General features: G+C 31.4%; 2 protein-coding genes across 3 annotated transcripts; one reads left to right on the top strand and one right to left on the bottom strand.

The window, feature by feature from the left end:
- Nucleotides 1-3645: 3645 nt before the first annotated feature.
- Nucleotides 3646-17284, bottom strand: LOC127737852 (divergent protein kinase domain 2A-like). Of its 2 annotated transcripts, XM_052248799.1 has the most exons (6): nucleotides 17145-17284; nucleotides 15728-15817; nucleotides 10856-11710; nucleotides 8623-8745; nucleotides 6274-6451; nucleotides 3646-4561 (listed from the first exon to the last, which is right to left on the bottom strand). In XM_052248799.1, exons 3-6 carry the CDS (start codon nucleotides 11552-11554, stop codon nucleotides 4185-4187), a joined length of 1377 nt encoding a protein of 458 aa, XP_052104759.1. In that variant the 5' UTR covers nucleotides 11555-11710; nucleotides 15728-15817; nucleotides 17145-17284; the 3' UTR covers nucleotides 3646-4184. The 2 variants fall into 2 exon arrangements, with proteins under 2 accessions (XP_052104759.1, XP_052104760.1); XM_052248800.1 differs by lacking the exon at nucleotides 15728-15817 and having other exon boundaries at nucleotides 17145-17271.
- A 3404-nt stretch (nucleotides 17285-20688) lies between these two features.
- On the top strand, nucleotides 20689-44280 carry LOC127737847 (COP9 signalosome complex subunit 6-like). The gene is made up of 11 exons (XM_052248790.1): nucleotides 20689-20911; nucleotides 27160-27291; nucleotides 27588-27676; nucleotides 28729-28791; nucleotides 29929-29979; nucleotides 34345-34459; nucleotides 36839-36931; nucleotides 38262-38362; nucleotides 39215-39283; nucleotides 40934-41017; nucleotides 44101-44280. Exons 1-10 carry the CDS (start codon nucleotides 20740-20742, stop codon nucleotides 41003-41005), a joined length of 957 nt encoding a protein of 318 aa, XP_052104750.1. The 5' UTR covers nucleotides 20689-20739; the 3' UTR covers nucleotides 41006-41017; nucleotides 44101-44280.
- Nucleotides 44281-60948: the final 16668 nt, after the last annotated feature.

Here is a 60948-nt window from a genome sequence, read left to right as displayed (position 1 = left end):
GATCAAATATCTGATGCATTTACGACTGTGGTTTCAATAGCATCTGTGATAAAACGGACATCTGATCAGTTTCAGATACTTATGATTCCATCAGTAACCTTGTCATATATTCCATTTCAATTTCTCGAACTTATATATCAAGAAGCTTGAAATAGCGACCTATTCCAGTGGCTAATCCATACCACTCATTACATAGTAATTGAATCCCCCCCTCGATGGATTCGTTGTTTGTCTGGTTTTTGTTAATGCTATGTTGATAACAACTACATTCACATATGTGCTGTCATGTTAGCGAAGCCAAATGTTTTTTGAAGATCCTTTATGCATTGTTTTGTTGTTGTTTTTTGTGATTACTATCGTCTACAAAACTCATCAGTGACGTTCGAATCGAAAAAAATTAAAAGAAAGTTGATGAAAATTGTTTTTGTTTCTAAAACAAGAAATGCAAGCTATATATGAATCAAAGCAACAAAAAAATCGAAAGAAAACTCATTTTCTTTAATTGATATTTTGCAAACTGTATTTCTAAAAAGAGAAACGAAATCATTTCGCTCTTAGGGCAAGACACATATTGCAAGATTAGAAACTGAAATTAAATCATGTACATTGCAAACTCCAATCGGAATTTATATATATTATATTGAAAACTAGAAGAAAATAAAAATTTTGCAATTTTGCAACTTTTCCATTTAAAAAGGGGCATAACTCTAGAACGGTTAAAGTTACCACCAAAATTCAAACTTGATCTGTGTTTTGTGGTAATAAGCATTGTGTATAAGTTTCATAACATTTGGTTGAGGCAAACTTAAGTTAGGAGAACGGTAACTAAAAATTTTGCAATTTGTCCATTTATAAAGGGGCATAACTCTAGAACGGTTAAAGTAACGCCACCAAAATTCAAACTTGATCTGTGCTACGGCGGGGGCATAAAAAAAAGAAGATACTAAGTGGGCCATCAAAAAAATTCTTAGGCCAAGGAAAAACAAGACAACACCACTGACAGCGAAGAACGAAGAATAATGACAAAAATGCAATATCTGAAGTCTACAAACCACTAAACTGTATGAGTTCGCAACAAGAAACACACATCACACTAGGTCCGAGTACACAGTTATTTCGTAGTGCATTTCTTTTAGACAATAAATGAAAATTAAAAAAATCCCACCTGCGCTTTCTCAATAATATTTTTACAGTGTGTTGTACTACTTTTGGGACAAGTTATATCAAAATTATAGAAAACTTCATCGGCTCTAACTCAAAATATGGACAATTTTATGTTAAGGGGGTCTTCAAATCTTTTGACAGCTTCCGAAGTGCTAATTTTTAACATTTTTCAGCTGGACCAAATCACTACTTTACTTTAAAATTCATGACCCAAATTTTTTTACAGTGTCATTTCACCCCCCTACTTGCTATTTGAGTCATAAAACATGGAGAAATAAATTTGGAAGGGGTATAAAAAAAATTAGCAAGTAACACACTGTCCACACTAGGGACTATATTCGTGGAATCAAATGACGATAACTGTGTACTCGGACCACTAGGGTGAAATGAGGTATGTCAATCGAGGAAAAAAAGACAAAATTGTGGTTACAACAATTCATATTTGATTCAATACAGACAAACAGATTCATGAGTAACTGTTTTCTCCATTAGTTCTTAATTAGTTCTTAATAAAAGATTGACAGGTTATTAAAGTAGTTCATATTTCTCCCTCAATTCCAGGGTAAAAGTATAAATAAACCGTTGACAGAGATAGCTAGGTATCATCTGTACATTTTTTTTTTTTGTATAATGCAAATGTTGAAAATAAAACGGAAGTATTTAAACATGTACACTATGTAAAACACTGATATGCAGAGAGAAATAACCTCAATGGAAACGAACATTGCCAATGCTTATAAAAAAACATATGGAATACCATTGACTTATCATAAGTGGCATCCTTTAAAATTACTTAAACACGAATTTGAACAGGTAAACTATGCAAAAATGAATGAGAATAAAAGGCAATGAATAATGATGATGGGGCGGGACCATATAACCTACATGGGAATGAGACTTGCAATACAAGCAAATACAACTACATACCAAATACCATTGACTTAACATAAGTGGTCTAAAACTGTCCAGTCTATGTTTTTGTTTGATGTTTTTCTGCTTTGTATCGATCTGATGAGTTGAGCCTTTTTCAAATGATTTTATAGTTTGTTCTTATGTTGTGCTGTTACACTATTACTACTAGTGGTTCCCAATAAATTAACCTATTCATAAACTTATACACTGTTGATGCCACTGTCGCCAGAAACAGCATGCCTAAAGTCCGATTTATACTCTAAAATTCAGCCACTGCTGGGATGTTACTACATAGAAATGGACAGTTCACAATAAGAAAGCTGAAATCATCCCCTTTGATGTAAGGTAAGATATGAACCAAACTTACCTGTATAAACAATGTCACCAAACTTTGAATTATTTAGAGCGAGGACATCATCTATATAGTGGCATTAACATATAATGATAGTTTTTATCATTCTTCCTTAGAAGCTAATACAATATGTCTGCCTTGTATGAATAAAGGGACAAGTTGACAAGAAGAGAAGCACAGTTGGTTCCCATATGAATACTGATTATTTGTTGAACAAATATGTTGTCTATGAAATAATCAAGCATTTTGATGAAGTCAGTCTCAGAATTATTTTATTTCATAAATCAGCCATTGTTTACAAAGTATGATTTATCCCTTCCTAAAACAAGATATTTGTATATACGTTGTATCTAATAATATAGTTTTCTTTACAAGTATGTTTATACACATACACATCAGTTTTTAACTTGAACATCTGAGTTTATATCATCAATCAATTGATTGACATATGAGCATGGATATAACTAATAATGTTCACCTCAATGCTATTGTTTGTACTTTTAAAGGTAGGTATAAAGCTTGCAATATACAGCTAATAAACCAGTGACATAATTGTTTTGGTTGCATTTCATGCAATTTTTATCCCAAAATTGATGTCAAAGACAGTATTATATGCAGAATAGAAACTTAAGACCATACACAGTTTTTCCACTAACAAATGGATGGTTAAATTTATTTGCTTTTAGAAACATGAAATCTAATATAATAAGTAAACCCATCGCCACCACATCATTGAAATAAATATATATGTCACATCAGTCATCTGTTATATCATCAAATTGATGAAATATGACAACTTTGGTGTAGTCAATGCATAAATTGATAACTTTAACAAAGAGAGATTAAATCAGGGTATTACGACTTGAACAGGCATAATGTTATGTCTGGTTGAAGTAGAGCCAAGATGTTCACAAAGTATTCTGCAAATGCTGATACATAATTTGACATATCTTAATGGGAGAATCAGCAGCTTAGAGCAATTCCAAAGATGTTTAATATAAACAACATTTAAGTTTTTAAATCATCATAGTCAACACTTTATCATTTAATGAAACTATATACAACCATGACAGTACACTTCTAAAAATTTCTTTTTTCATTATCTTTTGGTTAGCTCTTTATTTTGATCAATCTCATGAAGCCAAAATACACCAATTTATGTCAATTGATAACATGAACCATGTCATTAATTCTTGTGGCTTTGATCAATTAAAAAATAACATTCTTAAAATCTTTATTATTGTAGGTATAACATATTTCCTTAAACGTATATTATTAATCTAAAAAAACATACTGTTCTCAATAGACTGAAAATAAACTAACATGTATACACTTTCGCCATTGTTATGCATTACAAAATTTTATAGCTCATTTCTTAATTGTTATAATTAATTTAAACAAGAAATTTAATAATAGTAAAAAGGTATTAACAAAATACTGAACTCCAAGGTAATTTTTAAGAGGAAGTTTATAAAACCTGACAAAAAATAGAATCTACTTCTATTAAAACTTAATATATTTAGTTGTTACAAGTCAATAATTAAGCTACAATATATTCAAAAATATTATCCCAAAATCACACATATTTGTTTTCATAAAAATAAAATCTGTACACAAACTTAAAAAAAAACTTCAGTAATTTTGCCAGGTAAACTTTGAAACACCTCTTGATTATCTCTTTGTGTGAGGCTCTTAAGTGTGTATAATAGTTACAGTTACTGGGAATATAAAGAGATTATTTTAAACACTTCTTAATTTATTCATGCAGCCTCTTCCCTTTTGCAGCATCATTTTTGTCCTTAACATTGCGTAAATTAAACAAAGCCTCAGTTAATTGAGTTTTGATTTTTATCCTACTCTCTGGTGTAGAACCATGAACACATTCATGCAATAAGTGTGGTAGGTCCCAGTCATCTTTTGCATAGTTTGGCATGTCATGTAGAAGACCTCCCATTAAACCAAGAGATGGTTCATTTGCATATTCAGAAAGGATATTTCGGCATGCTGCAAAGTAGTTGTGATCAGAGTTTACATGTGTACACAAATCGTCAGGAGAAAATGTTAAACAGTTCTTTCCATTACAGTCATCAAATGAACTTTGGTGCAGTTCATTCCAGTCTTTTCTTGGTTTTGCTGTAAAAAGAAATGAAGGTTATTAATTAAGATGATACTTACTCTATTAGCTATTTATTGTCATCCGATGTTAAAAATAAGTTTTTTTGTTTTGTGTCATACAGTTATACTAGTTTAAGACCTAATTTGTGTGACAGCTGACCATCTAAATTCCTAGATACATGCTTGTTTGACATTCTACTATAAAACAATGTTTTATATAATTTTCTTCCAACAAAATTTTAAAAAACAAGGATTTGACAAACAAGTCTTTTTATTGAGCACTTATATGAACAATTTTGTATTAAATTGTTTCCAACATTGTGATATATATTCAATTCAGGGCACTGAAGTTTAATGAATTTTTTTTTGTTCTGCAAGTATTCAGTATCTGTAAGAGGGGTTGATTCTGAGTTAAATTAATTATCAAAATAAAATCATCCCAATAATATATATACACATTTCAAATTCATATAAACATGTTGCAAATAAAAAAAAAATTTAAATTGAAATTAGTAGGAGTTGAGCTTATAAAGGGTGTAATGTGTAAGAAATCAAAGTAATTGAGTGCTGGAAAAGCAGATTATGTCTATTAAATTTATCTGTGACTTTTAGAATTCCATCCTTATGTGATGAAATAACTTCTGGTAAAAGACTATATTGATCAAATTCAAATAATAAACTCCATAATGAAAAACCTTTACCAAATGGATATTAACAATTTAAATTTTTTAATTTAACCTTTTATCTAATGATGCAAATTTTTTTTTTTTTTTAAATTCGAACGTTAACTTATTTACCCCTTTTTAAACATGTACAGGATTAGATTCTTAATCACATGTCATGAAATAATGCAATAGCAAGTTATATCGTTAAGGCGATTGTTAGTATTATTAAACATCTTTTTAAAGTTCCTTGAAAAAAACGCAAAAATAGATAGAAATGGTCTTTTAAAAGCACATTACTCCTGTCAGGAGTCCGTTGTCAATTTCAACCCTACCACTAAGTAGTAGATCTTGTGTTACTGACCATTTTTGCTGTTAAAAGCTTCTTCTTTATCTATTATGATAATGTTTTTAAGGTAGCAGTTAGAATCAACAATAACGTAATGGCAATAACTCTTAAAAGAAGTCAATTGAAAATATCAATTATGTTAACTTGTTTACAGATCTTCATTTTTTCCTGTTAACAGTTTTTCTCAAGTTATAATAATTTTAAAGAAAATAGAAAACAAAAGCCATATGGATAAATATAGGTTTTTTTAGGGGCAATAACTCCTACAGGAAGTGGGAATGATCTTATGTTTTAGAATGGCCAACAGTTCCTGCTCCATAAGTGATACCTATCCTGTTACTAATGCTGACAAGCCATTTAAGCTGATAAGTTTAAACTTAATATTCCAAAGGGGGATTTTCTACAGAAAAGTTTGGACTGAGAGTGTCAATATGCAAATGAATCAATGGGCCTAAGGATTGTTTGTCTAAGAATGTTATAAATAATGATAATTGTCTGGTTATTATTACACATTTCAGTTAAAAAAAAACCAGCTTAACCTGGAAGGTCAATACTACATGAAGTACTGACAAATAATTGGGTCATTAAAAAGATATGGAAACATCCCTTAACAAAAATCACCCTTGGTTATAATCTCAGGTCAGATATGAAATTCTCGTTTGATACTGTAATAGGTAAGGAAAATGGAGAGTATTAATCAATGTAAACCTTATACATACTTCTGGCAATAGCCTCTCTGTCAACAACTATAATATCTTCCAAATCTATAACTGTTACTTTTCCTGAACTATCAACAACTAAATTTTCAAGGCTTAAATCTGTCCAGTACAACACAAATTGGTTCCCTTCATTATTTAGTTTATCAGCTATCTTCATTATCTGATATGCAATATCAGCCTGAAATATATGGCAAACTATAGCTTAAAACAAGGAAATGTTGCCTTCATTAGCATCTCAAGAGCTTTTTTTCTTGAAAGAAGATGTATAGTAAAATTTCTAAATGTGTTAACAATGAAAAACAATATTTCCATCAAATTACACCTGATTCTACTTCATACACCAAGTCTGACTAAAGAATTTTATTTTAGTGGTTGGACATGGTAACAAGTGTATGTTCATTTCAATAAAAAATTATAACAAGAATGTATACTTTTTTTTTTTGGTTGTATTTCAAAATACTGATTGACCAATATAATGTCACCTCAAAAAGTAATCAATTTCTATAAATGATAACAGTTGTTTTATTCAACAAAGCCTGTTTTTTCCATCTATAATCTGACTTAAATATGACTTGTAGAATCATTTCAATTGATATTTTTTGCAAAATCCAAGGAACTTATTCACACAGGTTGAATTAGAACTATGTATCTTTCACATTGCTTCATTTTAAAATACAATGTGGATTTTGATGATGGCAAGTTATTTGAATTTGACATATTCCTCTCATTTTCAATTGACACTAACATCTCAGTTATTTATTGGTGTTGAGGCTCCTGTGTTCCAGATCACCTTCCTTTATTTTCTGAATATAAAACTTAAACTGACATCTAAGAAATATTGACTTCAAAGGATTTTTTCATCAATCAAATTTTATTAAAGTTGAAGTTTGTTCCAAAACTAAATTTCAAATTCAAAACTAAATTTCAAATTCAAGCATGCACTTATAAAGTCAAGTACTCACATGGAAGAAAATAATTTTTATCGTTTAATTACTAACTGGTGTGCAAACATTGAATATGAGGATATAAGATGAGGTTAGGTACCAGTTGACGATATTCAAAGTAGATATACATTGATACATCTTGATATCTATATCATTAAGCTTAATACAAAAATTTATGATAAAAGAGATGATTTTTCATTTCCTATCGTTAATTATCCATTTTTAGATGGTGACGTTCCCTTGTCACCATCTTATGGTGTTTATATATCTCAACTTGTACGATTCGCTCGTGTATGTAACAACGTATTAGATTTTAGCGAGAGAAATTTATGTATTACTGAAAAATTATTACACCAGGGTTTTCGATATCATAAACTAGTCAAAACATTTACTAAATTTTATCATCGGTATAAGGGCATCATTCGTAAATATAACTCAACATGCAGACATCTTATACGTTCGGGTATTTCACATCCAATCTTTTATGGTAATATTCTTTAAAAAGCACAAAAATGTCAGTATTCACCTCAAAAGCTAACAAAACCTTTAAACAGACTTATTAAGAAGGGATATAGTTACGATACTGTTGTCAGGTCATTAAAGATTGCATATTTTGGCTTTAATATTGATTCACTTATAGGGTCTTTGCATCGGAATTAAACATATTTATTCTAAAACCAGTTGTTGGCATGACACAGGTTATGTTCTTCTCATATATTTTATGATGGTATAATATTAAACCCCTAACAGGAGGGATTGTGCCTGATATTCATATGATGAAGACATAATCTTTCAATCAGTTTAATTGAGGTCTGGAGCTGGCATGTCAGTAACTGCTAGTAGTCTGTTGTTATTAATGTATTATTGTCATTTTGTTTATTTTCTTTTGTTTCCTATTCTGATATCGGACTCGGACTTCTCTTAAACTGAGTTTTACTGTGCGTACTGTTGTGCGTTTGTTTTTTCTACATTGGCTAGAGGTATAGGGGAGGGTTGAGATCTCAAAAAACATGTTTAACCCCGCCACATTTTTGCGCCTGTCCCAAGTCAGGAGCCTCTGGCCTTTGTTAGTCTTGTATCATTTTTAATTTTAGTTTCTTGTGTATAATTTGGAGTTTAGTATGACGTCCATTATCACTGAACTAGTATACATATTTGTTAAGGGGCCAGCTGAAGGATGCCTCTGGGTGCGGGAGTTTCTCGCTGCAATGAAGACCCATTGGTGGCCTTCAGCTGTTGTCTGCTCTATGGTCGGGTTGTTGTCTCTTTGACACATTCCCCATTTCCATTCTCAAGTTTATTATATTTCAGAGAAACTTTCCAACTAAATTCCCATAGTCACAGGATGGTTAAAAATGCAAACATGCCATCCTGGAACACTGCACTTATGTAATGGTTAATTTACCCTTTTTTGAAATGTTTCAGAAAAGAAGTTATGTAGTGGTTCTCCTTCGTGGCTGACAGCTATATACCTTCCACATGCACCATAGTACTTTGGAAATGGCCATCCTTCTTCAGCTGGGAATGTCTAGAAATAAAACAATGTTAAATATGCTAAGATAACTACAACAAAGGGCTAGTTAATTCATTTAATAAAAACCTATCATATGCAATTTAATTTAATAACTTTAATGACAAATCGTCATCTGCACTTTAGAAATAAGCAATTTCTTTGCCTCACAACTTTTAAAATAAAATAAATGTCTCTTGTGTAAATTATTTTGCCATAATACAAGGAATGAAACACCAATCACAATTTTTTTATTTCTTTTAATTTTAGAAGATATGATATATATAATAGAAAAACAAAGGATATGGGGTATCCATCCTTGACACGAAATCAGTACATTACAACTGAAATACAAAAAAAGAAACAGAACAGCGCTTTTATTGCAGTTCATCCACTCAAAGTCACAGTGAGGCCTTCAACACGGAGCAAAAAAACTCTCACCTCACTGCAAGTTAGTGACGGCCCCTAGCACCGGTTTGAGCGGAATTATTTGCAAAATAATTTGGATAGACTTTGTAAGATGTTACACCACCAAATTTGGCCCGGTCAATAAGAACATACTGGAAAGTAGTACATATTCAAAACAAAATAGTGCCTATGCAAAGGTGTAAATATCTAGGTAGAATATATTTTGGTAATTTAGGTATCAAATGAAAGGTGAAGGACTGGTGATCCTTGTAGAATATTCAGCAAAATACTTACTCTTGAAAATCAATCAAAGTAAAATCTACTTATCATATTTATTTGAGAAATAATGTGCATTTTCGACTTTTATTATAAGAGAGTTCTTTCAATTAAATTTCAATTAGAAAATATAGTTTAAAAACTTAAAATCAGTACTTTATGTTACTCAAACAGTATACATGGTATACATGGTACATGTATGTTTAGTAAACATATATTCTATCTGCAATTTATATGAAAATATCAAAAACTTATTATAAATCATATTGATACAAAAGATAACTTTGTGTCCATATCATGTTCCTCTAATTCCTTTAAAGTTTTGATTTCTTTAAATACAGAGGAATGGCAGGATTAAATAAAAAGACAATTATTTATCAAAGAATGAAGAATGTAAATAAAACATTGCATGCTTTGTTGGTAAAAACCTCTAGTGTTGGGAATCGGCTGGAAAATTATAATTGACCCATATTAAATAAAGAGCTGCGCCATGAGCGCATGATACGCCTGTCGCTTTTTCAAAGCATAAAGTACCATAACTCCTCAATGTAATATCAGAAATTTATAAAAAACTAAAGGGAGGTTATTTTAATAGATATAAACCAGTCACCAAAGTTTAATAAAAACTGCTCGAAGAACTAATGAATAAAACCCCATTACTTGGAAATGTAAAATTTAAAATTCATAAAAATCAATAGATATAAACAATTCACCAAAGTTTTATGAAAACTGCTCAAAGCATTTTTGAGTTATAATCTGAAAACTGAAAAATCGCCTTTTTTATTGAATAAAACCCCATAACTCGGAAACGTAAAATCTAAAATCCAAAAAAATTGAAAGGGAGCTCACATCAATAGATATAAACAGTTCACCAAAGTTTCATGAAAACTGCTCAAAGCATTTTTGAGTTATTGTCCAACATGTTGACTACAGACGGACAGACGGACGGACAACGGTATACCATAATACGTCCCGTAAACAGGCGTATAAAAATTGAACAGCATGCTCCTCTTCAATTTTTTATTTAAATTTGTTTTTAATTCATGTGCAAATGATGAAGAATTGAGTTATAAATATATATATATATATATATATACACATTTTTCCTGTTATAATACTTATGCATGCCATATACATAGATTGTTTTGAAGTAGAGTGTCCCAAACAGACAGATTTATAAATGCAAAGTACTGCAAACCTGTAAACCCTTTACCTAAAAAGGGAGTATATGTACAATTACAGGGAAGTTTCAAAAGATTTTCCTAAAACAATTACAATTAAGATATGTTTTACCGGTAATTGATTATTGAAAATTACAATCAATTATAGTAAATAAACTATAATCTGTTGAATTTGGATTATAATACATATAATAATAGATACCGGTAATTAGAACATGTAATTTTCCCTTTATGTCATTGTGTCCAAGATTATGTTATATTACCTGAAGCATTAATGGTTCTGCATTTATAAGACCTGTGGCATATATCTGTAATTTATCCCTGGTATATAACATGTTACTGGAAGGTGTTAATTTCTCTTTGTAGTATTTCAGTACTCTTTCTATCAAACTGTACGTTGGACAGGAGAACATGTGATTTATTTTCTCTAAATGTTTTGGTAGTAAAGCTTGTCTTCTGATGTCATCTCCAATGTTTGTGATATGTAAAATCCTGGCAACATCACAACCTTTGGGTCTGTTAGCATCCTTACATATTTTTTCATCCACATTCTCAAATTCTTTATTATGCCCTAATTTTTTAATAATGATTTGTTCTTGGTTATCTAAATGTCTAGCTGTATGTACATTTTTTATGTTAACAATATCTAATAATCTTATTTTTGACCATCCAGTAAAACGAATCCGATCATTTTTCAAGGCTACACAAATACTATGTCCAAAACATGCAGGGCATTTGTCCGTTTCCAGAAATGTGTCTGTATTCAAATGATTTGTGGTTAATGACAAGATTAGATTTCCATAAACATAAACAGACGCAAACATCATAAAAACCATAAAACATTTGATTTTGAATGGAAGTCTTTTAATCTTATTAGCAGTGTCAGAAACAACCATCTTTACATTAGAAAATGACGATTTACTGTTCCCAAACTTACGATTTCTCAAATTATGGGGCAACATGACTCATGTAAAGATATCAAATCTAATTCATTAATTAAAAATCAAATGCTTTTAATTCGTGCATACTGTTTTGATAATTTGGTTAAGCTTCCTCCTGGAATATACTATGTATACTTAATGGTATAATTATTCTTTTTCCATTGTCTTTTTGGTCACCTAAAATGTAAAGAATAGTAATAAATATATAACATATGTAAAAAAAACAACACCAGACACATTATTTCATGTATTTATACATGTTGAAAGTTAATAATAAAATTTGATAGAGGCTACTAGCCTTAACTTTAAAATGTTAAATTTAGTCAATCATATTGAAACTGATAGATTGATTGAATGTTGTATGGTTAATGTCCAGTGGCAAATATCATTAACAATATATACAATTAGTAGGTTCTGATATGTGGATTGATTGGGATAAAGGGTGTTAGTTTCAACTGCATCTGGAAAAAGAATACACACATGTGTGTAAGATGAAGGCAGAAATTTTGCATTGCAACAGGCCAACTATAGATTGGACAATAGAAAGTTGTTGCAAGAGATTTTTAACCTTTATTAAAACTAGCATACCGGTACATCATTGTCAGCTCCCTATCTCCTAACCTAAGCAAGCTATAAACATTTAACACACTATCCCTCCATATCTCCTCTAAATACTAAACTTCAGCAGAAATTGTAGACTGATATAAATGCAAAATCATCCCATTGATACTAAATATACATCATATAGGTAAAGATATCGATTTCAAAGACGTTATCTCAAATTTTTTTTATTAAATTTCCATAATTATAATACATCTTCATATACACGTATTATAGCACTGTTCATGCTGTTCTCCCCTAGACTGTTATAGCACCAGTTTCAAGTTTTCATATTTGAGCTCTGCTCTATTTAACAGAATACTGCGCTATTGTACCAGGCAACCACTGCATTTATTTAAATTTCAATTTCCTATGCTAACTTGTATAATTGCAATCACATGATCACATGCTTTGACCATCTCCTTCATTTCACCTGACGATGTCAAATACCAAGGGACCATTTCAATAATTTAAAGAACAAAATGAAATCAATCTGGATTTCTTTCATATTTTTATTTAAGATAATTAAACAGATGCACAAATTCTGTAAAAAGGGATGAAAAAAAAATCAATGTAAATTATTAAAATTATTCTCAAGCTTGTCTTACAATAAATTTTACAAAATATTTAATGTCCATTAAGGTGGCTGGGGTGTCTTCCTCCATCTTGAATTTTGAAGTAGCAGATAACAGTTGGTCTAGATCTTAATGAAATGTGCAAATTTTGAGAGTAGTATGTAATTCATGTGCAAGACTTTTAATGTTAATATAGAAAATTATGTATTTTATCATATTACGGCTGTATTTTCTAAAAAACACAATATTTTTGTTTGATTCATTTTTTTTCAACTTTGCCATAAAAGGGGATATAACTCAGATAAAGTAATTTTTATGATAGAAATTGTTGGTGAATTTACCTATTTTAATATGTAGCAAGAAAACAAGTCTGGTGACCCCATTTTTTCTTTTTCTTATCTGAAAGCATGTTATAAGAGCTATCTTCTCACATTTTATCTTAAAATTCTATGGTGTAGTTTTCTTCTTATCACACAAAATTGGATTTTCCATGCAGAATCTATACAAAATCTGACAATTTTGCACAACCTGTATTGTGAAAAAAAGTCCGGTGACCCATAATTTTTATTATATTTTGGAAAAAAGCATGATAAAAACTACATTTTGACTAATAAAAAAAAATTATATGAATCTTAATTAAGCACCCCCCCCCTCCCTCCCATCCACCTTAATGACTAAGCTTTTATGAAGCCTGGAAGATTATTTCTTAAACTTGTTTCTGTTGCTTTAAATGCAAAAAATTGTTTGGTTATGTTTATGAATGCAGTTATTTTGTAATTGTTTAAATACAACAGAATGCATTGATTACAAATGTTACATGAACATGGTGATGCAGAAAAGGAAATAGAAATAACAAAATTCTAGGAAGAAAGCTGTCTAGGATAATAATTTATTATTCAATCAAGTTTACAATACATATATTACATGATCATACATGTACCAACTTTTTTTTCAAATGAATAAAACTTGTAATTTTTTGAAACATTAACGCAGGCATGTGAGTGCCATGAAAAAATAGTTTCAATCCAATAAAAATGTGGGTGGGTGGAGTTAATAATTCTATTCTTGGGTTGCTTTTACATAAATTGGAAATATACATTGTACATGACATATGAATGTGTTGTGTGTTGACATCTTTAAAGAACCCAGGATGATGCTGCCATGCAGGAAATTAAACTGTCAATAGCCTGCCCTTAAAAGACATCATAATTCTTTGGTTAGGACTGCATTAATTAATTATAAGGCTGGTCTGTTGGGTCTTTCTAATTAGCAACAAGAAGACCAATTTAGCGTCAAGATGCAACAAGAAAACTTAAGACTCTAGAAATCTTACCATTAATTATTTCAAATAAAAAAATATAGAAACATGCATTAAAATCATGCATTACAGTGTTTTTTTTATATCTATATACATATATTCAACATGTTGAAGTGATTTAAATTTTTCAACATTTCAGTTTCACAGACATGACTGATAGTAAATTGAACATTTGTCAAAGAAAATAGGGAATGTGAATTTTTTGTTATTATCAGGGATAAATACAATGTATAAGATCATATATTTACTGGTTTTATCATAGTATATATGAATCAGTATTTATGTCGAGTCAGTATGGTCGAATACATGCATATGTATCTTCTCTTCAAAGGTTCAAATCAAATTACAAGTCAAAGTTAAGGATAGCTCATAATTTGTAAAATATAAACATATGTTCTAAAACACAAGTAAAAATTAATTGATATCAAACATGAACTTGTATAATAATGCAAAAAAAATGTGTATATTAGTAAGAGAAGCAGTCAAAAGTCAATGTATAAAATTTTATCATTCTTATTGAAAGGCAAAACATGTTATTTAGTGTAAGATATATCATAAATACATGAAATATAACTAGCAGTTAGAATAAACTTTCAAAATGTGTTATGCTTTATTATATTTCCAAATTTACTATTGTATTATTTCTATGCGATAGAAGACTTTCAAATTCGTTCATTTTCATACATTTCCTACTTCAAAATGCTTATGTTATTAAGTCACAGTAAGAACCAATGGTTCAATGACATATAATGTATGCTGATTGACCTCATTGTATCACAATATTACACCTATAGCTATTTGTCTGCCATTACTGGTCACCATAGACGTTCCCGTAAAATTTTGACGTCATAAAAGAAAATGTCTAACACAACAATGCAAAAGTGATTGTTGTAGGATGTCAAAAGTTTAAGTGTCACAGATTCCGCAATAGCAATAAGTTCTATAAAAACAACTAGAGATTATAATTAAAGTCTAAACTAAAAAACCTGTGATCAGTCTCACAAAAATCTTATGACTAAAGTTGATTGTACAAATGTTGTAAGTCATGAACAATTCAGTATATGAATATAGGTGTCAGACCACCAATTCACTCACTCCAATTTAGAGCGTATGTAAAAGTAGCCCTTCCCTGACAAAAATAGTGCTTTTGATGTCATTGTTTACTTAAACTAACCAACAAATTTGCAAAAATGAAACTGTTGATGAAAAAGAAATATTTTAGACCATTTTGAGACAAAATTTACTTGTCCATGAGTTTGCATTAAAAATTGAGGATTAATATGCACTCCATGGTATACTTATTTAAGATAACCAGAAAACCAGGGGTTATTTTTAATAGTAGTTACCTTCGGAACATTGGTATTTTGCTACAAGACTTTAAACCTGGGTTGAAAATTGGCATGCAGAAAGGTGATACATGTACAATTCAGGATATACCTGGCTTCTATGAAGTTGAATTTGGAGGTAAAATATTTAGAAAGCTGTGAAAATTGAAAAATTTGGTTGAAGAGATAGGGATTTTGAATTGGTGGTCTGACACCTTTAAAGCAAAAAGCGGTGAATCACAAAAATCATAAAAACAATTGATTTATATCTTAACTGATCATTTCAAATGCAGGTACCAACATTACAACATTTTTTTAGCAAAAAAAAAAACCACAACAATGTTATGAAGATTTCATGAAATTATTTGATTTTTACCTCATATATTATTGCATCATTCAATGTATTTGGCAGATACCATAGCCTAATGTAAAAACTGCATAAATTCACTCCAATCCCATAAATTGTCTGAAATGAAAATTTTCTACCTGAAATATTGTTGACTTATAGTAAATGAGAAATGTTTCATGACTATAACTGTATTATTGATCAATAAATGACCCATTACTGATAATTGATGAAAAAAAGGGGGGGGGGATATTCTTTAGCACTTCATTACCTTTGATTTCTTACTTAACTCATGGTAAAAGTATGACCCATTACTAATAATTGATGAAAAAAGGGGGGATATTCTTTAGCACTTCATTACCTTTGATGTTTTACTAAACTCATGGTAAAAGTTGTAAAAAGTCTTTAAAGCAGTAGGGCAAACAAGAAAAAATCAACCAAAATTGATCTTGATATTGAAAGTTTATGTTCCTGTAGTCAGAAATTGAATTTCAAGTATTTTCTGTTAAAATTATACAATATAGTCAGTTTAAATTGAGCTGTGAATTTTGAAATACAAGTCACATTTTGACAAAATTGTTTGATAAGATATGATTTTATTTACTACACATTGACCCTGGATTAACAATGATTTAGAATAAAGCAAAGCTAAAGACTTCTGATAAACTTTTATTTCTCTTTAGTTGTCAGTCCACCAATTCACTCACTCCAATTTAGAACGTATGTAAAAGTAGCCCTTCCCTGACAAAAATATTGCTTTTGATGTCATTGTTTACTTAAACTAACCAACAAATTTGCAGATATGAAACTGTTGATGAAAGAGAAATATATTTAGACCAGTTTGAGTCAAAATTTACTTGTCCATGAGTTTGCATTAAAAATTGAGGATTAATGCGCTCCATAGTATATTTATTTAAGATTTCCAGATAACCGGTATCAGGTCCATTCGCTCCCACAACACATTCACACCCTACAAGTTCGCACCCCACACGTTTGCACCTTGGGTCCGTTCACACCCTATTAGTATTCACATACCGGTTGAATAAGAAAATGTTTTATTTATGTATATACATGTGTATCAAAATATTTATATTTTCATGAATAAAATCCGTAAAAACAATGAAGATTTTTAAACAAAAAAATGAATGATAATTATTTTTAACAGTTTGTGACTAGTTTGATAATCTTCTGCCTTCCTTTTACAAGTCTTAGAGACAAATGACTTCATCTTTGATCATCATAAGGATTTTGAATTGGTGGTCTGATATAGTATAGGTGACACTTCCGTACTTACGATCAACTTTAGTATTAAGATTTTTGTGAAACTGATCACTGTACAATTAACACAAAAATCGCTGCATTTCAAATGGTAACAAAATTTGAAACTACATAAAACAACTGTAATTTTAATTTGTGAGACCGTAAGGCTGTTAAGACAAGGCAATACCTTTATAATAGTCAACACTATATCAAAATATGTACAGTGATTGGATTGTGAGAACAAAATGCAAATAATTATCCGAATAAATGTCCAGGAAGCAAGTTGTTTTCGGAAGGCGATGTTTTGGAATGGGGAGAGAAGCTGGTTGTAAAGCTGTCAAATGTAGTGTGTGTAACGTTATACATGTCCTCCTCATAATTAGGAGCACGTAGAAGTCGTTGTGACAAAAAAGGAACAAACAGAAAATAAAACAAGTGAGCATTAAACCTAACTGGAGAGAATCGGCAGGAAAATCCATCAACTGATCTAAATGAAATCCTTTTAACATACAAGCTATTTTTACCGGATCAATTCAAATATGCAATTAGCAATATAAGGTTCTTCCTATGTACATAGGCTACATTAAGTGACAAATATTGCCGGGATCCAAATTTTCAATATTAACACTAAAATGCAATTTGTTTTTTTTTTTTACATTTCTACTATGTTAGACAGTATATATATATATACCCTGGGACATAATAGTATAATAGTCCCAGATATACCCAACGTTTTTTTCCAAAAGATATATATAACTGGGACTCTGGGACTATTATACTAATAGTTAGTATAATTGTCCCAGTATATAATAAAGGCGTTTTTTGTGAAAACATTTGAAATTTCTTCTTTACATAAAATTATCTTATTTTAATTATTGATGTAGTTGCAACAGAGACATATATACATATAACCCTTTCCGGACCTATTATATACAAAAAATTAACCAACATGTGGTTGCCGATGATCTCAGAAGATGATTGGATGAGTTTAAAAGTAATAAAATTTACCAGCTCACTCCCGATGAATCAAAATGTGCTAACATGTGTCAATGAAATTAGGTGTGAATGGAATTGACACTGAACTTTATGGAATGTGAAAGGCACTCGAAGGGGATTTCAGACTCAGTCGTTTATCAAAAATGAAAATTTATTTGATAATCATTAGAGAAACAGATTCTTATATAGTCACTCGTGGGTTATCGGTTTTATCCAATCTAGATAATTAATTCATCAATTTTAACTATCTCGATTGGATAAATCCGATAATCCACTGGTACCAATGTAAGAATCTATATGTATTGCGATCTGGTCTTTCGACCAGATAGCTTTCATGATCTTTCATGTTTAAAAGTAGACAGGTATCGACTGTTAGTTTGGCACTAGAAGCAAGATAAATGATAGACAAGTGTCCATACAGTACGTCATTTTCTTTGCCATCGAAGTCTTCATAAAGTGACACTGAAGACAAAGTCTTGGTATCGACACCACGGTAACACCGTTTGGTATGAGGGAAGTCAAAATCGATTTATGATTTTCTTTTGATAGCAGCCCGGCCTTTGGTTGTCTCTGTTAAATTTATTCACACCTTATTAAAACTTTGGTGGCTAGGAGAATGACCGTTTGGTGTAGATACGTCCAATTCTTACATATATTTTTTTTTCCCCCATTAGCATTGCAGATAAATAGGCATGATAGGTACAGAGAAGGTGCAAAACGCAGCAAAAGGTGTACAGAAATATGCATACATTTACTAACATTTATATACAATACTTAGTTGTTTCAATATAAACGTATATTTTAGCCAGGAGGACCAACATGTTTGCTTACAAACTTTATAAACTTGCATAATCTGTTTAGCTCTGGCTTTTTGTTTTTGTGGCTTATCAGTATCTTTCTAAATATATATTATATTTACACGAGCCAAATAGTATTCATCCACGTGAAATTCCCTACTGTTGTAAAAAAAACGGACGTTCTATCAGATGATGAAATATTCGTCACCCATAAGGCGCAAGAATAGTGCCGTAAAGGCGTTTTAATGCTATCGCATGATTAATTTATGCGACAGCATGAGTAATTATGGAATTGCATTATTGGCGTGTTATGCAATCGCATAATTAATTTCGCCGGAATGAGTCTTTTATTCTCATAAACTAAATACAAAGTTACAGAGAATGGTACATATTTAAATATATATATACATAAATAGACTAACTACATGCATGTCTGAAATACTAAATGAAAGTTACGTATTTTAACTAGGAGGACATACTTTCACATTAATAATTTTAATAAATCTACACAATTTTCTGATTATACAGTATTTGTAGAACTGAATAGAACATTAAATTTGTATGTATTTGGATTTTTCCAAAAAATAATTAGATAAAAATTTTGTTCCATCTGCTTTTAGTGTTTCGCAAGTCATGATGTAGTGGTATTCGTCACCAATGTCAGTTGAGTAACAAAAGTAGCAAACTCTATCTTCTCTTGAAACGATTATTTCACAATTAATTTTGCCATTACACAATTGTATAAGTGACCTATATCTGATTGTATTTATGTAATGGCGTATTATCAATCACGGCAATTGGGCTTATTCACGGTTTATGAGTCTGGAATTGTTTGACTATAATATTTAAGCGATCACACTTTATTAATGTAATCCCAAAAATATTCATGCAATTTCATAATGGTAACAGAGATTTTATTTTCCAATCGAAATCTTCCTTGCATGTCAAATTCAAGTGAAACTTTCGGAACAAGAGAGGCGAAAGATACCGGTACCAAAGGGATATTCAAACGCATAAGTCGAAAATAATCTGACAACGCCATGGCTAAAAAAGAAAAAGACAAACAGACAAACAATAGTACACAAGACACAACCTAGAAAACTCGGAAGACTGAGCAAAACGAACCCTACCAAAAATGGGGTCCTCAGTCCGGAAGGGTAAGCAGATTCTGCTCCACATGTGGCACCCGTCTCGTTGCTCATGTATGTACAAACCCGGCGATAAGTCCCATTCGGGGAAAAGGGGACGGCAGTGTAGTTACTTCAATGATTACAAGGATCACAGGCTGGCAAACTGTACATCTAAACGCCGCATAACCCGGACAAAAACTCCCTAGTTCTATTGGGAGTATGTGACTTGTTGTTCTATATTTACATAAAATAATACTTTCATGCAGATCAAAAATGTCCAATTCTCTAAATACTTTTTATTCAAAATCCAATTCTAACTTTAAAATTCTGTAAATGACCGCTGTTATTAACTGGCTCACTTGTTTTTTTTTTCAGAATTTGATTTTTTCCGATATGTCGCAGATCAGAGATATGAGAAAAAATTCACGTCTGCTCTCGTCGACATGTTCAGATCTGTTCATCCTGGGAATAGTATATCTAACGATTTTAACAAATTTGAAGTGACAGAATACAAGTTTGATACACTAGCATCACTATAAAACTAGTTTGAATGACATTTTATTGATAATATCAGAAATTATTAGGATAATAGCGAGTCCGTTTTTAACACATGTCCGTTTCTGTATCGTATCTTTATTAACCATGGCACGACGATAAAATCGACTACAATCAGGTAGTGTCAAGTCCCGTCAATATATATGTTCCTGGTTCATCGTAAGTTGTTATGGACCATTGCTGCAAGTTCTTTTTTTTGTTAATTAGTTGGTTTTTGGTCCTATTATAAACATTTAAATGATCAAGATTATTAATTGTCAGGAGTTATGTCCCTTTAAAATTGTTTTTCTTTCTTCTGAATTTTATGACTATGGCTTCTCAAATGGAAATAGATACACCTTCTACTAGCATGACTAGTGTGATGGCTAGCACAACTGCATCAGGAAGTGTTTCAGTATCGTTTCACCCACTTGTCATAATGAATATTTCTGAACATTGGACAAGAGTACGAGCTCAAGAAGGAAAACCAACCCAGGGTAACATTTTATATAATATAAATAAAAGTCGTTGTGAATAGGACAGATGCAAAATCACCCTTCAAACCCATCATATGATTATCTATCATGCACTTGTGTATGTCTGCAAATTAGCCTTCAAAATTTCAGCTTTTTGGAAAAGTAGTATCTGTATCTTGTCTTCACCTCCTTTAATAAATTAATGGGGCTTTAATTTATGAGAGCCGAGTGATTGCTCACTGAAAGTATAGGTTAAAATTTTTTCCATCCACCACAATGTTAAAAAAATAGTCCATCCCCATATATCATGTATATACATCATTTACATTCTTAAAACACATTGTCTATACAGCATATAAAAATGTCTGTTTCTGGTAGTTATTTCTTCATGCATTTAAGAACTCATACATGTGAGGTATACAGGGTTTCCGCTGGCGGTTTCCATTTTTCACATTTTGTGAAAAAATAAAATTTGTGGCGATTAAAATTCATTATTGGCGAAAGAAATAAATATATAACGATTTCAACGATTTAATTTCATCCATCTTGTTTATTTTATATTTTTCGGATTTCTCTGACTTTATCTGATCAGAACATACTGGGAATTAACCTTGAACTCGTTACGATTTTGACAGAAAATCAATAATCAGCTGGTTGCATTCTATAGCTGAAGGCAACGATGGACTAATTAATAAAGGTGTTGATTGTATTGTTTGACGAAATGATTTGGTGAAATGGAGTCTGTCACATGTCATATAAAAGGATTTATTAACAACTTTGCGACGCACGTGTTCGATGAATAGTTTTTCGTCTCCTCTTCTTTTAACCATGGTTCGTAAAGGAAAACTGTTTTTATGACTAAAAATTTTCAAAAGCAAGAAAAATATCCGATTTAAAACTTTATCCTTTAACTTTGATATAAATAATTGATTTGGAAAGGGTACTTTAAAATCATTTTGGCGACGCACGTCTTTCAAGCATAGTTTTACGTCTCAACTTTTTCTTTTACGATGGTCCAGAAAGAAAACTGTGGTTATGAAGAAATGTAAACAAAAGTAAGAAAAATCTCTGCTTTTAGTCTTTATCCTTCACCTAGAAGGGACATATTATATACCCGATAAACTTATTGAAGATGAATCTCGTGTTCCTAGAAGTCAAAATTTTGATTCCACGATCTTTATTGCATTTGTACAGTATCTTTTAAAAAAAAAAAATTTTTTTGTTTATTGATCATTACCATGTAGACTAAAAAATAAGATTAACTAAGTGAATTATCAAAGACAACAATGGGGCACATTTTTTTGGGAGGGGGGTTAGAAGAAATTTTAAACTATATCTATGATACTTGGCGAAAAAAAATGAAAGTGGCGAAAAATATATTGTTTTGGCAAAAGAGGTGGCGAAAAAAAATAATTGACCCAGGGGACACCCTGGGTATATATACATGATATATATACAGTAAAACACTAGTTTCACTGTATATACATTGTATATATGTAACACTCCCAAACGTGTCCATCCCCCCAAACATGTCCGATTCCCCCAAACGTGTCCATTCTCCCCAAACGTGTCCGTTATATTCAATATTGCCCAAACGTGTCCGATTTCATAACCCCCAAACGTGTCCGATAATTGTTTTTCGCCAAAACGTGTCCACTGTTAAACGCCAGAACGTCTCACGTCTTTTAGCGCTAATACATATACAAATGACATAAATAACGTTTACGGCAATTCTATGATGGGGGACACAGTTGATAAAGTGGTCATTAGTTTGTTCAATGCCGGTTGTTAATGATTATCATAATTGCAAATTTAATCTGTAACATATGAATTAACTTTTGACTGAAATGCAAGTTGCAAGTATTGCATTCTGATTTAGAGCGAACATACAAATAATTTTAGTACAGTTGAATTAATCGTTTACCAAGTGAATTATTTTGTACTAATAAATTCTGATGATGCCTTTTATATTAAACCGAATATTGCACGGCGGGCTTTCCGCAGAATTGACTTCCCTTTTTTCAACAGTTCTGGTATTTTAAAAACTCTTCAAATCAAAAGTTTACTGTTTATCAGGTTTTTTAATAAATTTTAGGTTTCGAGCATTACTAAAGACACACAAACAAGAGACATAACGTCCAGTGCCAAATATTTCATGCATTATTTGAACGACATCATGTTAACAATAAATACTGTACATAGGTTTTATTATCATACCGGGAATTTAGGATTAGGCCTAAATTTTTACGGTTATTCGGGATTAACACTAGTTGGGGTTTTAATCTAAAAATTTAAGAGCCAGTAACAACCAATTTTTTTATGACTTCAGTAAGAAACTACTTCAATCTCCGTTATGTAAGAGGCCGTTTTAAATAAAAGTTGCGGAAATTAAAAAAAAAAGAATGTTGCCTTCCAAAATACAACTGATGGCACCATGAAAGAGTGAATTGCTACACAGGTTTTAATGCGCAGAGAGAGTGACATTCTCCCTACACGAGATATTTGATTTAATATCTACAAATTAACTGAGCATGGCTGCTTACATTTACATCCAACATAGCCGAACATATTGGCACTTTTACCCAGATTATACTGCCGGTTAAAAAAAGACCTAAAGTAATTTATTTCTATTTTTTTAATGAAATAGTAAAATGAGTATACGTTAATGAAAAAGCAATAACCGAATTTATAATATGGACACGAATGATAGTTCCAGTAAAGGAAAAAAATTAAGCTTGATATGGACACGTTTGGGGGATTGGACACGTTTGGGGTATTGGGCACGTTTGGGTGTTTATACAAATGACACGCTTTGGCGCCCTTTTACATTAGGACATGTTTTGCAGTTCAGTGACGTCATATGGACACGTTTGGGGGAATCGGACACGTTTGGGGGGAAGGACACGTTTCTGAGTGTTACATATATATTTAGAGAGATTCTGTAGTGTATAGGAATCCTAATCACTGTTGGGATTAAGAGTCCAGAGCAATATTCTGTCAAATGGGTATAACCCTTATTGATGATAGGTCGCAACTAATCCCTTTTGGGATTCTGAATTAGGAGCAATTTTCTGATTAGGCCGACTGTGAGGCCCCAGACTCATAATCCCAAAAGAGATAATTCACAAACTGTTGACGCAGTTGAGTGTTCACGTTATATGATATTCCTCCACAAAATTATAAAAAACATGAAAAACATGGGTCAAGAAATGGCAGCCCAATGTTTGGACCAAATATATGTGAAAAGTGGGATCAATTTCAAGGATAATATTATGTACATGTAGGTGTAGTGTACTGTACTTATAGTTGACATTGACTTCAAACTTTCAAATTGTTATAATCAGATAATACATGTAGTAATTACTATTCTTATGACAAGTCATCCAGTCAACAGTAGTACTTATATATACAAGTGTATTTTAATGGTATAGTTATATCCCGTAGACATTCAGATATTTTTTACTTACACAAGTATAATAGTCATATTTTCTTCTTTTCTTGAATTTCTCTAGACTACTTTGCTTTAATAGTGTGTATTAATCATTTGAGTTTAATTTCATGGACAATGAAAATTTTATTTGTTTGTTATCTTCAAAATACATGTACTGCTCATTTACCATGTTTACAAGCCTCCTAGGTGCAATTCATGGAGGCCTTGCACAGTTACCTAACATCTTGGCGCAATTGATTTCTTTGTTCAATGATGAAATAGTAAGATGAAAGGTTGAACTCTAATTACAAACTATAAGCAATCCAGAAAAAAATTGTTTCAGGCATGTTTTTACCTCCCAAAACTTGAGAATTTAAGGGGTGTAAAATAAAATTACTTTTATGACATGTTACGTATAAGTAAATTTTTTAGAAAAGATTTTAGAGAAGATTGCTCAAACCTTGAAAAGAAAATAGAAATCTTACAAATTTACTTATACAAGTGTATAATGACTTACATCTTCAAGTAGATAAAAATGACTTGTATAAGTATTACCCCTGACTGTCATAATTGACATGATTGAATAGAGCAAAAATATCAGTTAAGCAGATTTTGAAAAAAAAATGAGAAATACTCCTTAAGTTAAAAGTGAATTCAACTACAATACATGTAATAGTTCATCCATTGTAAAAAATAAAGCTGATGGTGATAATGTTAATGATTGATTTATTGTGTAAAGTTAAAGCTGATGGTGATAATGTTAAAGATTGATTTATTGTGTAAAGTTAAAGCTGATGGTGATAATGTTAATGATTGATTTATTGTGTAAAGGTAAAGCTGATGGTTAAAGATTGATTTATTGTGTAAAGTTAAAGCTGATGGTGATAATGTTAAAGATTGATTTATTATGTAAAGTTAAAGCTGATGGTGATAATGTTAAAGATTGATTTATTATGTAAAGTTAAAGCTGATGGTGATAATGTTAAAGATTGATTTATTATGTAAAGTTAAAGCTGATGGTGATAATGTTAAAGATTGATTTATTGTGTAAAGTTAAAGCTGATGGTGATAATGTTAAAGATTGATTTATTGTGTAAAGTTAAAGCTGATGGTGATAATGTTAAATATTGATTTATTGTGTAAAGTTAAAGCTGATGGTGATAATGTTAAATATTGATTTATTGTGTAAAGTTAAAGCTGATGGTGATAATGTTAAAGATTAATTTATTGGTGCTTGCTTAACAAAGTTAACATCCTGGCAGGTGCAATTATTTCATTGAACTCATTAACTTTATTTTATATTAGAAATGTTAATGTACGACTCTTAAAATGGATTGTCAGTCCTTTGAGGGTTTGTAACTAATTACATGTATAACTAGTTCAGTTTACAGTCAGAGATATAGCTCTATAGGGTTATTACAGAAAATAACTTGTGTGTGTTATTACAGATACTTTCATGAGTTGTCTACTCTTTATTCCTTAAATTTTCTAAATCTGCAATAACATATGTTTGTTATTTGTAAAATAAATCAAAAATATTTTAATTTATAACGGGCTCTAGGGAACTCTTGAGACTTTGCGCAGAAACTAAATGCATAGCCTTGATAATTAATTTTTTAATTAAATTAATACATTTTTGATTAACCATGGTAAATCAATGAGACAAGGCTTTTAAGGGATAAAATTAGCTGTAATAACAAGGCTTAGTTATTAAAGGCATGTAACTTGTTATATGAGACACTTGGGAATTACTGGGAAGCTTGCACAGAACCTCATTACATGCTCTGGTCATTATTTCTTACAATAAATCAAAATACGTTATTAAGCATGATGTATGTCTGAGAAAATGCTTTGGAGTGATATAGAGAAGCTGTGATAACACACTTTAGTTATTACAGTCATATTTTTTCTGTAAAAACATATAGGTGTACTATGCAAATTTGACAAACTATGAACTGTTATGTCTTTCTATAGTTAAGTTTACATAAAGACAATAGTAATATCAATAGAACTTGTATGCATTTTAACTAAACTAGTGATGTTTATTGTCCCTTTGAAACATGTAACATACATATGTTATCATAGTTCTTTGATTTTTTAGTCCACAATAACAAATAACAGGCTATTATTTGAACTTGGAATTATTTTTAATTATGGAATTTGCATAATTTCATGTGTTTGAAATTTTTGATAAATTCCATGTTTATTAAGTATTATTATGTTTTGAGCTGTGCATCACACTTTCCACACAATGTATTTTGTATAGATAGTGTTGTGCGCGGCACAGTACATTCTATTGAAAATGTGCTATCTTCTTTGTAATAGAAAGTGTTGTGCGCAGCACAGAACATTATAATACAGAATAAACATGGAATTCATTAAAAATTTCAAGCACAAGAAATAATGCAAATTCCATAATTAAAAATAATTCCAAGTTCAAATAATAGCCTGTTAAATGTATGTTATTTTTTTGTAATAACCCTATAGAGTTATATCCCTGACTGGTTTATTGATTCCTATTTGTCATGTACCAAATGTGTACCAGTAAAAGATACATGTAGTTCATAGAATATTTTTTCAGGATGAGTAGGTAGTTTAAGGGAAGTTCAAATTTGAATTTCTTGCTATTTCTGCATGCAATAATAACAATTTGTCCTAAAAAATTGCAAGGTCTGGTAAGTCTCACATATTTGTAGTTTGACCTTGACCTCACATTTTAACATATTATTATATTATGATATAATAATAATCTTTGATATATTGTTGAGGCCAGACATTTCAACTCTTTTGTAAGATAAATTATGCTAATATTCAGTTTTGATGTATTACTGTTTTTAAGTTCTTGGAGCAGTTATTGGTAAACAGAAAGGAAGAATAATAGAAGTGATGAACTCCTTTGAGTTGCTATTTGATAGAATTGAAGATGAAATAGTTATAAATATGGAATATTACAACACTAAGGAAGAGCAGTGTATGTATAAAAGAAGGTGTCACAATGAACACAAGGTCAATTCATGTAAAATTTAATGAGAAATTCACAGATGCTGTACCTATTATTCTATTGTATGACAAAAATCTGTTGAAATTGATTCACAACATACCATTTAATTATAAACTCAGTCTCTATGCTTTAAATTTTAACATGTTTAAATAGTGTTTTAGCAGTTCAAAATAATCAAAAAGTATATACACATTATATATTAAACAAAATATTTCAAATTATCAGAGAAATGATATTGATCAGTTTTATAACGGTTTTTGTTTCAGTTAAACAAGTATTTAGTGACATGGATTTTCTTGGTTGGTATACAACAGGAGAGCAGCCTACCCAGTCTGATATACATGTACATAAACAGGTAAGATATACCTACATTCTGCCATTCAATAATCATGATAATATATCAGTACAAGGTATCTTTTATTCAATTGGAACCATTGAAAGCTTTGACATTCCAGCTGATGTCTTACCATACCTAATAAATATTTGAAGAAATGTTTAAAATTTCATGAACCTACATGTACAAGATTTTTTCCTGTCTGAATATTTGCTACTTGTAACATAATAAGACATGAGTTTCCTATCACTTCATCAGAACAGCATCTCACTCTGTAAACTTCCTACTGTACAGTCTTCACCAAAATCTTTTCCAACTACTAGTTCAAAGACCAATATTCCCCCCTTTTTTTGTCTGTCCAAACAAAGCAGCACTCTCATCATGTGATAGCTTTATTGTATTATATTTTTTGTGAAAATAAAACATTTTACTTAGCAATAATATAAACTCATAGTCTCTTGTTTCAATATGTGCATATAATTCTGTCATGTCTGTTGGTAGCAAATAGAACCCAAGTCTCTTGTTTCAATATGTGCATATAATTCTGTCATGTCTGTTGGTAGCAAATAGAACCCAAGTCTCTTGTTTCAATATGTGCATATAATTCTGTCATGTCTGTTGGTAGCAAATAGAACCCAAGTCTCTTGTTTCAATATGTGCATATAATTCTGTCATGTCTGTTGGTAGCAAATAGAACCCAAGTCTCTTGTTTCAATATGTGCATATAATTCTGTCATGTCTGTTGGTAGCAAATAGAACCCAAGTCTCTTGTTTCAATATGTGCATATAATTCTGTCATGTCTGTTGGTAGTCTATAGAAACCAACAACAGTAACATCTGTCATGACTGTCCTTAACCACTCCTAAAAATGTTGACCTCTTAATGTGTTTTGTTGCAGTACTATAAAGGTACATATATACCTCCTTTTATTTATGTGTAAGAGACAAGTTAGTGAATTATATTTTAATAAAATAAAGTTAATTTATACAAAAATATAATTATCTGCATAACCAACATTTTGGATTTTGTTTTTGTATCCAAAAATGTGACTAATATGTTTTATTTTCATACAGATTGTCCAAATAAATGAAAGTCCATTGTTTGTGAAGATGAATCCATTGGCCAGGAAAACAGATGTGAGGGTCTAGCAATTTATACTATAAGACTGTATAATTTTTGTCTCGCCTTGACAGAGTCAAAAAGCGAGACATAGGTATGCTGTTGCCGGCGTCTACCCTATGTTACTGACTTGATATATATATCTTCCAAGATTTATCACTTCCTTTGATAGTTCGAACAAAAGGGTGCAGTGAAGTGATCATTATTTAGATCCTATCCAGCCAATGTCATGCAATTCATTGATGATTTGTTATACTTTGATATTTAAGTTACAATATGATGTATATTTGAATTACCATACTTTTCAAGAAATTTTTTTTGTTAAAAATTACAAAAGTAATGCATGGTGAATGAATCTGTTATAAAAATAGGTTAAACTACAAATGTGCTTCATGAAATAAGGGAGATAACTCCAACTCAATTTTCATATGCCCGTATTATGGTATACCGTTGTCTGTCTGTCCGCCCGTCGTCAACAATAACTCAAAAACACTGTCACTAATTTGCAAGAAAATTTTGTGAATTGTTTATATCTATTGATGTGAACTCCCTTTCGATTTTTATGAATTTTAAATTTTACGTTTCCGAGTTATGGGGTTTTATTCATTAAAAAGGGGGGATTTTCCAGTTTTCGGACTATACCTCACAAATACTTTGAGCAGTTTTCATGAAACTTTGGTGAATTGTTTATATCTATTGACGTAAGCTCCCTTTCGATTTTTATAAATTTTAGATTTCGATATATATGACATTGAGGAGTTATAGAACTTTATTCTTTGAAAAAGCGACAGGTGTATCATGCGCTCATGGTGCAGCTCTTTATTTTTTATTTGCCTAGCAAAATACAATTCAATGTTTTATTTCAAATTTCACAAAATTGAAAAACGAAAGCAATCTTTACCCTTCAATGCTAACAAGCACTTTGACTTACACCTCATCGCCAATAGCCTTGCTGCTACTCTACCATGTGAACATTAAGGTATCCTGTAAATGCTAATACATGTATCTGTAACTTCCTGTACATGTGTTTGGCAAACACAGTTCTTAACAAAATCCATAGCATTCAAGGAACACATTCTCTTGGTATATATTCATGGCAGCAAATAACACAACAGTATTATTAATCTAGTGTAAATTTATTTGTTATGTTTCAGGTGATGCCAATTTCTATATATGAATCTGTCATTGACTTAGTGAACAATGAGGTAAATACAATGTATATCTATATATTATGTATGACTCCTCAAAATTCAAGTCTATCCTAAATTGAGGTAAATTATATGGCTTTCCAAATACCGTTTCGATTCCCAACATCACTGAAGAGACATTAATTGTCGAAATCCGGATATGGTGTACAAAAACCTTTGCACCTTTTTTGCGGTATACCATCTTTTCCGCAAGTTTATTGTTTTCTGTTTAGTATTAAATTTATAATTAAGATCCATTTATTACATCGGTGATCCGTTTATTTGGAAATCGCCAATGGCAGTCAGCAGGGTTTAAGAACATTTGTTGTTCGACCTGTTAGTCAAATGCGTTTTGTTAAAATATACCTTTTCACTTTTTTGGTCTTTTGGAAAATGTTTGTGCTGTATTTAGACCCCTGTAACAAGAAATTTGTTTTGCATGCACACGTATAAAAATTGCGGTTTTTATCCAACGCAATCATAGGTTTGAACGTTGTTTTCAATTTAGACTTGTTTATATATTATGTATATACACACAGAGTTTATAATTGGGAACATTTCCAAAATATCACTTACACATTTATTTAATTTACCTTAAATCTTGCTTATTATGAAAATGAGAAGATGAGGTATGATTGCCAATGAGACAACTCTCCACCACATACCAAATGAAATAGAAGTTAGCAACAATAGGTCACTGTACAGCCTTCAACAATGACCAAAACTCAAACTGCATAGCAAGCTACATGTCAACAGCCATCAAAATGACAAATGTAAAACTAAACTAACTAGAAAAATAACATCTTGATTTATGTACAAAATGATAACTTAAAACAAATATGATATACATCAACAAACAACAACCACTAAATTACAGGCTCTGGCATATATTGGCAGCCCCAACACATTTGTACCACTTAGGTAATAAACTAAATTTAACTTCAAAAGGAATTGATTCAAACAAGCTATACAATAGTACTGGTGAGTCCAAAGATGCATCAAGTTTATAAATTTTGTATCAACTAAGCACATGTACAAATATCATCATTCTACATGTATACATGTATCAAGTTTAAAAATAATCTGAATTTGATGTCATTTCCTGCCTTTTTTGGTCATGGAGACCAGTGACTGAAATGATAAATTATTTAGCAAAAATTGCATAGTTAGCACTCTCATGTGTACAATTCTTGCAAGATTTTTAAGAAACTTATATTGTAGGTTTATATCAGCAGTGTCTTAGACGAGTTAGAAAATCAGTGCCGTTCAATTATTTTTATACTTCTTTCAGGTCAATATATCCTTGTATCGACCTCATAAAAAGGCTATATTTGTTATATTATTAATTTTCGACCATATTTGTATCAAAATCGTCATATGATTTTGTTGGAATTTTATAGATATTATATTGTCTCCTTGACAATAACAACATATTAGTTGTTATTTCATTTACTTTTTTTTGTTTGTTTGACATCTTATGTATTTAAAAAAAAATTTTGTCAAATAATCGATCACAGATGTCATTTGTTTCAAAACGTTGAACAATATCCTGAAATTCATTACATGACGTCACAAAGTATATCGGTTTTTAGATATTCTAAAAATAACCGTGCAATATGCATTTTGCTGTGCAATATGCTTTTTGCTATCCGCCGTTTTCTCTCTACCTTCGAAAATATAGTTTAACATGTGACTATCCCTAAACGAATCAAATTTGTTAAAATATACGAATTAATAATATTATGGTATACCGTTGTACGTCCGTCCTTCTGTCCGTCCGTCCGTCCGTCGTCAACATGTCGGACATTAACTCAAAAACGCTTTAACCAATTTGCATAAAACTTTGGTGAATTGTTTATATCTATTGACGTGAGCTCCCTTTCGTTTTTTATAAATTTTAGATTTTACCTTTACGAGTTATGGGGTTTTATTCTTTAAAAAAAGGGGGTTTTTCCAGTTTTCGGACAATAACTCAAGAATGCTTTCACCAACTTGCAAGAAATTTTGGTTGATTGTTTATATCTATTGACATGAGCTCCCTTTGGATTTTTATAAATTTTAGATTTTACGTTTCCAAGTTATGGGGTTTTATTCATAAAAAAAGGGGGATTTTCCAGTTTTAGGACAATAACTCAAAAATGCTTTCAGCAGTTCTCATGAAACTTTGATGAATTGTTGATATCTATTGATGTAAGCTCCCTTTAGAATTTTATAAAATTTAGATTTTACATTTATGAATTATGGGGTTTATTCATTAAAAAAGGGGGGATTTTCCATTTTTCAGACAATAACTCAAAAATGCTTTCAGCAATTCGTATGAAACTTTGGTGAACTGTTTATATCTATTGATGTAAGCTCCCTTTAGAATTTTATAAATTTTATTTGTTTATAGTCTGACAACAGATTTACTAAGTATTGCGCAACAGCACAGTGTATTGCACAACAGCAAGAAATCTTTAATTGAATATAAATTCAATTCATATAACCAACTTCAAGTTCTTTGACTACATTTATTCAGAAACCTATAATACGTGTATGTCAAATATTTAATTACAATCCAAATTCAGACCTGTATCAAGCTTGAATATTGTGTCCATTTTTGTCCCAACTGTTCAGGGTTAGACCTCTGCGGGCGTATCCAGCTGCGCTCAGCGAAGCAGTTTATTAAAAGAGTTATGCCCCTTGGAAACATTAATTAAATGCAAAATTGCATCGTTAGCGCTCTCGTGTGTACAATTTTGCCAGATTTTAAGAAACTTATATTGTAGGTTTATATCAGTTATGGCTCGGACGAGTTCGAAAATCAGTGCCAATCAATTATTTAAAAAGTGGTTATGCCCCTAGGAAACATTAATTATATGAATTGCATTGTTAGCGCTCTCATTTGTATAATTTTTGCCAGATTTTTAGGAAACTTAAATTGTAAGTTTATATCAACGATGTCTTGGACAAGTTAAAAATCTGTGCTGATCAATTATTTTTAAAAGAGTTATGCCCCTTGGAAATATTAATTACATGGAAAATTGCATTGTTAATGTTCTCATGTGTACAATTCTTGCCAGATTTTTATAAAACTTGCATCATAGGTTTATATTATCAATGTCTTGGACAAGTTAGAAAATCAGTGGGGATCAACAATTTTAAAAGAGTTATGCCTGTTGAAAATATTGATTACAGTCAAACCTTGGTAAACCGGACCTTGAATAAACCGGTTTCCTGTCCATTCCAGCCAAAATATTGAAGTCCCATTTTTTCCCTTCAAAGTCTTTGTAAAAATACCCTCCATAAACCAGACCCTTGTATTCCGAATTCCGGTCTAATTTTGCAGCCCTAATACTCTTTATCACATTAATTATTACCTGTCAAAAAACGGTTTGTTTAATTAAGCTTATATGATAACAGTATTGATTGATATGCAGTCAAAACACAATAGTTTTCACAACAGAATTTTATTAGGATAATTAATTACATGTAGCAAGGTGTTAAACATGTAAACTGTGAACTTAAAGTAGTAAGCTGTTTAATTGAAACACAATTAAGTTTACATTAAAATAAACTAAGAGAAACATTTGAATACATTGTCGCCGAATATATCTAGGATAGAACTTATGTTGTAACATTGATCCAATCCCTGAGTTACTGAGAAATTTACATTGTAATTTTGAAATGCTTGGCTCCTTGTTGTGAACCCCGAAATTGATAAACCTGAGAAGGGAGAAGACCTGGACGATGACTTTCCATTGTCCAGTTTATGATAAAATTCTTGCTTTTTGATTCGAGCTATACCAACGTAGAAAACAAACAACGGAAGTAAAAAGAAACTCTCGTTCAACAATTCAAACAATGCCAGGGTCCTGATGCAAATGAAAACAATGAACTCAAAGTGAAAGTGAAACTTACGAGTTAGAGACTGATGCCATCGAAGCCAATTTGACTTACGAGGATATACAATATAAACCGACCCACTGTCCAAACCGGCCGTTTTTCATAGTCCCATAGCCAGTTGGTTTATACAGGTTTTACTGTATATGGAAAATTGCATTGTTAACGCTCTAAAAGTGTACAGTTCTTGCCAGATTTTTATGAAACTTATATCATAGGTTTATATCAGCAATGTTTCGGACAAGTTCGAAAATCAGTGCCCTTTAATTATTTTTCAAAGAGTTATGCCCCTTGGAAATATTAATTGTATGGAAAATTACAATGTATTTGCTATCAAGCCTTCATTTCTCTCATAAAATATGTGCAACGTGGAGGACATTGGAACTTTGTTCTTTTATTATTTTATGATTAACTCATTTATTGCTGGACAATATTTTCCCTCAAGATCATAGATAATATATGTAGTATGTGAACAACTTGAATTGTTTTCCCATATTTTAGGCAACAATGTTATTTGTGGAATTAAGCTATACAATAGCTACAGAAGAGGCAGAGAGAATAGGAGTTGATCATGTAGCAAGGTTGTCATCCTCAGAAACATCAGATAGTTCAACAGGTATGACTTTAAATATTTTTGTTAGGTAGAGAAAATTTGAGGACTAGCTACTACTGTCATAGCAGTCATCTTCAATAAACAGATTTCTCTACTATATGTCATACTAGCAATCATACTGTATCTAGCAAAGTAGGAAAGTGAATATATCTAACTTGTCATCAACACTTAATTCCTAAAATGACAAAAAACATCAAATACAGCCACTTATCATGATCCCAAGTTGGAAAAACACAAAAGCATGTGACATAATAAAAGTGGTTTTTGATATCTCAGCCCTCTTTTTTTAGCTCACCTGGCCCAAAGGGCCAATGAACTTTTCTCATCACTTGGCGTCCGTCGTCCGTAAACTTTTACAAAAATCTTCTCCTTTCAAACTACTGGGCCAAATTTGACCAAACTTGACCACAATCATCATTGGGGTATCTAGTTAAAAAAATGTGTCCGGTGACCCGGCCAACCAACCAAGATGGCCGCCATGGCTAAAAATAGAACATAGGGGTAAAATGTAGATTTTGGCTTATATCTCTGAAACCAAAGCATTTAGATCAAATCTGACATGGGGGGTAAAATTGTTCATTAGGTCAAGATCTATCTACCTTGAAATTTTCAGATAAATCTGACAACCTGTTGTTGGGTTGCTGCCCCTGAATTGGTAATTTTATGGAAATTTTGCAGTTTTTATACGCCCGTTTACGGGACGTATTATGGTATACCGTTGTCCGTCTGTCCGTCCGTCCGTCTGTCCGTCTGTCCGTCCGTCTGTCCGTCGTCAACATGTCGGACATTAACTCAAAATTGCTTAAACCAATTTGCATAAAACTTTGGTGAATTGTTTATATCTATTGATGTGAGCTCCCTTTCGTTTTTTATAAAATTTAGATTTTACGTTTCCGAGTTATGGGGTTTTATTCATTAAAAAAAGGGGGATTTTCCAGTTTTCGGACAATAAGTCAAGAATGCTTTCACCAACTTGCAAGAAATTGTGGTGAATTGTTTATATCTATTGACATGAGCTCCCTTTTGATTGGTTATTATCTTGAATATTATTATAGATAGAGATAAACTGTAAACAGCAATAATGTTCAGCAAAGTAAGATCTACAAATAAGTCAACTTGACGAAAATGGTCAGTTGACCCCTTAAGGAGTTATTGCCCTTTATAGTCAATTTTTAACCATTTTTCGTAAATTTTTGTAATCTTTTACAAAAATCTTCTCCTCTGAAACTACTGAGACAAATTTAACCAAACTTGTCCACAATCATCATTAGGGTATCTAGTTTAAAAAATGTGTCCGATGACCCCGCCAACCAACCAAGATGGCAGCCATGGCTAAAAATAGTACATAGGGTAAAATGCAGTTTTTGGCTCATATCTCTGAAACCAAAGCATTTAGAGCAAATCTGACTTGGGTAAAATTGTTCATTAGGTCAAGATCTATCTGCCCTGAAATTTTCAGATGAATCTGACAAGCCGTTGTTGGGTTGCTGCCCCTGAATTGGTAATTTTAAGGAAATTTTGCCGTTTTTGGTTATTATCTTGAATATTATTATAGATAGAGATAAACTGTAAACAGCAATAATGTACAGCAAAGTAAGATCCACAAATAAGTCAACATGACCAAAATTGTCAATTGACCCCTTAAGGAGTTATTGCCCTTTATAGTCAATTTTTTACAATTTTCATAAATTTTGTAAATTTTTGTAAATTTTTACAAAATATTTTCCACTGTAACTACTGGGCCAAGTTCATTATAGATAGAGATAATTGTAAGCAGCAAGAATGTTCAGTAAAGTAAGATCTACAAACACATCACCATCACCAAAACACAATTTTGTCATGAATCCATCTGTGTCCTTTGTTTGATATGCACATAGACCAAGGTGAGCGACACTGCTCTTTAGAGCCTCTAGTTTATTTCAGTTAATGAACTAACTTAAGGTTCACAAAAGAACAAACTATAAATCAATAGAGGAAAATATGAACTTTGAAATAATGGTAGATAATAGATAAAAGCATAAGTACAAACAAAACAATAATAAATATTTTTACATATCAAATAATGCTGCTGATTGAAAGAGATGTTGTCCTTTGCTCTAATATTGCTGACTGTACTTCTTAGGAGGTTTTATACAGCATCAGCATAAACAGTTCAGGAAGACATGGTTGTGTGCATTGTAAAGGACAAGCTACAGAAATTTAATGCAGAAAAATAAAAGAATGATTTTAGACTTGCTTTAAACTATAATTGATCAAATTGATGTTTATCACAGAAAATACCAGATGTAACAGTTGTACAACAACACAGTTATTATAACCTTTATCAATAATCCTATTTCGCCATAAAGAAAGAAAAATGATTAACCTGTGTTTTCTTTTTAGTTGCTGAACAGTTGGTTGCACAGCATAGTTCTATAAAGATGTTACACAGCCGAGTCAAGATTATTCTGGAATATATTAAAGCTGTAGAGTCAGGTATAACTTACACAGCCAAGGGTTTATCTTAGTATTTTGTCAATACACCTATTTTGAGATAGTTTACCAAAAATTATCTGTCATATTTATCCCTTGTGGACAAGTATATATGTGTCATATATAGAACCAGTCTTTTGGTTTGTTTTTACATAAATTAGGAAAAAAAGGACTGATTGTATCCCTTGTGGACAAGTATATACCAGTACATCTCAAATACTAAAAGTCAATATTTTTCCATGTAGATTTAAATCTGAAGTCACAACCATGAGCTACAACAGTGACCACTCTTTTTTTATGCCCGCATCAGGGAGGAGGGGACATTATGTGTTGCCCTTGTCTGTCTGTCTGTACGTACATACGTCCCAAAATTTGGGTGGTGTCACTTTTACAGTTCTCTAATTATATCTCTTTATAACGTTATATGCAAGCGAGGGTATCATCTGTGTCCCATGGACACATTCTCTATTTATTTAGATTTATATGTACAGGAACATGTAATCATACCTCTGCTTTACAAGTGACAGTTCGTCCATCCATAAGTTCATCACACTTTTCTAAGAATGACGTCATATTTGGTCAGCAGCTTGACAGTGATGAGTTGTAAAGTGTGAGTTCTTTTTGGATTTGTCCGATACCTTTCTTCCTGATTGCCAATACTTTGAATTTTTCAATATGTTGAATAAACTTAGAATCTTTTGTCACACTTACTCAGGAATTATGGAGCAGAATAATTTCATATTTGGTCTGCAGCTCAACAGTGAGTTGTAATGTGTGAGCACTTTACAGATCTGTCAGATACCTACTTCTTATTTGTCAAATCTTTGAATTTACAATGTGTTGAATAAACTTAACAAATTTTGTCACTCTTTTCTTTGACACTACAGAACAGAATGACTTCGTATATGGTAAGGAGCTCAATAGTGATCAGTTGTAACTTGTGAGCACTTTTCGGATCTGTCAGACACTTACTTCCTGTTTTATGGTACTTTCAATTATGAGTGGGGGTATGCTTACATAACAGCTTATGCATTCTTGCTTTATTTTACTTTCTCTCTACAGAATGAGTAATCCAGGCATCTGTTATGATTTCAAGGTTGGAATATATGAAAAATAAATGGTACCTAATGGAAAGTTTGTTTTTCAAAAAAATATGAATTTAAAAAGTTGAAAATAACAACAACAAATTCTCAATGAGGAAAACTAAAAATCTGTTCAAATTTCCAACTAATTTTAATTCATGCTTGCATTAAATTGTACAATTATCTTCCAGTATATTTGGGAGTTGTGTCATAGTTGCATTGTTTAATGATGAATTTGTTCATAATTTTAGGTGAAATTCCAAAGAATCATGACATTTTAAGAGAAGCATACAGTTTATGTTATAGATTACCAGTGTTAAATACTCCACAGTTTAAGGAAGACTTTTATAATGTAAGAAAACTATAAATTATTAAAAAAACTGTATATTCCAAAATTAATTATTTAATACAAATAAGTCAACAAGACATGATCTAATGTTGGAAAATATTTGAACATACATTTTTATAAGTTATAATAGTTTATGACTGACTGAAAAAGAATTTAACTGAGACACAGAATACTGATATTAGGTAAATAATATGGTTACAAAAATGGTTTAAACTGAAAATGATGCACAAATTATAAGCAGGGAGAGGTAAAGTGGTTATCAGAATAAAACACAAAAATAAAGGTAATATGTAATTGATTAAACAAACCAAGTTATAAACTTAAACTATCAAGATAGATAACACACTTAGCAATGAGGATAAAAACATGATATTTGACCAAATATTGTAACTTTTAATGACTTTATCAAGATATTCTGGATATAAAAGTATTGAGATGTGGAATGATGGCCAATAAAACAATGAGCACTATCCTTAGGCAGTGTTGTAACAGCACACCAATATAAAAAATGTATATACCAGAAATAATTAATCAGGTAGGTAATAAGCACAAAACTCACATGACAAAACAGAAATATGAAAATATTATAGATATCCTTTCAATAAAATTGGTAGCAAGAAAAATCAAATTGTTTTATGGAATTGGAAATAAATATTTTCAGTTTGCATATTAGATGTCATCAATAATAATATATTTAGATCATAATACAAAATTTATAATCAATTGAAACTGTTAATACAGCTAGAACATTATCATGGCGTTGATTCATCATGTTCATAAGATGGATTTTTTTTTCACATGCAGTAAGGAGTAATATGCATACTTTTGTATAATATTTATTTTTGATATTTTCAGCAATGTAATGATGTATGTTTGATGGCTTACTTAGGAACACTTACAAAAGGATGTAACACAATGAATCAGGTATTTTAAGCTGACAAAACATTTTACATTCATGAACTGTTCATATATTATAGATACATTTTTTTTTTAAATTACAACAAATCTCATCTTGGTCTGCTGGCAAAAGTCATACATGTCCAACTGATCATTTCAGACGTGTCAACAAACAAACATCTTTATTTAACAACTTACAGACATTATTATTGAGTATACTCTAAGAACAACATAATACATTGTATATATACAGATACCTGACTGCAGCTGGTTGCAGTATTGGTTGGCGATATCAGCCTACAATCTAGGATTAAGGTGAATTTCAGTTTAAATTTGCTAAATTAGTAGTTTGAAAGGAGAATATTTTAATGGTATTTTTCTATAAGTTCCTGCTGATGATTATAACAAAGATGTCTTGAAATTCATTTATAAAAAATTGAATGTTTCAAATGCAATAAATTTTGTTTATATTACAGCCAAATGACTTGAGTGTGTAGGTAAAGGTAATATCATTGGTTAGCTTACTTGCTAGATGAACCGTGAAGTATACTACCCTCCTTTAAGAGTAGACTAGTCCGACAGATAACTGTCTGTAGGACTAGACTACTCCAAAAGGAGGGTAGTATACCAAATCTAATAAAGATTTCACGGTTCAGCTAGCAAGCAAGCTAGCCAAAGATATTACCTTTACCTACACACTCAAGTCATTTGGCTGTAAACTGTTGTGAAGGAACTCAACTCCCAAACACAACATTAATTTATGAACCATAGAAGTCTTAAAGGGGCATTAGCTGCATGTCAAATCCATGTTCATAGATTTAACTCAAATCCTCAAAATTGATTTATAGCATGCTAAAATATCTAATTTACAAAAAGTCCAAAAGATACAATTCACAATGCATGTACTAGCATTTTGTGCATATTTTAGAACAAAGGGCATCTAATCAACTATTGAGATGATAGCTGAAGACTGCTGATGGTCATATCAACAGATATAAATATAAATATAGATAGAAAAGTACATTCTATTGTATATATATTGATGATTTTTGTTGGTCAATTTGATTTTATTTCATAGATTACAAAACATGTAAATCATTGTTTTACCTGTATAAGAATGATTTTTTTGCTGAATCAACAAAAGGATTCTTCCTGTGGCCTCCCTTTTTTTACTTTTCAATGTCGACATTCTTTTCTTTTTATAAACTGAACATGCTAAGCACATAAGTAACTCATTTCCAGCTTAGAGTTGCATGATTACAGATTCAAATGAGTTGATTTATTGACTATCAATAATACATCAGCAATGTTTTTGAGTTTATTTTGACCAAATTGAACCAAACTTTCTGCTAATAGAAAAATATTATTTCAATATTACACTTTTATAAATGTTTTGAAACGAAAAATATTTATATTTTATTTGCTTGTCTGTATCATAGCTAATGCTCCTTTTAAGGTGTGCAAGAGGGCAAAAACTAAGAAATAACTGATAAGTTTACTAAACAAATATCTTAAGTACAGTATCAGAATACAAACAATCAAACAGATAGTAAGTAGTCTTTGCTCCTAGGGCCTGTGGATCTTTTACAAAAAGCAATAAACAAAGTCATACTTTTTTTTAACAAAAAGACGATGAATGCATTATTTTCATTAAAAAATGTTGCTTTCTATCTTCAGTTTGTGACCAAATTCAACATGATGCACAACAGACAAGGCACAGGACATAGGATGAGAGGAGTGATATTTTAAATTTTTCTTATGGTATGTTTTTTTCTAGCCTGCACCAAAAGTCACAGAATGCGAGACAGAGGGATTACAATCCGCCGGCGCCATAAACTATTTGTATTAAGCTTTATATTTTAGAGGATAGAAGACCTGCAGGTTTTATACCTTGTTTACAGTTACCTTATGTAACAAAGGTTTGGTCTGTCATATATCTGTTGTTCTGGACCTCATTTTCATGGTTCAGCAATTGCTTTAAAAAAAAGTTCAGTTTTTTTGTCATGTGAATTTCTCATGAATTGATTTGTGATCAAGATTTAAGTTACATGCTTAGGTCTGTTTCTCAGATACTGTATGGTAATTGGCCTTGTTAAGTTTGCACTGGTACGTTGTCTGCACCCCCCCTTTTCCCCACAGGAATTCAGGAAAAAAAACTTTTTCTCACTTGTTGAAAATATCTAGTAAACCTCAGATAACTGCAAAGTGTTTGTGATCATTTGTGTTATTTTCATGGAAAATCCATTTTCCATCATCAAATAGAATTTGAAAGTGTTTGTAAATGAATCTAGAAAACTTTACAAGTGTTAAAATAAGCCAAAATCACAAAAAAAAAAAAAAAAAACGAATTGAAAAGTTGTTTTTGACATGTTTGACATTAACTGGAAAAAGGAATAGAATGTGTAAATCACAAACAAATACTGTGAGAGTGTGAGGAAAATTGGTACTTAATAGATATCACTAAAGAATACGACTTTGAAAGTAAAACAGTTCTGTCCTTTATTGAAATACTGTAATATATTCATCACATTAATGTTTAAAGGACTTGTAGCTATAACAATACCCATGCAGCACTATGAAACAACAAAATGGAACTATTATCTAATTACGTTTGGTAATTTTGATTTTTTTTTCTATATCACAGACAATTACAAGACCGAATTCAGTAATGACATTCATTGGTCAATGTTAAGTTTCTGTGTTTTGGTCCCTTTTCTAATACTTCAAGCAATAGGTCAACTTTAATTGGTGTATGGAATGATTGTAAGGTTTACATGTCTGGCAGGGTTCATCTGACCTTGACCTCATTTTCATGGTTCATTGGTCAATATTAAGTTTTCATGGTTTGGTCTTTTTATTGTATACTATAAGCTACAAATGTATAGGTCAACTATATTTGTTGTATGGAATGATATCTGTCTGGCTTGGATTATCTGACCATGACCTCATTTTCATCCATGAAAATGTTTAGTTTATGCGATACTTGTAGTAAACTTTATCTTTAGGAGTATCAACATAAAATCAATCATGGTTAGTAAAGCAGGCGAGACATTTCAGCATGTGGACTGTTGTCTTTTAATGTGATTAAAACAGGCTGTTTGTTTTCTCTGTTCACTGAGTGTTGTATTGTTCTACATTTTTGTCTTGTCTGTACTAATATTACAGAATGCAAGACAAAGGGATTCTAATTGGCAGTGACAGCAGGTATTGGCGAAAAGCTTTATATTTTAGAAGAAAGACGACCTGGTTACTTCATATCATGTATATATACAGATGTTTCTTTTCTGCATATTTAAAATGAAACCGCACACATCTTTGCAACTATCTAAAAAAAGTCTATGCCAATCCCTAACTTAATTATATAAGTGATATTCAGGGGAAATATCAGTTATATATCTCTTCATGTTGCCTGTAGTATACAATACTTTTCCTAGATTTGGTCTTACTAGGTGTTTTACATGAGAGCTGTATGGAGTATGTAAAATTTTCTTTTTCTCAATGACAGCAGTTGACTGGTATAATGTAAATCCATAAGCATTAAGAAGGTGTAAATTTCTCTTGTAATTATCCTTATTTGAATTTAATGTTTTAAATTTAGATAAGTGGAAGTGTAAGCAATTAAACTTTTGTTTTACAAACCATAGGATGTGTGTAAACTGTAAAGGTGCAAAAAAATTGATTAATTTGTGTTAAAAAAAGGATGTGTGTGCATGGAAGTCATTAGTGATTTAACTATCACTGGTCACTATCAGTTCCTTAGGAAACAATCAACCCAGTAGCCATTGCTTTGGTAATGGCATGATTTAAATGGTACATTTCATTTGAAAAATCATGTAATTTTATAATTTAAATAGGAGAAACTTTGTAATTGTCTTCACTTAAAGTTTGTATATGGCATTAAAGAATGATAATTTGAAAACAACTGCTGGTCACTGTAAGGTCTTCTATATGGAGACAAATCCACAGCATATAGTTAGCTATAAAAGGCATATGCATAAGGTGAAACAATAGCTATAAAAGGCATATGCATAAGGTGAAACAATAGCTATAAAAGGCATATGCATAAGGCTGAGTTGTGTCTATTATAACATTAAACAAAACTTGATTATGACAGACAGCAAACCATGACAACCAATAGACTACAGGGTCCTCACTTGGGACAGACACACACATTATATAGCAGGGTTAAACATGTTCGTGAGCGTTTTTAAAGATTTAAGATAAAGAAATTGATATAAAACAAAACGTTTAAATAGTTCCATATGCATTGTCTGATTTTGCAGAAAAGAAAGCATCAATTGATCACTAGTCTAATGAAATTCAATGTTTAAAACTTTAAAACTGTTTAAAGATATTTATTGTAGAAAGAGCCAATATACTGTGGTTTCATTTAATTTTCATGGGTATCAATTTTCATGAATTGATGAAAAAATAGAATGTTTATAGCAACCAATCAATAAATGTCTGCCTCCAAATTTTTGAATGTGTGTATGATTACAACAAAACCTGAGGATTACACAAGGTTGTCCAAACAAAGTAGAATGAAACATTTTAAGATCCTTGTTATTAAAGCATGAGCACAGGATCTGTTAGAATGAAACATTTTAACATCCTTGTTATCAAAGCATGAGCACAGGATCTGTTAGAACGAAACATTTTAAGATCCTTGTTATCAAAGCATGAGCACAAGATCTGTATTTTAATCAGACTATTTGGAAATGTGTGTATACTTTTTGTGAACCTTGCTATCTTCTTATTTTTCCTGAAGGTATTTAGGTACATATATCACTTAGTATCAGTTACATAAACTTCTCATCAGAATAATTTTTATTTTATACTTTCAGTATGTGTAGTATATGTGTTTTTTAAATGAACTGAGAAAGACCATCAACATGATCAATGGAACTTTTTTTCACAATTTTGCAGAAAGTGAAAAAAATATTTAGAGAAATGAATTCTGACAGGTTAATATTGTGATATGATTTGTAAGTTATTTACATCTAATTAAAAAATTCTGTGCCTCATTTTTGAAAGTGTTTTTGTAAACATTTACTTATTTGAAATTGTAAGTCATTTCATGTATTATAATATCACATGAACAAACACACCTCTGTTTTTTTTCCATACAATTTTAAGTTATGAAATACATAGGGGAACTTTGATAAAAACCAATGTGAGTCTCTTTATATGCAATTGAGGTAATATTAGTTTTTCTTTATCTATCATGCTTTTGCCTTGTTGATCTTTTTGTTTCCTTTGAGACAAAAGAATGAAATTTTTTGGAGGCAAATACATTAACAATTTATATCTTTCCCACTTGTCCATCTTGGCCAGCGTTTAGGTAGTTAATGATGTGACCTTTATATATATATTAGATTTCTAGTGCAACCTGATCTTGCAAGCAGATACGTATGCAATTGGTTTCACACGGTGATTACACAGGTTCCATGTCTTTACACACAATCTTATACACTATATTCTTGGTAGGAAACAGCTTTACAGGTTTTAGTTGTATCAAAATACTCTTTGTTTTTTCTATCAATTGTTAATATTTTTGTCAATACAAAAAACAAAAATCATTTCTGGAAAATGTCTAGTAGTTAAAGGAGGTTGTATCCTGGACCAGTAGCTAGGCAGATTACTAGCTTCATCTAAATAGCCCAGTGCCAAAAGGAATTTTTACTTGTGTACTGATCAAAACGTTTCAAAATCAGAGTTAAATGTGAATCAAAGAAATTAATGGAGGGCCATATAATGTATTTTGAACCCTTTAAAACTCACAATTTCACAATTAGTTGGATCATATTATCCTTCCAGCCAGGTGTAAATAGAGCCATAAGTGAGAAGATTATCAACACTGAGACACTCTTTTCAAACTTTTTTTTGAACATAATTTTCCCTTTAATAGTATTTCTATCATGAAAATTTAACCAATATTGTCATAAATGTGCACCAAGCCATGAATTTTTTTAATTACAAAACAGACAACTGTTGATTATAAAGTGTTCATTCAACATATAGGTCAATTGAACATCCCTGTAAATTTGGGGGTTTTTTTTCAGTAAAAACAAGCAACTATATATTAGATTTTAATCTTATTTGAATGATATCAAAGATACAACATGAAAAATTAGTTCTACAGTAAAATGTTGAATAATTAAAGAAGAATGAAAAATAATTATTGAATATAAGACCATTGTAAAATCTGCATGTTTAGATGATATAAACTAACAGTAAATGTTTTGATAGGTACAAGAATATCGCCAAATAGTATTTGTACTATTGATCTCTATAGAAATCATTTATTAACATCTAATCAAATCATATAAAATTGAAAAATTAGCTGTAGTTTGTTCTACCCCTATTGTCAATGCTGATTACAATTTACACTTTACTATGAGAATTTAAGTATAAAATATTTCAATTTGACAACATATATCAGTGATTTGATCATGTTATTTAAAATTAAGATTCCAATAAATGTTTCAGTACAGTGATTAAGAAAATCATAAATATATTTTATAAGAAAAACTGTATATGTTTGACTGTAGGAAAGAATTTGCTATTTATGTGTTATATTATGTTGATTCATTGATTTCTATGGATATCAATCTTTTATGACAGAGGAAAAATTGTTTTTCATGGATACTTTTTTTTTTACAATATATTGTTGAACATTTGAATTTGTAGTTCCCCTGCACCCACAAAATCCATGAAAATTAATTTTGAATCTTTCACTAAAAGACATAAAATTAGATGGTCAAAAACTTATAATTACTAATTTTTTTAACCGTTTCTGAGGAAAAATTAAGTTACAGCAGAAGTTTTATGATTTTGATTTATTTAAAAATAAGAAAGTATTTTTAGGTGTCTTTTTAGCCCATGATGATCTTTATTTTATTTATCAATTTATAAACATCTGTTTATATTAAGTTATCAGACTTAACATCTAATCTTAGTTTTCCTAAATTCCTCAGCCATTGTGAGACAAACTTATCAGGAATAATGTAAAGAAATTCCTTGACAAAGATTCTATATGGCAGTTAAATATTGGAAAATATATGTATATGCTCTTATTATGAAAACCTGAAACAAATATTCTATTTATTTTATTTTCTAATTTTTATATATTTGCTAAAGGTCCAAGTTCTGCTGAAATGAAACATCAACCTTTTTTCATGTACTCTTTTTTTTTAAGAAATAATGAGCCAGAATGTTTTGAAGGTTTCCTTTTGGATGTGCAAAAAATATCCATAAACAACTGTAGACTTATTAATCATCTATTGACAAGTGACATTCTTAGGTGAAGTGAATACAGAAAAAAACCTAATCACAACATATTTTAACAAATTATACATATTATGATGTTTATGAAGTTAAATATTACAATGCATGAAGGTATGTTCATAAAACCATGACACATTTAATACATATACTCACAAAAATATCACAGATATAAAAGTCATTAGCATAATTAATGGCAGTGTGCAAATATTTAAGAGGAATCTTTATGTATATTATCCATCCATCAAATTCAACCATTTTTTCATAAAGGAATCCTCCAAAATACCACTCGATTTGCTTTTTCAACTGTCAAATATAATTTATGGAGATTCCATGCTAATTTATATCATTCCAATATTGAACACATATTTCACACTTTAGAAAACATTTAAGGATATTGTTTGAATACAATGTACATTAAAATTGCATCTGCTTATTACTGCAAATGTTACCTATGAAATCACCATTTGTTGTGACAGTGATGACATCCACACCTTAAAATGTATCTGTAAGTGGCATAAGCAAAATCATCATGTTTACATTGTAATCTCACAGCTTTCATAATAGATAATGATTGTCTACAACACTGACAGGTATACCTAAATGGTGTATATAGAACTGGAGAAAAGGATATCTCAGGCTCGGTTTTGGATTTTCTACAGTGTCCCTCACACCTTGACATTAAAACATTCTGAAACAAAAAACAAAAAAATTATAAACAATAATAAGAATGTGACAAAATTTAAGAAGGCTTTTCCACTGAAAAAAACACAAAAATAAATTAATAGAAGAAATAATGACTATGTTGGACTGAGATGTTTAAGCTGGACCCTTCCAAAATGTACATCCAGACCCAGCAGGGATGCTGTTGGAGCAAACAAGACTAAGAAGTGGTTCAGGATACCATGACTTACTTAAAGTACAACAAGACCCTGTAGGGATGCTGTCATAGTAAGCAAGGACTACGGTGTGGTTTAGGATACTATAAACCATGACTAACTTATAGTACAAGACCCTGCAAGGATGCTGTTATAGGGAGCAAGGACTACGGTGTGGTTCAGTATAATATAAACCAAGACTAACTTATTGTTGCTTTATTGTCTTGCCTGCCACAAATATTACAGAATATGAGATAAAGGGATTCTAATCTGGTGATGGCATTATAAAAGTGTATATTTTAGACGGTAGTAGATCTGGACAGTAAATTTATAGGATTGTTGCAAGGTATTCATGTCCATGAGATCGGGTTCACCTGACCTTAACCTCATTTTATGGTTCATTAATAAACATCCAATTTTGTTGACCCTGCGACATTTATGTTGCGAAAGCAAGATATAGCGGTCCTAGAGTCCATCTTCGGCGTCGTTGGCGTCAACATTTAGGTTCAGTCTATGGTTAAAGTTTTTCAGTCATCAATAACTTTGTCAAACCTTCATCATGGGATTTTATGAAAGTTGGACAGAAGCTATGACCAAAAGACAGTATTATTCCAGAGCGAAATTTTAAAAATATTTATTTTCATTTTTCCGTATTTTACTGATATGTTTTGTTTTTTTTAAACTTAAAAAGTAGATCTATACATTCTGGGGTTAAAGTTTGTTACACATCAATTTGTCAAACCTTCATAAAATTTTATGAAACTTTGGCAGAAGCTTTTTTATGATTAAGAATAATGTCTGAAGCAAACTTTTGAAAATATTTTACAGTTAGCATTTACAGACAGTCTGGGATTGATTTTTTTTGACATGATTAATTTGTAAACCTTCATGGATTGCTATGAATCTTGGACAAACACTAATCTTCATGACCAAGAAATAGCATCTAAAAAAAGTTTGATTTTTTTTTAAATTCTGTGTTTTAATGATAAATGGACTAATTTTTAGGTCAACATTACACTATTACACTAACAGAAGCAATCGCAAGCGAGACGCAGGGTTCCAGGGAACCCCTTACGATTTTTTTTTTCGATAAAGTAACTCCGTTACGATAAATAATAGGTCAAGTATGTAACATGTCAGTCAGACAGTGTTCACCTGACCTTGACCTCATTTTATATTCCAATGATGAACATTAAGTTCGTTTCTCGGAAAATTTAAACAAAAGGTCAACTCTATTTGGTATGTAGAGAGATTGTATTAAAGCTGTACATGTCCGTCTGACAGGGTTCATTTGATATTGAGATTTTCATGGTTCATCAGTGGCGGATCCAGAGGGGGGCGTAGAGGGCGTACGCCCCCCTTTGCTTGCTTTTTTTTTTTTTTTTTTTTTTTTGTAAAATGATTAATCAGACTAGACTTCGCGAACTTTGCCATTTCCCGTGTATTTAATTTTTATGCGACAATTCTTTACTTATAAAGATATTTTTCGCTCGTATTTACTGTAATATATTATTGATTATGTCAAAGTCATGTGACTCGCTACGGTGGAGTTGACCAGTACGTCGAAAAAAAACGTCACTCAGTCATTTTGAAATTCAAATTACAGTAACACATTGCTTAGGCTGAGGATGACAAGCATGACGCCTTCAAAGCGACAAAGTATTGAGCACGCCCCAGCCCATTAATAACATTGCTGAATAGTGATCCCCAGTCAGTAAGCTCTAGATATAGATTTAAAGTCTAAGGTACGGACCATTTGATTTGAGGGGGCAGTCTGAGATATTTTAAAGAAAAAATTCTGACCCTGATTTTTGCCTTAAACAAAAATTCTGGCCGTATATGGATTGAAAACAATAATCTTGTCCACTTTTTTGCTATTAGAAAAAAGTATTTTCAACAAAATTATTTAGCATTAAATGAACATGATGAATAAAAAACGGGCGTAATTATTTTTTGGGGGGTTGCATGTGAATCCCATATCTGACCGGAATGTCTGTTTCGCCGAACTGATATACTAAATACTTTTTTCAAGGCCCGACAGCAACCTGCCTGCTGGGTGTGGCCTATATGTCTCCATGTGTCGACCGTCATTCACAACTTCATTGTCATTTCCGACTCATTCGTAGCCTTTGGTTGATTTGGAACCCCTCACTTCCTTTGTTGGTTGAAACATTTCAACCAAACATTTGGATAAAAATTGCTTGTTTGTCTTTCTTCGTGTCGGTCGTATTGTAAATTTCATTGAATAGCCGTATATCTTGTTTACAACAAGAAATCTGTGAGGTTATGCTAACTAACCATACAACAAACGAGAATTTTCCATGTCCATTTTTTACTGACAAATCCCACATCAAATATATTAATTAGTACATAGCTTTGGATCCATCCAATCATTTTATAATAGACAATTAAAGGAGAGAATACGGCACCAAAAATGTCCAACCCCTACACTTTAACTTTAAAATGCATTTTACACTTATTTTATGTTTTTTAGCCAAAAAAAAGTCCAAAAAAATTTTCGCCTCGCTCCGCTCGCCGAACTTTAATACTACACCCCCCCTTTCCAAAATCCTGGATCCGCCCCTGTTCATTGCTCAATGTTAAGTTTTATATGAGTTGGGTCATTTTTCAGATATATGGTAAATAATGGATCAACTATTTTAGTTTGTGTATGAAATGATTGTTAGGTTAACATGCCAGTTTGAAAGGGTTCATCCGACCTTGACCGCATTTTCATATTTCATTGATAATATTTCAACATAAAGTTCAATTATAATAAGTAAAGCAGGTGAGATATTTCAGCCTGTGAACTCTAATTGGGTAAATGATAAGTAATTTGTTCCTGGCACTGGAAAATAGCCTTGATAAGTATTTAGAATGACGATAATTTTTCACTTCTGTACTCGTACTCTGCACAACAAATTTATAAATTTTGTAAACAAATGTTTACTTCCGTACTAACAACAAAATTATATTTAAATTTAACTGTGTACGTTGTTTTATTTAACGCCATTTTGTCCCAGGTAAGAGTTGTCTTATTGACACTCTACCTACATCTTTTTTATTACTACTTGTAACGTCTAATGTTATATAGGCACCTACGTTTTAAAAATATTGTATTTATATTGTGTCATAGATCAAACTTATTCGTTCAGTGTATGTTTACTTTTTTTTGTTTAAATGTCTTTTTGATCGAGTTCAGCCATTTCAATTAATATTTTATAGTGTGTCTTTTTATGTTGTAATGTTACACTACTATCTCGGGTTAGGATGAAGGTTGGCGCCTGTTAAGACGTTTAAACCCGCGGCATTTTTGTGCACCTGTCGTAAGTCAGGAGCCTGTTATTCAGTGGTTGTCGTTTGTTGGTGTGGTTCATGGGTGTTTCTCGTTTTTGTCGAGCCTTCGACTTTTGTCGAAAAAGCGAGACATAGCGATCCTACATTGCGTCGTCGTCGTTGTTGTTGTCGTCGTCGGCGGCGTCCACAAATATTCACTCTGTGGTTAAAGTTTTTGAAATTTTAATAACTTTCTTAAACTATCCTGGATTTCTACCAAACTTGAAAAGAAGCTTGTTTATGATCATAAGATAGTATCCAGAAGTAAATTTTGTAAAAATAAATTTCCATTTTTTCCGTATTTTACTTATAAATGGACTTAGTTTTTCTTCCAGTTAACATTACATACAGTCTGCAGTTTAAGTTTTTAAAACATTTATTAGTTTCATAAACTATCCTGGATTTTTACCAAACTTGGACAGAAGCTACTTACAATCAAAAGATAGTATAGAGAGGAATATTTTTATTTTTTTCCCTCATTTTTGTTGAGCCTGCGATTAACAGCAAAAGTAGGCGAGACACTGGGTTCCGCGGAATCCTTACGAATTTTTTTATATAGATTAGACCGTTGGTTTTCCTGTTTGAATTGTTTTACACTAGTCATTTTGGGGCCCTTTATAGCTTGCTGTTCGGTGTGAGCCAAGGCTCTGTGTTGAAGGCCGTACTTTGACCTATTATTGTTAACTTTTTATACATTGTGACTTGGATGGAGAGTTGTCTCATTGGCACTAATACCACATCTTCTTATTTATTTTGTTTAATTTAAACACACACTAAAAGATGTATATTTAAAAATAATTTTAATATAGCACAATATTGCAGGAAAAGATATACACTAAGATCCAATGAGCTTCTAGTTGTTCATACGCTCAATGTTCAGATGATATGGTAAAAGACGATTTTTTAACACTTTTAATTATTTTATTGCGTACCGTTTATGTGTTTTGAAAAAAATATATTATTGAATTTTAGAAAATAAAACACGATTTCGGCACTCGAGTGTGATAAAGTGAATATTTTATTGGTCAAAGCTAATGGACTATCCTTGTGTGGAGTATTTGTTGTTAAATTCCTAAAATTGCAATATAATTGAGAAAAATTGGGATGCAATGTTTTGCGTGGTGAATGTCGGAGGGACAGGGAAAACAGGGTACTATTATTATATGTTTAATGTAATTACACTCCTACAGGTTTCAACCCAAATAAGGAAACATTCTACTGTGAATTTCTATGCATGTACATATACTTATTCAATTTTGGCAGCATTTTCGATGGGAGGTACCTATTTTGTGAACGCAACTTCTAGCCTTCAATCTTTCTACGTTTGCATACACAGTTAAAAAGTATGCATCTCACTTTTATATGAAATAAGGAGATGTGGTTTATGGTTGCCAATGAGGCAACTATCGACCAGAGTCCTAATTACGTGGATGTAAGCAACTATAGGTCACCGAACGGTCTTCAACAATGAGCAAAACCTATACCGTACAATCCAACTATTATATAAAAAATTCGTAGGGTTCCGCGGAACCCAGTGTCTCGCCTACTTTTGCTGTTGTCTATGCTTTTGCGACAAAAGTCGCAGGCTAAAAAAAAAATGGGGAAAAAATTATTAAAAACTTTCCTCTAGATACTATCTTTTGATTGTAAGCAGCTTCTATCCAAATTTAGTAAAATACGGATAAACATGATTTTTTTTACAAAATTTACTTCTGGATACTATCTTATGATCATAAACAAGCTTATGTACAAGTTTGGTAGAAATCCAGGATCGTTAAAGAAAGTTATTAAAATTTCACTAACTTTAACCACAGAGTGAATATTTGTGGACGCCGCCGCCGACGACGACGACGACGCCGACGACGGAATGTAGGATCGCTATGTCTCGCTTTTGCGACAAAAGTCGCAGGCTCGACAAAAAGGGCTATGACATGACAAAATGTGAAACATTTTAAACGGGTAAAACCAAGGCCTGAATTGGAACAAAACAATAAACGAAAAACAAATATGACAGACAGAAACCAATGACAACCACTGCATTATAGGCACAAGACTTGGGACAGGCACACAAAGAATGTGACGGGGTTACACATGTAGAGATTGTTCAACCCTCCCCATAATCTGGGACAGTGGTGGAACAGCACAACAAAACAAAAATGTAAAAATCAGTTTGAAATGGCTCGACTCATCAGATTGGCACGAGGCACAAACAAAACAACTAAAAATAAAGACAAAAGACACAGAGTACCGATTTAAGAGTACATCCAGTTAGTGAAGACTAGCTTTAAGCTAATAACAAAATAATGTTCTCTAAGACAAAACTATCAATCAGTATACACCCACGGATTTCCTGCAAAGACGTCAAAATCATTTTTTTTAACTGAAACTGTCGAAAACATTGTCAACGTATGGTATAAATAAGCTTTAGAACAGTCAAAATTTAAGACGGTTGGAAGTTTTGTTTTCCACTATTGTATGTTTTACAATCATCTGCTGAATTTGCTCTCTTACATAACTTCGTTATCTTAGAAATGAAACAAGCAGCATACAGTTCTTATTCAATGATTATCACGAGAACAATAATAGAACCTCACATCAAAATCAACTGATTCTTCATCAGAATAAAAGCAATAGGCGTTGATATGACGTTTCTGAATTAAACTAATAGTTTTTCTCCCTGTGATCTACATTTTTGTACCTTACATTACGTGTGCCTTTAGTCTAAATTTGAATAGTAATGTTCTCTTAATTCAGAAGGCTTAATTACACAGAAAATCACATTCAAGAGGAAAAATACTCTTCGTTTATTAAAAGCTGTAGGAATCATTCATAGACAGACTAATTCACTTATGTCTAATAAACCGAGAACAGCATTTATTAAACACATTAATTTACAGCAGGCCATGTGTTCATCCGTCTTAATAACGTTAAAAAGGTTAATATTAATGACGTCATGAGAACTGCGATTTACTATTTGGCGAATCGAAATCTCCGTTCTTTAAATCAATGTAACCTGATTTTGGCGCCAATTGACCGTTTTACTACCTAGAAAAGCATCTGTTTGGCGTACAAGTATATAATAAAAGTTTCGGCTGTGGTTAATTTAGATTTTTGAATCCGTTATATCTCAACAAAGTAAAGGCGTGAAACAAAATATTAAGTGCATGTTTACCTTATGTTGTTTTTGATGAGGAGGAACTTGCTATAATTTGACACAAAGAAGATAACATGACTTTTACGATACTTCAGTTTTATACAAATTTGTTGGCTATGACGTATATGAAGATTATGAAGGCTGTATATCTATCATAATCCCAGGTGCAAGCAGATAATCATAAAAATGGAAACAATTGGAATATCAAACTCCAATTAAGCAAGACCAAATGTGTCGACTTGGTATATCATCTTACATATTAAGTAGCAGGAATAGGATATAATACTAGTATCTTATACTAGTGGACACTTAGGACTTACTAGTAACATGCTTATACTAAGTTAAGAACTTTAGACAGTGGTACAATAACACTAAAAATAATAGACAAATTCGGTTCTTCACTACCCATAAAAACATACCTAGTTACAAATAGACACAATATAGTTGACCTATAATTTATATGAAATACAATTATCATCTTATCAGGAAAAAATCACTTGATAAATGACCCGGGTAAATGAGGTCAAAGTCAGGTAGACCCCGCATACTTTACAATGATTCTGTCCACATATTTTGGTTGACCTATTTTTTAAATCTACAGGAAAATATCGTAATCATGAAACCTAACGTTGATCAATAAACCATGAATAAGGTTTATATGACTCCTGTCAGACGGACATGTTCAATTTCTATATGCCAAATATAGATAACTAATTGTTCATAGACTCTTGAGAAAACCATAGAAGTTTCACCTCTGACCCATGAAAATGATATCAAGGTTAGTTAAACTCTGTCCGATTGACAGCACTGTCAGGTCCACACTACTCTTGACTTTACAGATAACTGTTACCTCAGTCGAAGTAATTGCGAGCATCCTTTGATACCACACAATACTATAGTTTTGTTTCTATTTGTGTGTGTGTTATCCTTTGAATCGTAATTCAAGATTTCAATCCTTTTCCTATTAGGATTTTTATTGTATGTTCCACAGGCAATTGTCTCTGATTTTTTTTCCATTATATATATATAGTGTTATATTAAGGCTTACATGAAAACCATTTTCAGAGACAAATGCATGTGGTATGACAGGGGCGGATCCAGGATTTATGAAAGGGGGCGTTATTCAATAACATGGAATATATACCGCAAATTAAGGAATGCTAAAAAATCATATAAATTGTGAAAAACATGATATTTTTTTATTTTGCGATCCTCCCCCCCCCCCCCCCCTGTATCCGCCTCTGATACTGTTTTTATGTCCCTTTTGTGGTCCCCCGGGCGTTGCGGGGACATAGAAATACCGGGCGTCAGTCCGTGCGTCTGTCTTTCTGTCTGGTCTTGTTAGCGCTCTCACGTGTATAATTCTTGCCAGATTTTTATAAAACTTATATCATAGGTTTATATCAGCAATATCCCGGACAAGTTCGAAAATCAGCGCCGACCAATTATTTTTTAAAAAAGCTATGCCCCTTTGGTATATTAATTATATGAAAAATTGCCTTGTTAGCGCTCTCATGTGTACAATTCTTGCCAGATTTTTATGAAACTCATATCATAGGTTTATATCAGAAAATCTCGGACAAGTTCATAAATCAGTGCCGATCAATTATTTTTTAAAGAGTTATGCCCCTTTGTAATATTAGTCATTTGGAAAATGTCCTTGTTAGCGCTCTCGTGTGTGCAATTCATGCCAGATTTTTAAGAAACTCATATCATAGGTTTATATTAGCAATATCTCACACAAGTTCGAAAATCAATACCGATCAATTATTGTTAAAAGAGTTATACCCCTTTGAGGTATTAATTGTTTGAAAAATGCATTGTAAGCGCTCTCATGTGTACAATTCTAGCCTGATTTTTATTAAATTTACATCAAAGGTTTATATAAGCAATGTTTCGAAATCAGTGCCGATCCAATATTTTCAAAAGAGTTATGCCGCTTGGAAATATTACTTATATACATGTACTTCCTTTAATTTTTTGATTTTGATTGACAATATCCTCACACATTTTTTTTTATTAATACTCATAATTAGCCCAATTGGTGGTTCTGTGTTATCTTCAGACGTTAATATCAACAGTTTTTAAATCAGTTAAGTAGGCAACTATGAAATTGTGAAATCCTCCAAAGAAGACACCTGTAGCTGACAGCCTGTGATACTGTGAATTTAAGTAAAGATTAAAATAAGACTTTGGCCCCGGTGTGAAATAAATTCAAGGAAAATTGGCCCTACCTCTTAGTATCATTATGTATGTTTTTAAATGTTCATCAAAACGTAGCCTTTTTATGCACACATGAACATATCAAATTGATGCAGTAACGATAGCTCACCATAAAATATACATAGTGTTAATCATATGCTTACCTTTGAATCACATTCTTTTGAGGGATGTTTAATAGTTGTAACAAAATAGTGGCGCATACATCTGTTTTCTCGTTTAACAGTTTCTACTGATATAAATCCAATATAAAACATAGTCCATACAAAGATTAGTCCATTTTCCATCTGGCGATATACCATGATATGTCATCTGCATAAATAGAAATATATTTTTAATAACAATTTTGTGTAAATATACGTGGTCATTTGAAAAATTCCGCACCACGTGAAATATTTATCTTAATAGTTTGCATGAAAGTTTTAGATAAATTGACAAAAATGTTTTAAATGCTAGAATTTGTTTAATCTATTAGTGGGGAGTTGAATTAACCATTTATTATAATACAACAAGTGTTTTACCGTGTGAAATACTTGTTGCTGATAAGGTTAACATTGTATACAGAAATTTGTAGCTGACAGGTATATAAATTAATAATTCTTAAAACACATTAGCGACGGATAGAACACTTAAAATGTGTCAGAACTATGACAATTCTAAATATTATTTTATCGATAACTTGAAACTTTCACTGATCAAAAACTTTGTTAAATAAGCTACTAAAATCATGTAACGAGATAAATTTGACGTTTCAATTACCACTTTAAATAAACTACAGCTCGAGTATACGGTTGATTGACTTTTCGCGAAATTACAGCCCTTGGACTTATAAAATTCCACGAAATTGTACTTGTCAAGGCTTTTTTGAATGCCTTTAGATCTGTACCTGATTATTTTGGTACAATTGTGTATAATGATGACTTATGGGTCATTTTTGCGGTTCGTTCTGGCTGACCCATATTTCGTGAAATTGAATTTCGTTTTGGGGAATTCACTTTTGTCAGACATACAAGAGGGTGTGGATAGGGGTTTACAGAATAGAGAATAATGGGCAAAAAATATAAAGAATAGAGACAAATGGACGAAAAAATAAAGCATAGAGACAAATGGACAAAAAAAAAATAAGAATAGAGATAAATAATGAGGTGCTAAAATATAAAGAATAGAGAAATCATTTGTACTTGTCTAGACCTTTTTTTACAACTAATACATAATACATTTCTAATTTAATGGACTCCAAGGGTTGACAGGGGAATAGAAAGAAATATTGTCATCAATGGACTTCTCTCATCTGCGAAAGTTAAACCCTTACTCAAATTTGTCGTACGTTTGTCTGTGCATTTAGATTCTTTAAAGATTATAAAAAAAGAAGACTTTATAGCTATATCAAACGGGATAACAGACAAACGACGATTAACAACACTTGCTCCAAATAGCCCGACTAGGTACAGGCCCAACATGCGGTTGGGTAAAATCAGTTTTGTGTGTGCACCCGCCACCCATATGTCGTAATAGTAAAACACACAATAAATACCTGATAAGTCTTTATTACTACCAACAGGATGGCCACTATAGGTAACTTAAACAACAAAATAAAAGGCAGCACCAGATTTTGGAAAGCAGGGTCAAAAGGTGGTAGCTATTAAGCTAGCTAAGGTAGTCGTAGCTGTTAGTTAAAAGCTGACAACTTAATCCACAATTGCAAAGTGACAATAGTTTCTTGTTGCGCTGTCTCGTGTGTTGTAGACTATTGTTTGCCTCTTTTTTATGTGTTGTCTGTCATTCCTCGTGTTATGATTTGTGAGTGCGCCTTAATATCGATATTTAAGTTTATACTTTTTTCTTTTTATGACAACCATAAAGTCCATATCTTTCAAACTATGTCTGATATATTATAATTTTAAAGGGCTTCTTGACAAATTTGAAATAAAAATATATGAATAAATTTGAAAGCTCACTATATTAATTATGTTCAGCTACATGAAAAGGAAAAAAATCTTTCTTTTTAACATGTTTCAATTATCTGATGCCTTATTTAGTTTGGTGCACTAATTTTACTTCAACACGATATTGGAATTATGTATGTGATATATTGACTAGGATTAATACCCGACAATCTACAGATAGCCACTGACAACTTAATCCACTACACTTGATAAACAGTCATCTGTGGTTTAAAGAAAATTATCCTATGTACGTAAGCATGTGTTAAAAATTAACTTAAATGACTTTAGAACAGAAACATTGGACATTTTCTTTTTTGTTTATATCATTTATACATTCACAGTGTTAACATCCAGTGACCGGTATCACAGATAGTTCACAAATTATAGTTGGATAAAAAACTTCAAATATCAGCCACTTTACGTATTACCGGCTGATAAATTTGCTTAGCAGTTTATGTTGAAGTTGAAACTGACATTATTGCAATTTGCATTCGGAATTAAAACGAATTAGTTTGTTCACGATTTACATTCAGTAGAATTTTAATATTGGTTTTGGAAAATTATTTCTTATTGACTATTTGAATAAATGCTCAAAGTTTGCCGAAATTATCAAAATAGCCGATTGAACCCAATTTCATGAGCATTTGTGATTTTGTTATATTTAAAAAAAAAACTTTTGTTTTTTTTCCCATCAATGATTTTTATCAAAATACTTGCAATACTGTGATTTGTAGTAGAATTTTATGTGATTTGTAGTAGAATGTTATGTGATTTGTAGTAGAATTTTATGTGATTTGTAGTAGAATTTTAAAGACTTTTGCAAATTTTTATATGAAATAAACTCATGGAATAAACTCATGGAAATTGACCGGACCCACTAAATACAGAAACAAAAAGTAGGACTCAGTTCTTGTAACACAAGGGTCATATTCTAAAAGTCATTCATATCATCAATGTATCTGATAAAGTTTATTGTTACAATAACTTCTGGAATAACACTTAACATGATTAGGTTTCGTTTAATCTATTTTTAACCGTAAGCTTATTGCAGCGAATGGCTTACTGTTCTTTGTTAAAAAAAAGCATGGTTGAATCACGTCTTGGTCGCTTAATGCTGTTTGATAGCCGTGTCAGAGAATTCATTTTTTTATTTTGTTAAAGTTACACAAAGACATTGGTTGGGCTATCACTTGTAAAATAACATAATGTTATTGCTGATTGATTACCTAACAACATGCGTCTTCACTTTTCATCTTTCAAAAACTTATATTCAGTAATATAAAAAAAAATATTGAAACTTCTTTACTTGTAATTATCATAAAATTCACTTTACAATATGGTAAGCATCACGTCCAAGCTTATACTTCTGTCCTCAGCGAATGCTTCACGTATAACTATGGCTTAGTATAAACACAACAATATATAAATTTACATACCAGAAACTATTGAACCTCTTCTTTAAAATTAGTTTCCGCAAATATAAGTCCTTTCCCTTTTTTCTAGAATTCATTTCTTATGTAAAATATAGACAAGTTTAATTTCACTTGTTTAATTCTATAAATTGAAAATCATGGTATATCAATATGGAAACTCGTTTTCATCGCAAGTCACTAAAATTATATTCTGTTGCAAACTAAATGCTAATTATATTCGTCTTTTAAGAAAGATTAAGTGAGTAAAGCCATACATTTATCTTGCTATTTAAAATAATTCTACTAAATTTATCTTTTTTCTATTAGATTTATATTGAGAATCTTATTACAGCAGTCGTCACATGACTGATAGAGATTCAACCACTTCTCAACCAGTTAAATTTCCCGTGGTAATTGCAAAACACATGCAGTGCTTTACGCCTTTAATTTCTCTTCACAGCACGCGCATCAAAAGGATTTATCATGACCGCACGCATCAAGTGTATTTTTGTTTTTCACGGAAAATATAATAATTTATTAATGAACTCAAATGAAGTCTAGACAACGTCGAATTACAGCGAAATAAATTCAATAATGAATTTAACAAACTTTCATAAGACCTGCAAATTCTAATGATTTGGCTCGTTAATGATGATACATCAAAAGATTATATAGATCTTGTAGACTTTCTGGTTTTTTCAAAAAGAGATCATACCTATAAATTAACAAAGTTGCAAGAGTCATTGGAAATATAGACACGCCTTCACAAACTGTAATCGTTTTTTTTTATATAATAATCTATAAGAAAAGTTAACTGCTTAAATGTTTTTAATGACATCGTTTTGTCGATTTACGTTGTAAGTTAAACTGAAAATCCACAATTAAAGCAACCACCTTATGATTCTATTGAATACCGATGAAACACTACCAAAAGACGAAGATCGTTCTGCTGATCATGACATTAAGAACAAGGGAGGACTGATAACTCATTACAAGCCTTATATCAAAATCAATCATATTGATATGAACCTGGGCTGATATGCATAAACCACTTAGGTTAAGATATCCAATCGTGGTACTTATTTATCGTAGGACATGTAGAAAAATCCGTCCGTTCGGAAAAAATCTTAACGTAAGTAGTTTTATGCATACCAGCCCTGTATTTACCTAATCAAGAGTTTATACAGTGATAGTCGTTTTTAAGTTTATGCTGCAACTTGTCTTTGTGAATAAAAGATGTGGGTATACATCAATGAAACAGCAACCTAACGACGTTATAACCAAAAGTCATCTAAAGGATAACATTTAGTGTTTAACAATAGACGGGTGTTTATATACAACATCGTCCAGATTTATGGTATAGATTAAAGATGATCCGCCATCAATACTACATCATCAAAATAACAAAGTTGATCTCTGTTGAAATGCCACAGAGATGCCACTGAATTCAGTGACAAAGAAT

The sequence above is a fragment of the Mytilus californianus genome, unplaced genomic scaffold, assembly GCF_021869535.1.
Source record: "Mytilus californianus isolate M0D057914Y unplaced genomic scaffold, xbMytCali1.0.p SCAF_4, whole genome shotgun sequence".
Taxonomy (NCBI): Eukaryota; Metazoa; Mollusca; class Bivalvia; order Mytilida; family Mytilidae; genus Mytilus; species Mytilus californianus.
Note: the sequence above shows the minus strand (reverse complement) of the source record. Positions and strands in the feature narration are given on the sequence as shown.

Excerpts from the sequence above, each read along its gene's own strand:
- LOC127737852 (XM_052248799.1), bottom strand. The coding sequence starts at position 11,554 with ATGTTGCCCCATAATTTGAGAAATCGTAAGTTTGGGAACAGTAAATCG. Across the intron at positions 8,746-10,855 it reads CAGAACCATTAATGCTTCAG|ACATTCCCAGCTGAAGAAGG; the intron begins GTAATATAACAT and ends TTTTATTTCTAG. Across the intron at positions 6,452-8,622 it reads CTGAAACATTTCAAAAAAGG|GCTGATATTGCATATCAGAT; the intron begins GTAAATTAACCA and ends CATATATTTCAG.
- LOC127737847 (XM_052248790.1), top strand. The coding sequence starts at position 20,740 with ATGACTATGGCTTCTCAAATGGAAATAGATACACCTTCTACTAGCATG. Across the intron at positions 27,292-27,587 it reads CAACACTAAGGAAGAGCAGT|TTAAACAAGTATTTAGTGAC; the intron begins GTATGTATAAAA and ends TTTTTGTTTCAG. Across the intron at positions 27,677-28,728 it reads ATATACATGTACATAAACAG|ATTGTCCAAATAAATGAAAG; the intron begins GTAAGATATACC and ends ATTTTCATACAG.